Source organism: Trichosurus vulpecula, chromosome 6 (genome assembly GCF_011100635.1).
Source record: "Trichosurus vulpecula isolate mTriVul1 chromosome 6, mTriVul1.pri, whole genome shotgun sequence".
NCBI lineage: Eukaryota > Metazoa > Chordata > Mammalia > Diprotodontia > Phalangeridae > Trichosurus > Trichosurus vulpecula.
This window is the reverse complement of record NC_050578.1, coordinates 272,694,431-272,763,982: the sequence shown is the minus strand read 5'-3', so window position 1 is coordinate 272,763,982 and position 69,552 is coordinate 272,694,431. Positions and strand designations below refer to the sequence as shown.

The 69,552-nt window shown below is 50.5% G+C and overlaps 3 protein-coding genes across 4 annotated transcripts; all 3 read left to right on the top strand.

The window, feature by feature from the left end:
- Positions 1 to 16,091: 16,091 nt before the first annotated feature.
- On the top strand, positions 16,092 to 27,230 carry LOC118853670 (solute carrier family 22 member 6-like). Of its 2 annotated transcripts, XM_036763852.1 has the most exons (10): positions 16,092 to 16,472; positions 17,267 to 17,370; positions 18,101 to 18,255; positions 21,166 to 21,334; positions 22,209 to 22,332; positions 22,544 to 22,659; positions 24,077 to 24,291; positions 24,439 to 24,547; positions 26,359 to 26,562; positions 27,152 to 27,230. In XM_036763852.1, the coding sequence occupies exons 1-10, from the start codon at positions 16,092 to 16,094 to the stop codon at positions 27,228 to 27,230; spliced, it is 1,656 nt and encodes a 551-aa protein (XP_036619747.1). The 2 variants fall into 2 exon arrangements, with proteins under 2 accessions (XP_036619747.1, XP_036619748.1); XM_036763853.1 differs by lacking the exon at positions 27,152 to 27,230 and having other exon boundaries at positions 24,439 to 24,546; positions 26,490 to 26,566.
- A 1,870-nt stretch (positions 27,231 to 29,100) lies between these two features.
- On the top strand, positions 29,101 to 41,556 carry LOC118852788 (solute carrier family 22 member 6-A-like). The gene is made up of 10 exons (XM_036762488.1): positions 29,101 to 29,493; positions 31,508 to 31,611; positions 32,022 to 32,176; positions 34,328 to 34,496; positions 36,700 to 36,823; positions 37,192 to 37,301; positions 38,299 to 38,513; positions 40,313 to 40,420; positions 41,206 to 41,428; positions 41,526 to 41,556. Exons 1-10 carry the CDS (start codon positions 29,101 to 29,103, stop codon positions 41,554 to 41,556), a joined length of 1,632 nt encoding a protein of 543 aa, XP_036618383.1.
- A 12,661-nt stretch (positions 41,557 to 54,217) lies between these two features.
- On the top strand, positions 54,218 to 68,767 carry CHRM1 (cholinergic receptor muscarinic 1). Its single transcript, XM_036762383.1, has 3 exons — positions 54,218 to 54,338; positions 55,088 to 55,181; positions 65,797 to 68,767. Exon 3 carries the CDS (start codon positions 65,950 to 65,952, stop codon positions 67,339 to 67,341), a length of 1,392 nt encoding a protein of 463 aa, XP_036618278.1. The 5' UTR covers positions 54,218 to 54,338; positions 55,088 to 55,181; positions 65,797 to 65,949; the 3' UTR covers positions 67,342 to 68,767.
- The last annotated feature ends 785 nt before the right edge of the window (positions 68,768 to 69,552 follow it).

Below are 69,552 nucleotides of genomic sequence, written 5' to 3'. Positions count from 1 at the left end.
GACACGACTCAAACGACTGAACAACAACATAGTATGAATATAAAGTGAATAAATACCAACATAAGATCACAGGACCCCAGGATTTTGAGCATTGGGAGGGACCTCAGGAACATCTATTCCAGCTTCTCCCCACTCTAACATAGCCAACCCAGGATCATCCAACCTCTGCCTGAAGACCACCAAGGAGAGGGTGCCCAACGCCTCTCCAGGCAGCCCAGCCCACTTCAGGGCACCTCTCCCTGTTAGAAAGTTGTCCCTGACATCAAGCCTCAATGGGCTCTTTCATAACTTACACCCAGCACTGCTGGGGTTCTGCCCTTCAGGGCCAAACAGAGCAAGTCCTCCAAATGGAAGCCCTTTGGATACTCAGACCCAGCTCTTCTGCAACTCTCTTCATCTACTCTTCTCCAAGCTGAAGATCTCCAGCTTCTTCAACCAATCCCCAAGTGACAGAGAGGCAAAGTCCTTCCCCGGCCTGGCTGTCCTGCTCTGGACACTCCTCCAGATGCTCCAGGGCCTCGGACTGGGCTGTTATAGTGGGTGAAAGATAGGATGACTGAGGAAACAAAGGTTCGAGTTTTAGGGCATATCAATTTATTAAGCAATGCATGCCAACTGCATAACAAATCGGGTCCAGCCCCCTTCCTCAGCTTAGGGATGGACCTCGAATACAGGGAGAGGTCAATTTTTATATATCAAAAACAATCAAATAAGACCAACTGATTCAAAGAAAACAAGTAACCAGGATACAACATTATATAATCTGATTTCTAATTAGAGGGAAGATTAGGGGAAGGTGTGAACAGGTACAATTCCCTGAAAGCAAAACAAAGCAGTGTCTGTAAACACTTAAAAGAACATGGGAACAATGACCGATTGATCGATATGGGGCCAGTTTCCAGATGAGACAGAGGGGTTGCTTGAGGTGTATAATTGTGAGAACACTCTTTGCATTATTCTGACTGGGTTTGGGTCAGTATAACCTAAGTCCTTAGTTAAGGATCTCTCAGTCAGGTAGAGGTGGTCCAACTTCCCAGCCATGCTGGGCTCAGTTCAACCAATGCACGTGCTTTTTCATGATTCTCATAATTGAATAAAGTTTTCTCACAAAACAGAAATTGAACTAGACCTGTAATTGAATAGAAAAGGGACTGAGCTAGATCCAGAATTAAGTCAGAAGATGGAGTCAATGTGGTTCATTCAATTTCCACAATAACCACTTGCTGCTCCAATCCCCCCCAGTTCCCTCAATTTCCACCTTTTGATTCATGCGAGTAGGCACCCCACTTATCTATAAGCCAAATCCATAAGGTTTTTCATATCATAATAAGAATTACATAAGTCTGGCTACAGATCAAACTACTTACAGAGATCACAATGGGCTAATTTTGAGAAGGGAGATTCACATATCACCAAGGTAACCAAGAAAACTTAAACATAAATATAAACACCGTAAAAGAAAAGGGCAAAGCAATACCATGATGAGAGTCAATATTAACTAACAAACAAGCCTCCTTGTATCCTAGTAACACACTCCCAATGTGCATTTAATGAGCCCATCGTGAGTCCCTGACATCCCATGTAGTCACCCAGCCCCTGAAGATCTCTTCTTGGACATTCTAGCACAGGACTCAATCTCAGAGCATCTCTGAAGAGGGGTCTGCTTCTTTGCTTCCAGATCACTTGTAGAGATTCCTAGATAGTTCTGATAAAATCTGCCAGTAACAAGACTTAATATGATTTAGTACAATCTCTTAAATTCGGTTTTCCAATAACTAGTTCATGTGATGAAAACCAGCTCAAGCCTTATGGTTCTGATCCTATTAACCACAGAGCTTCACAAAAACATCAACTTAGGAACCCATAATTCATCTGAAACTTCAGAGAATTTCAGTTTTTATCTACCACTTAGTGTTTCTGTCTTTACCCGACACTGTACCTGATACAAGAATCTTTAAAAAAAAATCACAAGAGTCTAACTTGTAAAATGAACTCCTCCGTCTTTTAAAATTATCAGACACTTTAAAATGGGAAAATAATTTCACTTTCTTTACAACTATCAATGCAATTTTAGAGGTAAATCCTTAATCTAATTTTGAGGATTTATTACTAAAACATGCTCAAAATCCGAATTTCTATGCTAGGTACATTTGGAAGCCAATCATACACATAGTATAGTTCTTAGAGAGAATAGTCTAATCCTGTTGTTTTCTCAAATTTTACTATTCCATTTAATTAGAAAACTTTTGCATTATATCTTTGTCTTATTACTTTATTTAATTTCCCCTTTTAGAGAATATCATCCCTATATTATATTTCGACTACAAATATAAATTAAAATTGTAAGATTTTTCATACTTGCATCCCATTATAGTAAATCAGAGATGTTCCAGTATCTTATTAATTAATAAATTTAGTATTGTATTTATAAAGCTACTGTTTCACCAGCCATGTTTATAAAAATTTGCCATGAAAAGGAGGGACATGGTTCTAGAAATGGCAAGACTCGTCCCTTCAAGAGCATAGCCTGACCTGACGTATACCATATAACAGGGAGGAAACTCCCTTAGCTCTGTTTGATTCCAGGCATGAGTCATATCTGACAGCCAATTGTGTAATACCAGGGTATCAAAAGCAAGGCTCAGAATGAACCAGGTGGGGAAATTTTCTGTTAGAAAGGAAATAGCACAATGGGGAAACTGAGTCAAGAGGCTTCTACCTTAGGCCCTGCCACAGTCATCCCCTCAACTTTTCCCAAGCACAAAATTTCATCTGTAGCAGCTCTCAGACTGCAACACATGCCATTTTCTACTACTGGCTTCATGACATCTCAGGTGACCATCCCTGTAATCAAAATTCAGAATAATAGTAAATTATAGTCCCAAGAGTTTTTACCTCAAATAGCAAAATTTCACTAGCCACAGCTTAGGGCTTGAGTGTTATTAATTTTATCATGTTTTTCTAACAGTTATACTTCATTTATCCTTTACTTAGAAAAGGATAAATTAACTACATTCCAGGGTTTCAGACATACAGCAAGTACCGGACAGTTAACTCATATTAATGTATTGAGTGATGTATTTGAAGCACCCTATACATTTTCTTTTTTGTTTTTTGGGGGCGTGGGGGGGACAATTGGGGTTAAGTGACATGCCCAGGGTCACACAGTGTGTGAGGCCGGATTTGAACCCATGTCCTCTCTATCCACTGTGCCCCCAGCTTCCCCCACTCTACACATTTTCATAATTTTTATGTGATAGCCAAAAAATTTCAAATGAAAACTCACTCTATTATAATAAGCATTATTATTATTAGTTTTAAAACAAAATATACCCATTAAATATTTAACAGTTTTCAAATATCTATTTTTATCACATTCTTTTTAAAGCTCAATTTGTAATCTAACAACATTGAGATTTTTTAACAGTTGTTTGTCTAACAGCATTTCTGATACAATGATTTCCCAAATTTTACAATATAAAAGAATTTAAAAATGCAATAACATACACCATGTATTTCAAATATAAAACAAAATTATTACCAGTCAGATGATATCAATTCAGCCAAATGCCTTTCCAAATGATCCCACATAAAAATCATTAATCTTATCGTCTTTGGTATTTTATACTAACACCCAGTGTGCAATTAAATTCAATTAAATAAACAGTACTTCAGATGAGGTCTGACTAGGGAAGAAGATGGTGGCATGTCCCTGTTCCTTGAAGCTCTGCCCTCCTGAGGGATCTCATGAGCTCTCTTGGCTACTCCACCCCAACCAAGTCTCACTCAGATTGAGCTGGAAGTCCCCTAAGATTGCCAGACCTTTGTCAAACTGCTGACTAAACATCCCTCCCCCATTTTGTATTGGTAAAGTTGGGATAGTCCCATGCCCTGGCTTCAATGGGTCCCTTGGTTCCCTTTGATGAGGGAGGGGGGAGGTAAGAGGGATCGTGCCAGGGAAGACTGGTCACTGAGCCAAGAAGACCTTCCACTCAATAGGCTTTTAAAAATCAAAATGACTTCCGATCTCTCTCTCTTTCCTTCTCATTGAGCATGTGGTTTGAGACTCTGCCAACTCTCCCTCAGGCTTTTAGCAACGGGGAAGGAGGAGATATTAGGTGCATAGGACAGCTATTTATTTCCCTCTACAAAAGAAAGGCTCGCAACACAAAAGACTCCTAAGATCACATTGAAAAATACCAAGAATCTGAAACAGTAACCTCTCACTCCTATTATAGTCAAACTTTGACCAAAAAAGGTCTTGGCTGAACCACAGGGCTGGGGCACTCACTCCCTCCTATCCCCTGGATAGACCCACTCCTGGGGTTTGGAACTGCTTCAGTCCATGGGCCCTACCCTCTGGTGATAGGCAGCTCCCCTATCTCATACTCAGCGGCTCTTGATGCTTCCCAGACCCATGTGTAGCAAATGAAGTGCTGGTTTTGGTGTCAGGAAGACCCAGGTTCTAAGGCTGCTTCTGAAAGTTGCTAGGTGTGTTGCCGAGGGCAGAGCATTTAACCTCTCTGAGCCTCGGTTTCCTCACCCACAAGATGGGAACAATCAGAGTACCTCCCTCACTGGTTGGTCGCTGTCCTGAGGACCAAAATGGCATCGCTAGGTTAGAGTCGAGTTACAGCGTGTCTGACTGTGACTGATCAGACCACCACGAGCCCCAAAGGCTCCACTACAGGTCAGGCACAAATAGTCTGTGTGAGTGTTTGGGGTAGATTCTCTCGATTGGAGCATCGCGTATTTCTTCTGAGGTACTTCAGTTCTGCTTTGCTCATAGGGCGCAGTGACTCCCTCACAAGGAGGTGTGCAAAAGAGGGGGGGGATATATGTACATACTTTATATATAGCACTTTGCAACCTTGTTATTAATATTATATGACAATATTGGCAATATCTCTGTACAATGATACTGTTATTATGTTGATGTTATTAAATATTGTAGCGAAAGTACTTCGGACATCAGCAAGCTTAGAGAGAGGCTTTTGTAAGGACCAGAGAGCCCCCTTGGAGCCCCCATGGCTGCTTCTGCCCGCCAGGAAGCCCGGACCCATCGCTTCTCCTCTTTCAATTACATCCCCTCCCCACGTCCTAGCAGCTCAGGCAGCCATCCCTGGGAGAGAGCGGCTCGGTTGTAGAAAGCTCTCCGTGCCAAGCTGTCTGGGTGATAATGAGAAGCAGGCCCAGGCTCTGGCTGCTCAGGGCCAAGATCTCCCCTGCTTCTTCTGAACTCTCTCCAACGCTGTCCGGTCCCAGCCAGGAAGGCTCTGGGGAGTGAGTCACACCCGCAGAACAAGCTGGTGAATCCCTGGGGTGGGGCAAGTTACCTGTGTAGCAGAGAGATCGTCCTTCCAACTTCTGGCCAGGGTTCATCGAGTGCCTGCGATGGACCAGCCCCAATGTAGGCACTGCCTATGGAAGCCAAAAAGAAACGAAAATAGAAGATCCTTGCAGCCTAGAAGAGCTGGCAAAAGAGAAGAGCCTGAAACATGGTAGAACTGAAATCATACTGGCTTCTGAGTCAGAAGAATAGGATTCGAACCCTCATTCTGCTCCTTAGTACCTGTATGGCCTTGGACAGGTCATATCATTCATTCCATAAGCCTTCTTTCACCACTTCCTATGTGCTAGACACCAAAAATACAAAGAAAGTGCCTGCCCTCCAGGAGATTACACTCCACACACATGCACACACATACGCACAAGCACACACGTGTATACACACATGTCAATACACATAAATGCAAAGAGATGGCAGGAGAGCACATAGCTGGTGGCCTTTGAGCTGCACTTGGAAGGAAGTGAGGGATTCCAAGAGGGAAAAGTGGAGAATATTCTAGAAGTAGGATAGATAGAACCTCAGCAAAGGCACAAAGGGTCGAGATGAATAGTTATGTATGAGGAATAGCAAAGTGGGCGGTGTGACAGAGCTGGAGCAGTCACCTCGCATATGTAGAGCCCGGTAATATGTAACAAGCCTAGAAAGGGAGGTGAGACTCGAGTTATGAGGGGCTTTAAATGCCGAACAGGACAGATTGCATTTGACCCCAGAGGCAGCAAGGAGCTGCTGGAGCTTCTGGAGCGATGGTTAGACCCTCCCTAGCTGTGTGACCCTAGGCAAGTCATCTAACCCTGTTTGCCGTAGTTTTCTCATCTGTAAAATGAGCTGGAGAAGTCAGCGGCAAACCGCCCCAGTATCTCTGCCAAGAAAACCTGAAATGGGGTCATGGAGATTCTGATATGACTAGAAACAACTGAACAGCAGAAGATATGGTCAAGCAAAAGTTGGGAAGTTAGAAAAAGAGGTGGGTTTGAGGAGAAAGACAGTTTTGTTTTGGAGATGTTGAGTTTGAGATTTCTGTGGGATGTCCAATACCAGATGTCCAAAAGGTGATGTGGAACAAAAGATCAGGAGAGAGGTTAGGGTTAGATATTTAGAAGTGGGAATTATCTGCACGGAGATGATGTTTAAACCAATGGAAACTGATGAGAGACCCAAGTGAAGGTGTAGGGGGAAAAGAGGGCCCAGGCACCCATTCCTATGGAGAAGAACATGGATAGTATCCAGCAATGGAGACTGAGAAGGGGCAAGCAGACAAGTAAGAGAACAAGAGTATCACAAAAACCCAGAGAGGTGAGAGTTAAACATTGTCAGATGCTGCAGAGAGATCAAGATGGATAGAGTCTGAGAAGAAGCCATTGAGTGTGACAATTCAGAGATCATTGATGACTTTGGATAGATCAGTTGCAGTTGAATGATTGCAAAGAGTTGAGAAGTGAGAGGGAAGAAAATAGAGACTGCAAGCGTAGATGGGTTTTTCTAGGAGTTTGCCCAGAAAAGGGAAGAGAGATATCTTGAGACAATGGTATATTCAAATGAAGTTTTGGGGGTTTTTTTAAAGAATGGTGAGGACTTGGGCACATTTGCAGGCAATAAGGAAGAAGCCAACAGATAGGTACAAAAGGGAATGGGATAATGGGTACAAGGTAATTTTTCTGGACCTGGGTCTCCTCCTCCATAAAATGAGGAGTTAAACTAGCATTTCTCTCTGTCTCCTTCAGCTCTAAATTTTACCTACCTAGGACTAACATCCATCTATCTGTCTGGTCCATCAGTGCCTGCCTCTTCCTCCACTTGTCTATGTGTGTGTACTTTACTGACCTTCAAAACTTTGGGCTATGATCAGGGATAGAGCGATAGATGTGGAAAGACTGGATAATCAGAGCCCATGTTGTGTTCTGTTTATGGGTGAGGGAGACCAAAGACCAGTGGATTCTCCGCCTTCACTCTCTGCCCCAACCACAGATGATCAGAAGGCATTCAGAAGAGGGCAGCCAGGATGGTTAAGGACTCTGAGTCCACGTTATATAAGGATCAATGGAAGGAACTGGGTATGTTTAGCCTAGAGAAAAGACTGGGGGAGGGGAACATAAACATGTGAAGGGCTGTTATGTGAAGGAGATTTGATCTGTTCATCCCCAAAGAGCAGAACCAGGAACAATGGAAATTTCATGGAGGCAAATTTAGGCTAAATATCGGGGGAAACTCCCTAATGATTTAAGCCAGGGCTTTCCAATCTTAGGTTTTTATTGAAACAATACACAATATATTTTGATTTGCCATTTTAGCGAGAGCTCTGCAGTAGCTGGGCTTCGTTTACTAAAGCATTTATGTAAATTTCTATGCTTGTAGGTGGGCTGCATAAATCACACTGCGGGCTGAATTTTAGACAGCCCTGATTTAAGCTGTGAAAAAAAAAATGGAACGGGATGTATGGGTAACCTCTCTCTGGAGGTCATAGAGCATGACCAGTGGCTGGAAATATTATAGTAAGGATTCCTTCCAGGTATGAGATGGACAAGATAGCTGTTGAGATCTCTTCCAATTCTATGATTCTGTAAATGGTGTGAATGGTGATGCTGAGCCAGGAAAACAGGAGGCATGTTGGAGAAAACAGAGGATGGAAAGACAACAGTTAGATCAGAGCTGAAGTAGGGAGAGCCTTGAATTTAGACATTAGTTAGGTCAGGGATAGAATGGGGAGGGCCTTAAACATCAGACTCAGGGGTTTGAACTTAGAGCCTAAGACATACAGAGTTCCCTGGAGACTGTGAGAGCCTTCCTAGTTGCCTCTGGACACAGGCAGCTGGACAAACAGCCAAACTCTCTGTAAGGACCTTGGGTAACGGTGGGGTGGGGAAGAAGAGAGCACAGAGGGCAGAGTGGAGAAGAATTTGTGAGCCCCAAGGGGAGCCTTGGGCACAATGCCCAGCCCAGCCAAGGTGCTGAGCTCTCAAACTCAATCCCGGCAACCAGTCAAGTTTCCCCAAACTCTGAACCCCCTTGGGGCCAAGCCAGATACCTCAGGAAAAAGGCTGACCTAGTAAGTCTTTGGAATGAAATGCAGCCATTCCACTCCCCAGCATAGAACTTGCGTGCCTCCCTCCCTTGAACTGCTCCAGGAGGAGTGAACAGAGATCGCTTTTCACAGGGCATGTCCACTTTGCCCACTCAGGCAAAGGTGCCACTGACCTGCATCAGGTGAGAAGGTCCCAGGCCATCTGCACGTCAGACACTGAGCTTTGTCTAGGGTACTGATTGACCTTTGAGCCCCAAACAGGAAAGAAACCAGCCCTCCAGGAGCCTCTTCCACCACTCCTCTCTGCCCTCTGCTTTTCCAATGGCCCAAGGTTGCTCTTGCCCTCACTCCTTCCTCTAGCCCTAAACCAGTTGGACTAAATGGAGAAGGCTCTACCCTTCAGGAAAGAGATCTGGGGTCATGCAAAGAGAGTGAAATGACGCCACTTTCTGAAGCAGAGATCCATCCAGCGCTAGGCAGAAACCCTAAGATTACAATGACACCAAAATCCTTTTAGCGAACAACTGAAAACAAGGATGATGCCTATCAAATTGGGGGTGGTTCAGCAAGTCACGGCACATGAATAGAATGGAATATGACTGCTCTGGGAGAAATGACGAATGTGATGGTGGGGGAAGGTAAATAAGCATTTATACGGCACCTACTAAGTGCCAGGCACTGTGCTAAGCACTTCACAAATATTATATTATTTGATCATGATCTTCCCAATAATCCCGGGAGGTGCATTTAGGCGCACCTGGGAGGCAGGTGCTGTTAATATCTCTATTTTGCTGATGAGGAAACTGAGACCAAGAGAGGTTAAGTGATTTGTCCAGGGTCACACAGCTAGTAAATGTCTGAGGATGAATTTGAACTCGGGTCTTCCTGACTCCAAGTTCAGCATTCTGTCCACTGCCCCACCTAGTGCCACCTCCATAGAGGCACCTCCCTCCTCAGGTCTTTGCAGAAGTGGAGGAACTATGGGTATGGAACGCTAAATACACCATCAGACTTTTTGTGTTTGTTGTGTTTGTTGCGTTTATTGCAGTAGCTGACCTTGGTGCCATTTTGTCCTCTTTGAAGGCATCTGACAACATTGTTGAAAACATCATGTTAAAAATCACAGGAGCAGGCACACAGCCCTGCTTCACTCCATTGGTGGCTGGGAAAGTGAGCATCATCCATCGGTCCAGAAAGCACGCCATCATAAAACTGACATACAACACTAATGAATTTCTCTGGGCAACCAAATTTTGCCATGATCTTCCGCGAGCTCTTACAACTGACATAATATCAAAGATTTTGACCCGCTCGGTGAATGTTGTGTAGAAAACTCTGTTCTACTCCTGGCATTTCTTCTGAAATAGTTGGGAATAGCCTCCTCTTGCCGTATAACTCAGAAGATTTTAGCCAGCTTTTGCATGAGCGGTGGACCCCCTGCTATTCCTCAGCTGGAACAGAATCAGCATTAGGCACTTTGCCACGTGAGAGAAACCTAGAGAAACCTCTTCTTCAAGGCAGGGGGAGGGGGTGATAGAAGGGAGGGTGGATTGGGGTAGGTAAAAGACAGAAACAAAACACTTTTGGAGATGGACAGGATGAAAGGAGAGGGAGAGAATAGGATAAATAGGGAGGAAATAGGATGGAAGGAAATACACAGTAATCATAACTGAAAAAAATTTACAGCAAGTTTCTCTGATAAATCCTCATTTCTCAAATATATAGAGAACTAAGAGATAGAGAGCATTACAAAATGCAAAATGGATAATTTTGATTATGTTAAATTAAAGTGTTTTTGTATAAAAAAGCCAATGCAACAAAGATTAGGAGGGAAGCAGGAAATTGGGAGAAAATCTTTACAACCAGTGTCTCTGATAAAGGCTTCATCTCTAAAATATACAGGGAACTGAGCCAAATTTATAGGAACACAAGTCATTCCCCAATTGAGAAATGGTCAAAGGATAAGAACAGGCAGTTTTCAGAGGAAGAAATTAAAGATATCTATAGGCATATGAAAAAAATGCTCGAAATCACTACTGATTAGAGAAATGCAAATCAAAACAACTCTTAGTTACCACATCTCTCCTGTCAGATTGGCCAAAATGATAAATGCTGGAGAGGATGTGGGAAAATTAGAACATTGTTACATTGCTGGTGGAGTTGTGAACTGATCCAGCCATTCTGGAGAGCAATTTGGAACTATGCCCAAAGGGCTATAAAAATGTTCATACCCTTTGATCCAGCAATACCACTTCTAGGGCTGTGTCCCAAAGAGATCACACAAGTGGGAAAAGAACCCATGTGTACAAAAATATTTATAGTGGCTCTTTTTGTAGTAGCTAAGAATTGGAAATCAAAGGGATGCCCATCAATTGGGGAATGGCTGAACAAGCTGTGGTATATGAAGGTAATGGAATACTGTCGTGCTATAAGAAATAGGGATGATACAGACTTCATAACAACCTGGAAAAACCTACACGACGTAATGCTGAGTGAGTGGAGCAGAACCAGGGGAACATTATACACAACCACAGATATATGGATTCTATGAGGACTAACCCTGACAGACTTTGGCTCTTCTCAGAAACACAAGGTGCAAAGACAACTCCAAAGGACTCACGATGGAGAATGCTATCTACATCCAGAGAAAGAAGTATGAAGTATGAATACAGATTGAGGCACGCTTTATGCTCGCCTTTTTTCCCTTTTTTTCTCTCTTTTGTTTTTGTTTGGGGGGGGGTGGTTCTGTTTCTTCTTTCTCATGATTCATTCCATTGGTCATAATTCTTCTTCACAACTTGACTACTGTGTAAATAAGTTCAATGCGAAGTTATATGTAGACAGTATATCAGATTCCAAGCTGTCTTGGGGAGGGAGTCGGGGAGGAGGGGAAGAAAATCTGGAACTCAAAATTATGTAGAACCTAGTGTTGTAAACTAAAAATTAAAAAAAAATTAGAAACACAGAGAGAGAGAGAACTGAATCAAATTTATAAAAATAAGAGCCATTCCCCAAATGATAAATGGTCAAAGGATATGAACGGGCATTTCTCAGACAAAGCAATCAAAGCTCCCTATAATCATACAAAAAGTGCTCTAAATCATTGTTGATTAAAGCAAAGCAAATTCAAATGACTCTTAGCTGCCACCCAGAACCTATCAAACTGGCTAATATGACAGAAAAGGAAAATGACAAATGTTGGAGGGGATGTCGGAAAATTGAGACACTAATGCAATGTTAGTGAAATTGTGAACTAATTCAACTAGTCCGCAGAGCAATCTGGAACTATGCCCAAAGGGCTACAAAACCATGCATACCCTTTGACCATACAATATCACTACTAGGCCTCTCTCCCAAAGACACAGAAAAAAAGGAAAAGGACTTAAATGTACAAAAAAAATATTTATAGCAGCTCTTTTAATGGTGGCAAAAAATGGAAATTGAGACGATGTCCATCATTTGTGGAATGACTGAATAAGTTTTTCTATATGATTGTGATAGAATATTATTGTGCTATAAGAAATAACAAGGAGGATGATCTCAGAAAAACCTAGAAAGACTTACATGAAGTGATGTAAAGTGAAATGAGAAGAACCAAGAGAACGCTGTACACAGTAACAGCAAAATTGTATGATGATCATCTGTGAATGACAGCTATTCTCAGCAAAACAATAATCCAAGACAATTCCAAAGGACTTATGGTGAAAAGTGTCATCCATCTCCAGAAAAAGAATGGATGGAATCTGAATGCAGATCTAAGCATACTTTTTCTTTACTTTCTTTATTTTTCTTAGGGTTTTCTGTCTGTGTTTTCTTTCACAACATGATTAATGTTGAAATATGTTTTGCATGACTACACATGTATAAACTGTATCAGGTTGCTTGCCTTCTCAGTGGGGGAGAGGGAGCAAGAATTTGGAACTCAAAAATTTTTATAAGAATGTTGAAAGTTATTTTTACATGTAATTGGGGGGAATAAAATATTAAATCATAAAAAAACTCTTCTAAAGTTGGAAGTTCAGCTAGAGAGGGATTAACTTCAACCTGAGGTAAGTAGTCAATGGCTTCAGCATTCATTGATTATGGTCTGTTGGGAACACTGTGGAAGGGTTCAGCCCATCTCTTCAGGATCATGTCCTTATCACTAATCAATTCGGCTCCATCAGAGCTAAGTAGGTGAGATGCACCATAGGTCTTTGGCCCACAAACAACCTTCAGGGCATCGTAAAAGCACTTAGGATTGTTACTATCAGTATAAAACTGAATTTCATCTGCCAAGAATCCCTAAGCTTTCCTTGCACTGCATTTTTGATGGAGTTAAATGCTGCCTTCTTAGAGATGGATGAACTATCCTGACACTGTGGAGCCCTGTGGAGTTCTCATTTTTATTTAGCAGCTTCTGAATTACCCCACCATTTTCATCAAGCTAGTCTTTGATATTTGCAAGTGTTCTGACCCAGATGAGTAAATATAGTGCTGTACACCAAATCTCCAAAAGCTGCCCACTCCTTTTTTGCTTCACTGTTACCAACTACGTATTGGCTCAGCTTTGTCTCCAAGTTAACAACAAACAGTTCACACTCTGAGAAATGCTCTAATCAGTTGATATTAAGTCTTTTGGTAATTGTCTTGCCTCGGGGCCACCACTTTTATTGAAGAGAATAAGTCTATGATTGATCCAGCACTCTGCACCACACATCACCGTAGTTGCTTTCACGTCCTATCTGTCTCTTTTCCTTATAATACCATAGTCTATTAAATGCCAATGTTTGCTGTGAGTGTGCACCCATAAAGTTTTATTGCATTCAGGTAAACAGAAGACAGTGCTGGTGATGAGTTCATGAGACAAACAAATCTTCAGTAGAAAGTGACTAATGCTATTAATGTTCCTGACTCCATTCCTCCCGAGGACTCTCTCCCGTGTCTGATAGTCTGTGCATACTCCAGCATTAAAGTGACCCAGAATCACAAATTTGTCCTCTTTCAGCACATTGATGACGAGGGTCTCCGAGCCTTTGTAAAAATTTTCCTTTAACTTATCAGGGTTCACCATGGCGGGAGCATACGCATTGATAATGGTGGCGTGGCACTTCCCTGTAAGTGGCAATTACATTGTCATGAGCCTGTCATTCACTCCTTTGGGGAGGCATACAGGCTTTTAACTAGATTAATTTTTATTGCAAAACCTACACCAGCTTCCCGGCACTGCCTATGACTGCAAGCCACTTTAGAAAAACATGTTTCCACCTCTGACTTCAGTAAGCCGGCCTCCATTCGCCAACCTTGCTTCAGTCAGGACTGCTATTTGGATGGGACACCTGCTGAATTTTCTCACAAGAGCTATTCATCTTTCAGGTCTGCTGGGTTTCGTATTGTCCATAAGTGTGCACACATTCCATGTACTGATGGTGAGTGGACTCGTCTTTGCAACAGTTTTTGTACTGTTTTTGTGTTTTGACTGCAGGGTAAGATCCCCACCAGCCAGAGTAAACAAGCCCAGGTTAAGTTTGTTGACCAGATAATTTTTAGGGCACATTTTCTAGCCCCTTCTTCATGCCAGGAGGTGAATAGTGTGGCCCTTAAGAAAGGCTGCTCAGACATTCAGGGGGCTGCTGAATCTCACTGCTGCTTCAGTCCAGTGAGAAGATGACCCTGGACCTGGGCCACCTGCATGCAGGGTTGTGACTACAGCTCCCATAGGTGAGAGGCCCAGAGAATCATTAATGTCACCATGGATTAAATTTGGGATAACATGGACGTGATGGAGATGGAGGAGGGCTGTGAGTGGACAGGAGTTTGAGGTCTCATTTTCATAGGGTTTGGGGGGGACAGACTAATTCTTATCTGTGGCACCTTGGGGTTAGTTCATTAACATATCCAATCATCTCAGAGTTTTCAGTAAAACTTTAAAGTGAACATCTCCATGGCATCTCACAACTGTCAGCACCATGTGGTTATCTGCTGGTCTTCCTGGAACTCGTCTAAGATACACATATAATGGGGCCAAAAGGCCCTGACAGCAAGACCTAGATGGATGTTCAGGATGTGACTTTTAGTTAATATATGATGCAAGTTGTCAATGATTCTCCTTAGAGCCTTGGGATGGTTTGCATGTGACTTCTGGGTTCCCCTTTGCAAACTTACTCCCAGCTCTTGCCCCATTATACTGGCTACTTTTAAACTCACTGTCCTGTAAGACTAAAAGTGTGGTCAGGGGACTAGACAAGATAAAATTTTAATACACATGTCTTAGGGGATTAGGTAAGTAAGTACCAGAGACCTCAGTCAGAATTCAAGAGGCAGGCTGGGCTCAGGGCACAAGCAACAGCTGAGGGCCAGAATGAGAAGTGGGTCAGACTCCTGGCATTCAGTCAAGAGCCCAGAGAGCCCTTCGAGGGGAGGCTGGAGCCAGGCCATGGCCCAGAGCATCGCCAAGAGGTCAGGAACTGGGACACCCACAGAGATACTCTCAAAAGCCGAAGGGGGCAGGGCTGAGGATGCTCGTCAAGTGGCACAGTCTGGTGTCAGCAGGAATGCAAGATTTTAAGGTTGGGGAGAATCTGGGACTGGGAGTGAAGATCCTGGTCTGAAGGAATCCTGTCACTAACTCCTTGTGTGGCCTTAAGCAAATCCCTTTACCCTCCTTCCAAAGCCTCTAACATCCCTCCCAGCTCTGATAGTCTCTATCCTAAGGCCCCTTCCTGACGTTATATATTGTTATGTTCTAATGCCCCTCCCAGCTCTGACAGTCTCTGTTCTCTGAGGTCTGCCACAGCTCTGGTATTCTATGTTCTAAGGTCCTACCCATCTCTAAAATTCTTTGTTTTAAGTTCTCTCCCATATTTGGATCTTTCTGTTCTATGTTCTAAACTGCCTCCCAGAACAGACATTCTGTGTTTTAAGGTCTATAACCCACCCACTCTGACATTCCATGTTCTAAGGGCCCTCCCAGCTCTCACATTCCACATTCTAAGGAACTTTCCCACCCACCACGAGCTCTGACATCCCATGTTCTCCAGACCCTCCCAGCTCTGACCTTTTAGGATGCTCTCTTCCTAGGGGTCAATTCTCTGAGCTGGCCAAAACAACCTCTGAGATGCAGGCCAAGCACAAGCCTAGGAGACTGGGCCCCAAACCAATCTCAAGGGATTCAGGTCACTCCTGCCTTTCTCTCCTTCCGCTGCTCCAGGCCCAGCCCACAGGACAGCACAAGTCAGGCCTCAGGCTCCCACAGTGCACAGTGGGGCGTCAGGCCTTTTAGAGGCACAGAATCCCAATACCCAACTTCTGTTCCCCTTTGACCCACAAGGAAAAATTAGTGTGAGACAGGTTTTCTCGGCAATCATTCTCCCTGCCTCCAGTCACATTTTAACTCTGACTGTCCAAACCTGAGGGAATAAAAGCCAAGTAGGAGGCTGAGTTGTGAGTGGCCCAAGTTCCAGGAAAGAGGGGCTGTGTGAGGCCCAGTCAGGCCCCCAGTCACCCCAGAGCTGGGAAGGCAGGCCAGAGAAGGAGGGAGGGCTAGATCAGCCTGGCTGCTGTCTCCCCCACTGAGCAAGTACAGAGTCTTCCTCTAAGAACAGAGCACGTGGGGAGCCAGACCAGGAAAGGCTGCCACCGCCCCTCTCCACCCCACTGAAAGAATAGACAGACAGTGGGCAGAAGCCCCTGGACTCTCTCGTCAAAGCTCCTGGCTCTCTGGTCAGTCCCATCCCCATCTCCATGACCTTCAATGACATCCTCCTGCAAGTGGGAGGGGTGGGCCGTTTCCAGTGGGCCCAGTTCACCCTGGTGGCCATCCCAATGCTGCTGATGGCCTCCCACAACACCATACAGAACTTCACAGCTGCTATCCCTCGCCATCACTGCCGCCCACCTCCCTCTGCCAACCTGAGTGAAGACAGCTCGGAATCTGAGGAGCTCTGGGCCTGGCTGCCCCGGGACGAGCAGGGCAGACCCGAATCATGCCGTCGCTTTATCACCCCCCAAAGGGGGTTACACTGGCCCAATGACACTGAGGCCAACGGGACTGGAGCCACTGAGGCCTGCATCGATGGCTGGACCTATGACCACAGCACCTTCCCTGCCACCATTGTGACCGAGGTAAGAGGTCTGGGGAAGAGGGATGCAGGGAGTCAAGCCCAATCTGGCCAAACCCCTGGCAAAGCAAAGCCTGGAATTTAAACCTTTCTGACTTGGTTTCCCTACTGGAGGGAAAAGGATCCAGGATCCCTGGGAAGACCAAACACGAGGGTTAAAGGGGGCAGAAAACAGGACCAAGGGGCCTTCTGAGGGCAGCAGACTCCTGCCTTCCTTGGGCAAGAGTGCTCAGAAACTAGGGAACTCCATAGGGAGGGGATAGGGAAGAAGGAAGGGGAAGAAAGACAAGGAATGGGGTAGGAGAAGGGCACTCAGAAGAAAGATGGGGGTAGGGAAGGAGGCAAGAAAGGGGGAATCTGGGGCTCGGGAAAACTGGGAGAGAGATGAGGATGAGGGAAAGGACAAGGACAGGTATGGGAAGAGGAGATGGGGAAGAGAAGGGAAGGGAAGGGAATGAGCAGGTGAGGGAGAATGGGATAAAAAGGACAAGGGAAGAGAAAGAGGGAGAGTGGAACACAGCTGGAGAGAGGGAAGGGGCACTGGGGGGGGGGCATGATGTAAAAGGAAGATGGGGATAGAAGGAGAGGTAGGTGGATGGAGGGTGGAAGACGAGAAGGGGCCAGGACAGGGCTGGGGCCGAGGAAAGAAGCTGTCTCTCCCTCTCCATCAGAGAGGCCCCTCCAGCTTTTCTTCTTCCTCTTGGCTTTCCTCAGGGGAGGGGAGTCAAGCAAGTGGCTCGCTTCCTGAGAGGCTGGCTGGGCTATCCCCCCCACCCCATCATCCTCTCTCCCCTGCAGTGGGACCTCGTTTGCAGCCACAGAGCCCTGCGGCAACTGGGCCAGTCCTTATATATGCTGGGGGTGTTCGTTGGAGCTTCTCTGTTCGGGACCTTGGCAGACAGGTCAGCCCTCGGACGTATTAGGGCTCCAGGTGGTGAGGTGGGTGGGGGCCAAGGAAGATGCCATCTGGGGAGCCAGGGCAGAGGCAGGACATTTCCACTCTGGGAAAACCCAGGGAGAGAGAAGGGGGACAACCAAGGAAATCTAGAGGGAGAAGGAGGCAAGGAAAATGCCCACAGGGCTTGGAAGAATTCTCATTGGTTCTTTTCCCCTCATAATTTAAAGACAAAAAGGAAACAGCACTTGTCCCCACAGAGAGCGCTTCACAATGACATATTATGTATTACTGTATTATTGCCGCCTCCTCCCCATTTCACAGATGAGGAAGCTGAGGTTCTGAGAAGTGACCTAATAATAGCTCACATATCTCTCACACTTTAAGGCTTTCCAAAGCACTTTCCCTGGGATTAGGCAGAAAGAGTTTCATCTCCATTTTACAGAAAAGGTGATGATGAGAGAATGATTTAGCTGAGGTTCCATGCTGGATTATTGACCCTAGGGCAGAGCTCATGACCAGGCACGTCAGAGACCTCAACTGGTTGATTGACTAATGAATTAGTGAGTGAGTGAATGAATGAATGAATGAGTGAATGAATTAGTGAATGGATGGATGGATGGATGGATGGATGGATGGATGGATGAATGCCAGGGTTGCCAGGATTGGAGGGAGGGCTGGAGGAGAAGTGGGGACATTTAGGGAGAAGAGATTCCCTACTATCCTTGTCTCCCCAGGCTGGGCCGCCGGAAGGTCTTGATCTGGACATACCTGCAGACAGCCGCGTCAGGCACATGCTGTGCCTTCTCTCCCAACTTCAGCACCTACTGCGTCTTCCGATTTCTGACTGGCGTTGCCCTGTCTGGCATGTCGATCAACTGCCTTACACTGAGTGAGCGGGATTGGGGGGTGCCGGAAAAAGGAGGGAAGTGGATGAAGGATGCAGGGGAGGGCGTGGCTTCAGGCAGTGGAATCCTGAGGCTCCCCAGCCACCCCGATATCTGAAGGCCCCGTGCTGCCTTTCTCTCACCCTCACTCCAGTCCCTATCCTGAGATCTCTCTAATACCATGCTGACCCTGCCTCCCAAGGGTGTCCTCAGCAACTGGGGCTCTTACCCAAGGCATGAACACATTTCTGACCCTCCTTCCCTCACTGCTGTATTGTTCTGGTCTCTCCCTCCACCACAGCCCCTTCACAGAAGTCAATGCAGTGAGGACCAGCAGCCACACTGTAGAGATATAAGATGGAATCTCTAGGGAAGGAGTTCTTAACTTAGGGTCTATAGACCAATTTCAGGGGTTCTGTGAACTTGGAGCGGAAAAAAATAACATTTTTCATTTCACTGACCCCTACCTGAAATTTCACATTTCCTTCAAAGAAAAGGGGTCCATCGGCTTCAGGAGGGTGCCAGAGGGGCCTGTGATGCTGGAAGGGCTCAGAACCCCTGCCCCGGGGGCGAGACTCCCCCCTCTCCAGAGACAACTGCCTTCTCTCCACCGCTCTTCAAAGGCGTGTCCCTCAGATCCAAGAGTAACCGGTTAAGGCCGCAGCCGCAGGGTCTCCTCTTCCCTAGGGCTGCGGGCCATGCAGAGCTGGAAGAATCACAACATTTAGGACTACAAGGACCCTGAGAAGGATCATCTAGCTCAGTCCCCTAATTTAATCGATAAGGAAGGAAGGAGATTTACCCCCTTGCTATGGAGGTAGGAACTAACAGAATGGGGGTTGAATCCAGATTCTCCGAAGGCTGAGTGCTCTTTCCATGGGGCCTCATTTTGCAGAGGCTTGGAGAAGTCAGCTTGCTTACCCAGGATCACTCAGATCACAAGAGGTGGTGAGGGCTCCTTCCATCGAACAACCCTCCCACTGTCCAGGACTGGTCCCTCGGGTGGTGCCCAGGCAATCTCTCAGCCTGGGTCTTCCCAGCCCAGACGGGAAGAGAGGGCCACAGGGCCCAAGCAAGACCCTTATCTCTGCCTTAGTGACCTCTCAGCCTGGCCTGTGTCCCAAGAGCTTTCCCCTAGGATCAGAAGATTTTAAGCCAGAAGGAAGCCTAGAGATCTTCTAGTCTGACTCCCTAAGGGAGTAAAGCTAGAATTTGAATCCAGGTCTCCAGACTCCAGTGCAGAGTTCCCTTTGCATCTGTTGCCCGGCCTCCTTTCCTCCAATGCCCCACCTTCTATCCCTTTGAGGCCTCCTTTGGACTGATGAGAGGGGGCTAGCAAGGTGGACTTTGCCACCTGATGGGGTCACTGGCCAAAGTGGTGTTTAGAGGGAAGGGGTCCTTGGGGATGGAGCTGGAGTTCTGGAATCCCTGGCTCTCCTGACTGACCAGGGTTCTGGCTCTGGCACCTGCCTGCCGTGCCCCACCCACTCCAGCACCCCAGCCAGGGGACTCTCTAAAGTCTCCAGCTATTCAAAGGGCCAGCCTTCCTGCTCTTCTCTTTCCCCTCGCCAGTAATCTCTTTCTGCCCTGCTTTAGGGAAATACTGTCATTGACGGAAGAACCCAAATCCCCCACTTTGAAGATGGTCAGACCTTCGAATGTAGAGTGTTTCAGTGGGAGGGGATTTTAGAAACAGAACTTGGAATGTGAGACCCAGAAGGGATATTTGACCCTAGAATGTCAGTGTTTGAAGGGACCAGAGAATACAGAATAGAGAATCTCACGTCCAGGACAAACATGAGAGGGTATAATGTTAAGCACTGGAACACAGAATGTCAAAGCCAAAGGGGCTTCAGGACACAAATCGTCAGAGGTGCCGAGCACAATCAGCATTGGAAGGGACCTTAGAATGTAAAGTGTCAGAGCTGGAATGAATAGATTAGCGAATGAAAAAACCCTCATTGTTGTTCAGTTGGGTATGACTCTTCATGACCCTATTTGGGGTTTTCCTGATAAAGATACTCGAGTGGTTCGCCATTTCCTTCTCCAGCTCATTTTACAGTTGAGTAAACTGAAGTAAGCAGGATGAAGCGACTTGGCCAGGGTCACCCAGCTAGTAAGTGTCTGAAGGTGGATTTGAACTCAGGTCTTCTTGTCTCCAGCCTGGCACTCGATGCACTGCACCACCTAGCTGCTCCAAAAAAAAATGCTTTATTAAGCATTTACTATGGCCCAGGCTCTGGGCTACACACTTGGGATACAAATGTAAGCAAGGCAGATAGTCGCTGCCTTCAATGAGCTTACAGTCTAATAGAAGAAAACATAGAAAGGAGAAAGGTATCCACAGAAGAATGTGTCGGAGAGGGAAGGCAGAGGAAATCATAAGTGGAGTCACTATTGAGCAATGGGTTAACTTGTCCTTCACAGAAATGGCGGCAGGGCTGCCCTGTTGGTGAGCTGGAGTCAGAAAGCAGGAGGAAGAGGAGGGAAGAGCAGGGAGACAGACTGGTCCTTGTGGCTGGCCTCAGGACAGAGCTGGTGCGGGAGAGGGGCAGAGGGCGGGGAGGGGCGCCTCCTTCCAGGCTAGCGCAGGGGAATGCTCCCCCATCCGAAGCCCAAGGATCAAGGATTCCGAGCTTCGGTTCTGGCAAGAGAAGACAATCCAACACAGGAGAGGTGAGCTGGAGCTGGCTCACACCCGGCTCAACTGGCCTGGGTCTGGCCGACATAGTTGGAATAGGTATCCCGGGCCTCCTACTTCTTTAGTCCTGACTCCAGGTGCCCTAAGCCCCTAGGACAACCAGGCCTTTGGCCAAACCACATTCTCATGCCTTTGGTGGGGGCCTGGAGGCACGTGAGCAGAATCCGGGGACACCTCCCTGGCTAATCCTGCATCTCTGCCCCCATCCCCCCAGACGTGGAGTGGATGCCCATCCACATGCGGGCCACAGTGGGCACTCTGGTTGGCTACACCTACAGCGTGGGGCAGTTCATCCTGGCCGGCTGTGCCTATGCTGTCCCCCACTGGCGCTGGCTGCAGTTCCTCGCCTCCGTGCCCTTCTTCATCTTCTTCCTCTACTCCTGGTATGTGAGCCCCTCATGCCCGGCCCCCAGTCCTATCTGAGCTCTTCCCTCTGTGCCCATGAGCACCTCCTGCCCAGACTTTGGCATCCCCTCCCCACCGGCTAACCGGATATATCTAAAGTATAGGTCTGGCCACGTCACTCCTGCTCAATGACCCCCTGTGGCTCCCTGTGATGTCTGGGATACCACACCAACCCCTGGCTGGGGGCATTTGAAATCCTTCCCACTTTGGCTCCAAAGCACCTTCCCAGGCTGGCTGCACGTGATGCCCCACCCCACCCCCACACATGCTGTGCTCCAAACAATTGTGGTTCTTGCTGTTTCTCATGCTCAATATTTCATCTCCCACCTCCATGCCCATGCCTGGAAGGCTCTCCCTCCTCCTCTCTGCCTCCGGGAACCCCAAGTTCCTTCCAAGGCTCAGCACAAGGGCCGCCTCCTTCAAGGGGCCTTTCCTGACCCCCGCCCTGGCACAAGCATAACAAATTACTTTGTATTTATTTTATATATAGATAATATTTATCGGTATATATTTTTGCCCAGTAGAATATAAACTCCCTGAGGGAAGGCACTGTCTTATACTTGTATTTGTATCACTAGTGCCTGCTGTGCCTCCACCCACCCCTCTGCATACACACACACACACACACACACACACACACACACACACACACACCAAGCTTGTGTGTTGTGTGTTCTAGGAAATTCCAAAGCCCTCACCCGCTTTCCTCAGTACCCCCTCTTTCCCAGATTCTGCCTTTTCCCAGTCAGAGATGGTTTAAAAACCCCCGGGGATGGGCATCTGCAAGGGCTCTGGCCCTTCTGCCCTCCCTCAAGCTATCCAGGCTTGAAACCAGGTCCTTCCTGCCTCCAGGCTCTACATTGAATCTGCAAGATGGTACTCCTCCACCGGCAGGCTGGACCTGACCCTCAGGGCACTGCAGAAGGTGGCCTGGATCAATGGGAAGCAGGAGGAAGGGGAAAAACTGAGCGTGGAGGTGAGCTGCTCACCCCACCATCTGCCACCCTTCTGAGGACCCTGGCAGACCAGAGGCTCTGCCCACACAGGCCAGGGACCAGACGAGGACAGCTAGGGTCCAGCCCTGCTCCAGCCTTGGTCCCGGGGCCTCCAGTCCTGTCTCAGTAATGGTGGTTGTGAAGGGAATGTTCTTCCTAAAGCCCCCTCTCCTACCTGGTCCTCTCCACCAGGTGCTCCAGACAAAACTGCACAAGGAGATGACCCTGAGCAAGAGCAGACACACCACCCTGGACTTGGTGCGCTTGCCCACACTCCGAGGCCTCTTCTGCTGCCTCTCCCTGATTTGGTAGGTACTGAAGGGACCCACAGACCGGGGTAGAGGCGGTCAGTGGGCTGGGCCAGGAGACATCAGGTGGAGACCAGTGGAGGCATGGATGGAGTAGCGTGGGAATCCCAACTGAGGCAGGAGAGGAAACAGGGACAGGCTTACAGCACAGAGCTCTGCACAGAGGAAGGGATCGGCGATGCCGGCTTACCCATAGAGACAGAGCTAGGGTAAGGTAACCAGAGCCTTGTCCCAGAGCACCAAAATGCAGACTATTGACGGCACTAACCATCTTTAAACAGCACATCTATAAAATGAGGCAGTTGGAGTGAATGGTCTGAGGACCCTTCTGGGTATATATCTACGGTCCTAGTTTGAAAGAACAATTAGCTAGAATAGGAAGCTCCCAGGTAGCATGCTGCAGCCACAGTTCCTCCTAGGTCAGTTCCTCCCTGGACCCACTGCCCTCCTGCTTCCCAACAACGGCCGTTTGTTCCCCAAGACTTGACTCGGCTGCTGAAATCGCTAGTTAAGGCTCTGATGCCACCCCCTCCTCAGTTCAGTCCCATCCCCAGAGCTGGGAAGTACTGAATGGGGAAGGCAGAGCCACACTCTGGGCGTCACTTTCCTTTTCTGTAAAATGGGGGAATTAGAGACTGAAGAATTCCTGAGGGCTTTTGACCCTATGGAGGCTCATAGAATTAGACCTGGAAAGGATTTCAGATGAGATCAAGTCCAATGCTCTCATTTTACAAATGAAGATATGGAAGGTCAGAGAAAGTACAAAACTAATCTATCCAGGGCTCTCTACCTGAAGGAGGATTTGAATTCAGGTCTTCCTGACTCCAAACCTTGAACCACCTAGCTGCCCATTCTGCGCTAACATGCTTTGATTCTGTTCTCCACCATCCCCAAAAGACCCCCACTGTCCCACTTAGCTGGAAGGGGTAGAGAATCGGGGGCAAGGAAGGAAACAAGCATTTATTAAGCGCCCATTATGTGCCAGGCACTGTGCTACATGCTCTGCAAACAACACCCTGAGAGGTAGAGGCTGTGATTATTCTCATAAGGCTGAAAAAAGTTAAGTGAATTCCTGACTCCAGATCCAGCTCTCTGTCTACTTTGCCACCTAGCTGCCCCCATGGTTGAATTTATTCTTCTCTCAGAACATTCTGGAACTTTCCAGACCAAGGTCCACACTGGGCTGGGGTCATTACCTCCCCACAGCCCCATTTCCTATGTGGAACCCTTTCCATCTTGTCCACTTTCTTTTCCTCCCGCTATCTTTCTGACCTTTTCCCCATCTACCTTGTTCTCCCTCCATGAGCCTCAGTCTCCTCACCTGTAAAATGAGGCAATGGACTCGATGACCACTAAGGTCCCTCTCAGCTCTCAATCCATGACCTACAACCTACAACCACTTCCCCATGTCTCCCAGGTTTGCCACCAGCTTTGCCTACTATGGACTGGTCATGGACCTGCAGTATTTTGGAACCAACATCTACCTTACCCAAGTGATCTTTGGAGCCGTGGACTTGCCGGCCAAACTCATAGGCTTCCTAGTCATTAACTACCTTGGCCGGCGCCCCGCACAAATGGCCTCCCTGCTTGTGGCTGGCATTTCCATCTTGGTCAATACGTTGGTGCCCAAAGGTAAGGTGGTGGGAAAGTCAAGGGGTCTTGGCCACTTTTCCCCTATGGCCCAGGGCTCTTGGTCTAACGCTGGAGGGGGCTGAGAAGGTCTCTGTCTCTCTCCTTAGCCCTCACTGGGTCCCCCAATATGCTTCTCCTTCTTCCCAGACTGGGGAATCATGAGGACTTCCCTGGCAGTCCTGGGGAAGGGGTGTCTGGCTGCCTCCTTCAACTGTGTCTTCCTGTACACTGGAGAGCTCTATCCCACAGTGATTCGGTGAGTATCAGAAGTCCTTTGGGGAGAGAGTCCTGCAGCTGGGGAGAGGGGGGGAAGGTGAAGATGGAAGCCCTCCTCCTGCCAGGTCAATCAGTGCCCAGAGCAATGTCCAAACACTCTGGTACCTCGTGTCCCTCCCAGTCCAAGAAGGACCAATGAATGGTAACTCCCCTATTGCCCTCTGAGGGTGGTGACCAGACCGAGAGAAGCTCATCAAGTCAACAAATGCTCACTAATTGCATGCTCCCATGGCTTCCATGGTCTTCTTATTCAGATGACTCCTGGATCTATATACCCATGCCCAGTCTTTCCCCGAGCTTTACCATCAGCCTACTGGACATTTTAAACTGGGTGTCCCACAAGCATCTCACATTCAAAATGTCCAAAACCAAACTTACTATTTTTGCCCCCAAACCCTCCCCTCTTCCAAGCTTCCCTGTTACATGATCAAGTGGGGGATGGTGGAGCAGCACATCTTTCCAGTCCCCCAAGTGTGTAACCTTGGCATCGCCCTCAGCTCCTTACTCTCACTCTCCCCACTCACCCAACTGGCTGTCAAATCACATGGATTCTAACCCCATTAACACCTCTCCTATCTGCTCCTTTCTCTCCACTGAGCCCCTCATCACATCTCACCTGGGCTATCAGAACAGCCTCCTAACCGGCCTCTCTGCCTTAAACCTCTCCCCTCCTCCAATCCATCCTCCACACAGCTGCCAGAGGGATTTTCCTAGACTGAAGGATTGACCGTGTCGCCCCATTCTATTTAAATTCCCATGGCTCCCTCTTGTTTCTAATATCAAACAGAACATCCTTCACTGGGCGTTTAAAGCTCTTCTTGCCTCAGATGCTTTCAAGCTTTCCAGCCTTGCTTCATATCACTGCCATCCACTCATGCTGTGGTGCATCCATCCTGGCCTACTTCCTCACTGTATCACCTGCCCCTGTACCTTCTCTCTTCTGGCACTTGGAACATCTGGCTTCCTTCAAAACGGAGTTCCATGAAGTCCTTCCTAATCACTTGAGCTGCCTGCATCCTCCTCCCTTACCTCCCCATCTAATGGGGGAGACACCCTGCAAAGAACTGTGCATAAAGAGTAAATGAGAGGTCATCTCGAAAGAAAAGGCCTAGCAGGGGGAATAGGGCTGGGGAAGAAGGTAGGATTTGAGCTGAGTCTTGAAGAAGCCAGGATGAAGAGGTGGGGAGGAGAGCCTTCTGAGCAAGAGGGACAGCCAGAAAAAGGGCATCACATTCAAGCAGAAGCTAAAGGCCAAAGCACCTCTGGATCATAGAGTAAGGTGTAAGAAGGCTGGAAAGGTAAGAGGGAGACAGGTTATGAAGTGCTTTGAACACCAAACAGCATTTTGTATTTGTCCTGGAGACAGGAGGGAGCCCGGGGAGTTGACTGAGTTGGGGATGGGGGTGGTTAACATGATCAGACCTGTATTTGTCAGCTAAATGGAAGATGGACTAGAATAGGGAGAGACTTGAGGCAAGCGGACCCACCAACCCAGAGACTGCGCCAGGGTGGGAGCTGTGTCCGAGCAAAGAAGGGGGAAAGTTCAAGAGATGTTGTGAAGGTAGAAACAATAGAATTTGGCAAACCGTTTGGACGGGTGAGGTGAGCAAGAGAGAGGAGACAGAGTTCGAACCCAAGTCTGCCCAGGCCAGTAGTACTTTCCACTGTATCCCAACTGCTCAGTACCCTGGAAAATCAGTCATGCTTTCTCTCTCTCTCTCTCTCTCTCTCTCTCTCTCTCTCTCTCTCTCTCTCTCTCTCTCTCTCTCTCTCTCTCTCTCGGCATTTCAGGCAGACAGGCCTGGGTATGGGCAGCATGATGGCCCGGGTGGGCAGCATCATTAGCCCTCTGGTGAATATGACTGGAGAGTTCTACCCTGCATTGCCTTCTCTCATCTATGGAGCTGTCCCCATTGCTGGTGGTGCTGTTACCTTCTTTCTTCCGGAGACACTCAACATGCCTTTGCCAGATAGTGTGGAAGAGCTGAAAGCCAGGTGACTGAAAGCTGTCAGCCCCTCCCCGCCAGGTCAGGTAACTGAAGGTTGTTAGCCCTGCCCCCCCAGGCCAGGTGAGTGAAAGTTGTCAGCACCACCCCCCCAGGGCCAGGTGACTGAAGGTTGTTAGCCCTCCCCCCCAGGCCAGGTGAGTGAAGGCTGTCTGCCCCCCACCCCCAGGCCAGGTGAATGAAGCCTTCCCTCCTCCATGTTCATGCCAGGGGCCACCAGCAGCTTTTTTCAAATGTCAATGTCTTTCTCCCCTCTTCCTACTGCTCATTGCTTGCTGACTTGTTCTTATTTTCTGAGTCTCAGAAATCCCTGGATTTCTCCTGGAATCTTCTAGGAAGCTCCCGTCTCTCAGGCAGAATTCTGGTTGTTTTTTGTAGAGGAATAGAATAGCCAGGAATGTGGCACCAGGATGCCAGGGAATGACAAAGCAGCATAGCTCCCAACATTTGCCAACATCGAGACCATCTCCCTAAAGATACCTGGTGGGCCAGCCAGCCCAGCACCCTCCAGGATTCTCTGCCTTCATCTCAGAAAGGTTATCCCCAACCAAATGAACCCTGTCTTCCTGTTCTTGTAGGCGTCGCGGGAAGAAGAAACAGAAGGAAGAGGGAGAGCAGACAATCCCCCTGCAGTCCCTGAGGAAGGACGGGCTCTGAGGATGGCTGGGAAGTTGGTCTTCAGAGGGTCCCATCCCCTTCCTCTCTCCCCTGCCCTCTTCCTAGCAACAGGAGCTGTTTCAGATGGAGCCTGAAGCTTCTCAGGGCAGGACTGGTCTGGACCAAGAGTGGAGAGGAAAACCGAAGGGATCTGCGACTGGAACAAGGAAAATCCTGTCCCTCCCCCAGCCCACAGACTGCCCCTCATGCCTTGCTCCACTCCCTCCCCATCCCCATCTGGGCCCCATTATTAAAAGGTTTGCCTATGTTCATACTTTTGGATCAGTCCTCTGGTGCCCTTTCCCGACCTCTCCCTTCTCTCCAGAGATAAGAAAAATCAGTGGAGCACCAGGGGGTCCCCATTCACCTCCAAGCTGGAGGTCCACTCAGTCTCATCCAAACCTCTGTCCTGGGGAAGAGGTCATCTACTCCAGCCCCCTACCTCCAGGCAGTGCTGTATTATAGACCATTGCAGAGGCCTGTTTAATGAAGAACTCCAAAGGATAAGTCTCAAATCCCATCCACTGACTCCCACAGAACTTCAGCCCAAATTTCTCTTCCCCCACCAATAGACCCTGAAACTGACAGGTTTTCCTGAACCACAGATATCCCCAAGATGAAAGCAGAAACCCACATTTGGGAGCAAAAGCAGCTGCAAATGTGGGCAGGGGCCCCTCTCACTTGCACCCCAAAGCCCAAGCTTGGCTTTACCACTGCACAGAGCTAAAGTCTTCCTGAGAGCTGACCTCAATCCTTTTTGCTGCTGCTTGGCACTGGTCTCGCCTCTTCTCTCCCCTTTGGCCCCCTTGAGTCCAGGAAAGGACCTTTAAGACCAGGGGAAGGAGTACACAGCTAGGAAGAAACACTTCCTTGGCTACTCTCCCCCCCATCAGGACTTTGTCCTCCTCTTCTCCCCCTTCTTCTATCCCCCTTCCCCGGCTTGGTCTAAGCTCTGTATAAGTAAAAACTTCCTAACCATTAAAAACTATGTCAAAATGGAATTATCACCTCCTCTGGAGGTAATAAGTTCCCCATCACTGGATGTCTACAAAGGTGGAGGGAGCCTAGATGACCCACCACGGGTCAGGGATATGGTAAAGGAGGCTCCCACTCAGGAACAGGTTGGACTTTGACCCCTGAGGTCCCTCCAGCTCGGAGATTCTGGGACTCTGCCTCTTGCCCCTTGCCCAGGGCTCAGGATTGAGGTGGTTCTTAATATACCCCCCAGGTAGGGGGCACCCACATGCTGAGGGCCAGAGGGAGGCAAAGAGAAAGCTATTCTAAGCCCTGATCACAGCCCAAGTGCCAAGGGGTGACTGGCAAGGGAGCCTGCCGGTCAGCCCAGGACAGCCTAAGACACATCAGTCTTCTGGCCCAGCGAGTGACCTGCCCGCTGGTCTTGCCTTGACTTTGGACACCCCTCACTCCTCTCGCCAGGGGTTAATCCTTTAGACCCAAAATAACAGTTTAACCCAGGAGAGGTAATTACAGATGGGTGGGGGTGAGGGTGGGGGGGCAGCTAACGCGGGGGGCGTGTTCTTGGCCCCTGCTACCCTGGCCAGTCCCTGCCAAAGCCTGGTCCCAATAGGAATCCTCCTCCAGTCTCCCCAGGGCAGCACTTGGGAACAAGAATTGGAGGGGCGAGAGGATTGGAGGGGGGAACATCCTGGGCCTCTTTTCCCATGTGCAGCTGAGACCGGTCGGCCTAGAGGAGGGAGGCCCCCCACAGCTCTGGCGTTTCCGGCCTCCAGGGGCTGAACAGATCAGAGGGCTCTGGGATCAGCCCAGCCCTGTTCCACTGACTGAGCCTTCCTTTACCAGCCCAGGGCAGCACTCAGAGAGCTAAGGCTAGGGGGCTCCCAGAACCACCATGACCTTTGCCAGTCTGCTGGAGCAGCTCGGAGGACTGGGGCACTTCCAGCGGCTGCACATCATTGCGCTGGTAGCTCCCATGCTCCTGACGGCCTCTCACAACCTCCTGCAGAACTTCTCGGCAGCAGTGCCCCCGCACCACTGCCGGCTCCAGTCTATGCCCCTTGGTGCCAACCAGATGGGGAACCTCACCTCTGAGACTCTCCTCCAGCTGTGGGTTCCGCTGGATGGAGGCCACCAGCCTGAGAGGTGCCAGCAATTCTCCCAACCTCACTGGCAAAGCCTGGAACCCAACGATACCGCTCACAACAGGAGCATCCCAGACACCGAGCCATGCCGAGATGGATGGACCTACGACCGCAGTGAGTTCGAGGCCACCATTGTGACAGAGGTAATGCGGAACTCGGGTGAACACAAGTCAGGGCCCCAGGGAAGAGACATGATGACAGCATGGTGGAAAATGAGAAATTCAGAGTCAAACCTCAGCTCTTCTCTTTACTACCTGGGTCACCTTGGCTAAGTCCCTTCCCCCCACCCACCTCATTTTTCTCATCTGCAAAGTGAGATGAGACTAGATGAAAAAGTCTTGCAAGATTAACCTTGTTTCCTTTCTTATCAGAGTTACAAGGTTGGTAAGTTGAGAAATGCTGTAGGATTAACCTTGCTTGATTTTAGCATAGTATTTAATCATCTGGCAAAGATGGCAAGAAAAGATCTAATACAATAGGAGGGATTCCGAAAGGGCTGAAGAATAGCCTCTAATAGTTTGAGATCCACTTGACTGGAAGGTTTCTAGTGGAGTTCCTCAGGGATCTGCCCTTGTCCCAGTTCTGTGCAACATTTTTATCAGAGACTCCACTCAAAACAGATGCCATGGGGCAGCTAGGTGGCGCAGTGAGTAGAGCACCGGCTCTGGAGTCAGGAGGACCTGAGTTCAAATCCGACCTCAGACACTTGACACATGTACTAGCTGTGTGACCTTGGGCAAGTCACTTAACCCTGATTGCCCTGCCAAAAAGCAAAAAAAAAAAAAAAAAAAACAGATGCCATACTTCTCAAATGTGTGATGACCCAAAGTCAGGAGGGATGGCTAATACAGAATGACAGAGTTAGGGTTCAAAAAGGTCTTGATATGACATATTGGGCCAACTCTAAAGAGGTGAGTTTGATGAGAGAAAAATGTAAAGTTGTGTGCCTAAGGTTCAAAAAATCACTTTCACTAGTACAAGCTGGGGCGGGGGGGGGGGGGGGGGGGTCTGGCCAAAGTCTTGAAAGAGACATTGTGGGTTTATTGGATTCTAAGTTAAAAGTGAAGGTGATGAAACAGAAAGCCGATGGTGCCCTCCAGCCTTCCCCCACCCCTCCTGGTCAGTTTGGGGTAGTGCCCTTAGGGAAGGACTTTGGTAAACAGGGAGGGTGAAGGCATCAAAGGCACACCAAGTGAACATAGATGAAAGGAATTAGGGTTGTTTGGCCTGGAGAAAACTCCAGGACTGTGTTCAAATATCCAAAGGGCTTTCGTGGAGAAGAACAAGTCTCACTTTGCTTAGCCTCAGAGGGCAAAATCAGGAGCAATGGGGGCAACCCAGGGGTAAACTGAGGCCTGATGTCCATCAGGAAGGACTTCGTAACCTCGACAGCTGTCCCCAAGTGGAAGGAGCTTCCTGTTGCTGGAGGTCTTCAAGCCAAGGCTGCATGGCCATACCTCCCAAGCAGGCGCCATCCCCAAGGAGGATGAAGGTGTGGGTGGAGGAGGGATCAGAGCCTTTGGCAGGAGATTGGCACTGAGGAGGACTGGGACCAATACTGTGTGGGCCCAACAGAGCCTTAGTCTAGAGCAGTGTCCCAAAGGAGTCATTGGCGCCCAATATCTAGGGCAAAGCTGCAGTCCCCCCTCCCTAGTCCCAGCATCGGTCTGTCAGGGTCTTGAGTCAGGGAGTCAAATCACTCCCACCCTCAGGCCCGTAGATTGATAATTCTCTTACGCTCTTCTGCTCAAGCAAATGCTTCCCCTCCATCTTTTATCTCTAAGCACCAAGCAATCCTCGGAGAGAGATCAATTAACCCACCTCTCAGCGAACACTTATTAAGTGCTTACTGGGTACCAGGTACCAAGTTAAACCCTGCAGAGACAAAAGCGAAACATTCCTTGCCTTCGAGGACCCAACATTCTGGAAGAGCTGAAACCTAATTCAAAAGCTTGGGAGATGATCCAGCAGCTCAGAGATTGCGGGTCCTCAATACATTTACTGCAGACTTTGCCCCAAGGATTCCTGGTCTTCCTGATGGAGGGTATTTTGTAGAGGGAGGGGAGAATCAGTGGGGGGCTTTGGGGCTCTAGATATTGAAGTCCCAGTTTCTCCCTCCTGACCCCTCAGGCCCTTATCCCCCTTTCTCTGAAACAGTGGGACCTGGTATGCGGCTCCTGGAAATTGACCCAGATGGCACAATCCATTTACATGGCAGGGGTACTTGTGGGAGCCATGATGTTGGGGAGCTTGGCAGACAGGTACTCTGCCCTGAGTGAGGAGAAGGCAGAGCTGAGACTCCGGCCCAAGACCCCCAGAATCCAAACCCCCAAACTGAACCCCTGGGTGAATTCAAATTCTCTACCTCTCCTCCCCAACATCCTTTGGCTCTGCCTTCTTAATCCTGATCCATCATCCTCACCTGTCCCTCAGGGCCAAGATCCCTGCCTCCCCATTCCCTGCCCCCCACCATTGGCCCTGACTCTGCCCTACAGTCTCTAGTCACAGTTACCCTCCATTACCTGGTCATACCCCTGAGCCTCAGTAGAGTACCCCAGTGCCCCTCAGTGCTTCCTTCTCCCTCTCTTGGGCCCCACCCCAGACCACAGGCCCCTTCCTTAATGACAGTCTGCTCTAGCCCAGCATGCCCTGATCCTCTGCTCCCTCCTAGGTTTGGCCGGAAGGCCCTACTGAGCTGGTCCTACCTGCAGCTGGGGGTGGCGGGGACTGCCACTGCTTTCTCCCCCAATTACTCTAGCTACTGTGTCTTTCGCTTTCTGGTTGGGATGGCTGTCTCTGGGATCATCCTCAACTGCATGTCTCTGGGTGAGTGTCCCAAGCAGCCTCCTGTTCCCACGTCAGTCAGCAAGCATTTATGGGCTCCATGCTGGGCACTGTGCTAAATGCTGGGGGTGCAAAGAAATGGAAAAATCGGGTCACTGGCATCAAAGAGCTCAGAGTTTAATAGGAAAGTCAACATCCAAATAACTATGAACAAACATATATATGCCAATTAGGTTATCTTGAAGTAAGTAGGTCAGGTAGCAGCCCATTTCGGTGGAAGGACTTGGAGTCAGAAAACCTGGGTTCAAATCCCACCTCTGTCATGTACTAGTTATGGGACTTTGGGCTTAACCACTTAATCTCTATTTGCCTCAGTTTCCTGAACTGTTAAATAGGGATGATAATAGCCACCATATCACAGGATTGTCGTGAGAATCAGATGAGATAATATTTGTAAAAAGTTCTTAGCACAATCTCTGGCATACAGTAGGTACCATATAAATGCTTATTATCTTCCCTTTCCTCCTTCTTTGGGTCTTATCTGTAAAATGCAGGTACTGAACAGGAGGATTTCCAAAGGCCCTTCCAGTTCTAAATTCTATGGGCCTATAGGTTCAATTAATACGGATTGAGCCAGTTTTGATTTGACCAGGAACTCAGGCCCACCCTCTTAATCCCAGGGTTCGCCCCCATATCCAAATCCCTCCATTTAAACCCAGTCTCATTTTTTGCTCCTTTCTTCCCAATCCTGTGTTTTGGTACTTGACACCATCCCATGGCTGTTCCTCCATCCTTCCCTCACCTCCCCCTATAACCTCACTCCCCATTCCTCAGGTACCTCTTTGCCCACCCCCACCCTTTGAATCCAGGACTCCTGGACTCCTAAGTCTGAGACCTGGTCCCCCTCCTCCCCCTTCCCTGGAATTCTCAGGAACAGCAAAAACTCTGTTTTGGCACCATGGGGTTCCCTCCCTCACCTAGGGCTAAGCTGTGCCCTGAAGGCTTACACAGGGGTTGAGGGTTCTCTGATTACTGTAAACACTGCCCTATCCCCTCTTGAAGTCTTTGCCCTCATCCCAGCCCTCTCTAGGCAACTTCATTGTCTGCTCCCCCCTTCTCCCCAGGCCCTGGCTCTAGCCCAGAGAACACACAAGGCCCAGCTCAGCTCTGGGACCTGTTAACCCTCTGTATCCAGAGTCTGGGAAACAGCTTTAGAGAGCTGGCTTGAGTGGCAGGGGACAGGACAGGAGCCTCAGGCCAATCATGGGCTATAGTTAGCCCATCAGCAATGCCCAGGGTCAGAGGTTGCCCAGGTCAATGACAACAAATATGGAGGGAATTCCTTGCCTTGAGGACTAAGTTGAGGCCTTATGGGCCACCTCCAGAGGCCTCAGGGAAGGCAGACATAAAGAACGGGTCCTGAGGAAGGGAAATAGGTCAGGCCTTCTTAGGTGGATACAAACCCGATCACTTGTTCAGGGAGTCCCAACAAGTTGGGAAGTTGGGAGGGATACATGGATGAAGGAATCAGGAGTAGGAATCAGAAAGGAAGGAAGGATTCTGGGCCAAGGAATCCCAGACGTGAGTGCGGACACATGAGAATGCATAGAACATAAAATCTGAGAACTGGAAAGGACCTAGAACACAAAATGTCAAGAGTGGAAGGTTCCTTGGAACATCGACTAGCAAGACTGGGAGGGATCTTAGAATGCAGAATATTAACACTGAAAGGAACCTTAAAACTTGTAATGTTAGAACATAAAAAATAGGTGATCAAAGCTGGGAACTTAGAAAATTGCCTGTCAGAGCTGGGAGGGATCTAGAACATAGAATGCTGCAATTGAAAAGAACCTTAGAACCTACAGTGATAGAACAGAAAACATACCCTTACAAGAGCTGGAAGGGACCTAAGAGCACAGATTGTCAGCACTGGGGTTCTAGATCTTAGAGTGTCATGGTTAAAAGGGAGTTGAGAACATAGACCATTAGAATGTGGATCAGAGAATGTCAGAGATAAAAGGAACCTTAGAATAGAAAATATTGAAGCTGAAAGGGACCTTAGGAAAAAAAAATGTTAAAACATAAAATGTCATAGGTAAGAGACCTTCGGAATCACTTAGGAGAACTTTCATATTGAATGGATAAGGAAGCTCATTGCAAAGGCAAAAAGGTGACTGTTTCTCTTCTCTCTAGTTCTAGAGTGGTCCCCCACCCGGAACCGCACAATTACAGGGACCCTGGTTAGCTACTCTGCCACCATAGGACAGATCTTCCTCCCAGGACTGGCATACGCCCTCCCCAACTGGCGCTGGCTCCAGCTCACTCTCTCACTGCCCTTCTTTGCCTTCTTTTGCTACTCCTGGTAGGTGTCCTTATTGAGAGCCAAACATCATCCCTTGTTTCTATTTCATACTGGGATGGAAGCCCTGTGTAAATTGTTCTAGCTCCATCTAGAACTGGGTTCAAGTCCCAACTAGAACTTGGAATTAGGGTTTGGGCAAGTTGCTGAAACTCTCTGGGAGAGTAGAAAGGGGTGGTTTTTATGGTCTGGAAGGGGCTTTCCAGTTCCCTGTGGTCCTATATATGGTAGGTGGGTATGAGGTGGGGTGGAGGTGGTTCCCAGAGGTCAGGGAGGGACTGAGCCTCCCCCAGCAGCGGGGACCACAGTGTTGAATGAACTATCAGTGTTCAACAGACCCTGGGTCTCATTTTCCTCCTCCCTAAAAGTAGATGGTTGGATCAAATGGTTTCTAAAACCCCAGCTGTAAAAATTGTTAACTAACTCTCAACCCTTGTTCATGAGTTCCCATCCCTGTGAAATGAAGGATGAAAAAGATCAAACTTGGTCCTGAAGGTCGTGCTAGGGAGAGACCCATGAGGAGTTACCCAGTGGGAAGGGGCCATATTGTGTGGTTGTCATAAGCTCAAGGTTGGAAATCTGGAGCTACTGCCCCCCTGTGGTGGGATCAAGAAGGAGGATTTCCCTCTAGGAACAGGCTGGGAAAAGAAGGAGCGATGAGTAACAATTGTATCCAAGCAATACTTTAGATGTGGTATACCTAGATTTTAACAAAGTATTTCCCATTGTTATTTGTATGGAAAAGACAGAAAGACACAAGCTAAAGAACGATGTCTTAAATGAGCTCAGAGCTGCTTGGATCGCGGGATTTAAAGAGTGATCAGAACGGAATGGTCTGATGTCAGTTTGGAAAGTCTCTAGGAGGTGCCCAGGGGATTTGTGCTATTTAACATTCTTATCAAAGATGTGGAGTGTTGCTGTTGTTCTGTCTGACTCATGTGACCCCAGAGACCACACTGAGTTGCTGGAGTGGTTTGCCATTTCCTTCTCCAATAGATTAAAGCAAACAGAGGTAAAGTGACTTGCCCAAGGTCATGCAGCTAGTAAATGTCTGAAGCCAAATTCGAACTCAGGTCTTCCTGACTCCAGAACCAGCACTGAGCTGCCTAGATGACTAGATGATGCCTCTGAATAACAATAATAAAAATAAATACATACATCACTTTAAGGCTTGCAAAGTGCTTTACAACTATTGTTTCGTTTGATCCTCACAACAGCCCTGGGAAGTAAGTGCTACCGTTACTCAAATTTTCCAGATGAGGAAACTGAGGCAGACAGTGATTAAGTGATTCAAGTCCACTATGCCAAACTGCCTCTGAATAGAACAACATGTTTTGTTTTGTTTTTCAGATTTGCATATATAATGCAAGGCTAGGAGGGATAATTAACGGAATGAAAAAGTCAGGGCCCTAAAAAAATTTTCAGTAAGAAAATCAGACGAAATTTCATAGAGATAAATGTAAAGTCTTACAGCTGGGTTCAGGAAATCAACTTCTTCAGTACAAGGTTGGGGAGGGGGGAGGAAGCTGGCACTGTGAAATGGCTTCTCACCACGAAAAGACTGAGGACATTAAGTGGAAAGTGAGCTCAATATGGCAGACAAAGGACCTGATGGGACCTTGTCCTGTATTCATGAAGCCATAAATGCCCAGACTAGGGGATGACAGTGCCTCTGTACCAGGTCCTAGTCCAACTCTATTGGGAGCCATGAGCTCAGTTCTGAGTCCCACATTTTGGGAAGGACATTAGTAAGTTAGAAGGAGACAAGGAGGATGAAGCACCACCAGATCGTGCTATATGTGAATTGGTTGCAGGAACTAGGGATGGTTAGCCTGGAGAAAAGACCTGGGATGACAGCTAGCTTTCTTCAAGTATCTGAAGGGTTGAAGTGGCAAGCCATTCCAGTATCTTTAACAAGAAAACCCCAAATGGTATCATGAAGAGTCAGACACAACTGAAAATTATGGAACAACACGCGGAAGGAGGATTGGGTTGGTTCTACCTTGTCCGAGGGCAGAACAGGGAGCAATGGGTAGTTAAAATTCAAAATGTCAGCGGAAATTTCCTACTGCCGAGAGCTGTTCCAGAGCACAGCGGGCTGCCGAGGAAGTGGCCAACGCCAGTGGGCTTCTCAGCGGGGTGGTGTGCAGAAGAAGATGCTAGTTCAGGAATGGCTCTGAGATACTGTGACCACCCCCATCCCCAGGTGGTTTGCAGAGTCAGCACGATGGCTGGTCCTGGCTGGAAGACCAGAGCAGGCTGTCCAGGTGCTGAAGAGGGTGGCTCGCATCAATGGGAAGAAAGCAGAAGGAGAGAAACTCAGCATAGAGGTGAAAGTTACTAGGAAGAGCTGGATCCCCAGAATATCAGGAAGACGAGATATGGGGGAGGAGAATGGAAAAGAGAAGGGAGAAGAGAAAGGAGGATGGAAAGAAGGAGAGGAATTGACACATAAGTGACCCTGAGAGCCAGGGCCCTGCCAATAGACACAGTGTTTGGCCATGCGTGGACCAGGGGCCCTGGCTTCTGGAATCCCTATCCATCCTCGCCCTGCCCTGGAGGTCTCTTGTTTGTTCTAACTCCAGGAGCCTGGGAAAGCCTAATCTCTATTAAGTGCCCCCTTTCCTCCACACCCCATTTCCCCTTGGGCCCTGGGGCTACACCCAAGCTCTGACTCTCTCCTTCCATTGCTGCTTAGGCCCTGAGGTCCCATCTTCAGAAAGAATTGGCTCAGGCCCCAGGAACCCCTTGGGACCTGGTCCGAACACCCACCATTCGGCGCATCTCCAAGTGCCTGGCTGCTGTCTGGTAGGTGCCTCTTGGGGCTGGGGATATGCAAGGCCTAGGGGATGTAGGGATGTCTGGCCGCTACCCCAACAGACATGTTCCTCTGTTCTGTCTTCTGGGATGAACACAGGCAAAACCTATGGACTGACAAGCCCCCTTCCCCTTTGTCCTGAAGGAGGGTTTAGGAAGGGCAATGACATCTAAGAACTAACCTCTCTAGAGGGTTTTGAGTTTGCCAAGCACTTTGCTATCTCATCTGATCCTTCCAGCAATCCTATGAGGTAGGTGCGGTTGTCACTCCATTTTACAGATGAGGAAACTGAGGTTGAGAGAAATGGCCATGGTAATGTAGCTAATGAGTATCTAAGGCACAATTTGAACACAGGTCTTCCTGATTCCGAGTCCAGAGCTCTTGTCACCTTAGCTGCTCATGGGCCAGTGGAGAAATAAGGGGGTGATCTGGTTCATGGACCATCCAGGGGTTCTGACTCTTCTCCATTCAGTTTGGGGCAAAACTGTCCTGGGGATTGGGTTTTAGTGCGTTATCAGAAAAATGAGGAAGTGGGATGGCTTATAGGCCCTCTCCAGGGGATGGTTTCTCCATAGGGAGACTCAGCTCTGACAGAGTCAGGAAGACCAGACTTATGGTAGTGAGCTGTGTGACCTTGGAGAGGTTCCTTAACCTCTCTAGTCTTCCTAAGTAGAATGAACACACTAATGGCCCTACCTCACGGAGCTGTATGGAGAATCGAAGGAAGTGAGGAAAGAAAAGAGTTTGGTAAGCCTTCAAGAGCTAGGTCACTAACTGGGAGCTATCGTCGGTATAGGAGAGTTTAGGCAGACAGATCTCCCCAGGTGGGAGGCACTCCCTTTCTTCCCCTGGTCCTCCTGATTCCATTCCCTCCCCTGGGAGATGCAGGGCCCTAGGCCTCATACTTCTCCATCCCAGAGGAGCCCCAGGCTGGGCAGCAGGGGAGGAAACTCCCTACATCTCCTTTCCTCCTCTCTCTTCCCAAAGGTTTGCTACCAGCTTCGCCTACTATGGAATGGCCATGGACCTGCAGGGCTTCGGACTCCGGGTACACATGCTGCAGCTGCTGTTTGGTATCGTGGATATTCCAGCCAAACTACTCTCTACCCTGAGCATGAGCCGAGCTGGGCGCAGAGTAGCCCAAGTGACCACCCTGATCCTAGCTGGACTGGGCATCCTGGCCAACCTCTTTGTGCCTGCAGGTGAGAGTGCCTGGCCAGGGCAGCTCCCCTCCTGCCTGACCTGAAGCAAACCACTACCCTGAAACCTCTCTGAGCCATGGTTTCCACTATTATCAGTCCCATTTTTCAGACGAGGAAACCGAGGAAGGTTAAATGATTTGTTCATTGTTACACAGCTAGTAAGATGGGTTTTGAACTTGAGTCTCTCTAACTATACAGGTGTATATTATACTACTTCATTTACTACCTATGACCCTAGGCAAGTCACAACCTCTGGGGCCTCAGTTTCCTCCTCTATAAAATCAGAGGGTTAGACTGTATGACCTCTCTTTCAAGTCTAAATCCTTCAAATAATTTCCTTCATTCCCCAGTGGTGACACCTTCTGATTTCCTCTCCTCACCCAGAAGGGCACCTAAACCAGTCTGACCCAGCTCATGGCCACCCAGAGGGACCCAACTCTGGCCTCCTCCTGCTACCCAGGACTCTGACTCAGATGGATGGACTTACAGGGCTGAAAGCTCAAAAGCACGTAGTCCTCATCTAATCCAACCTCCCCTTTGTACAGATAGGGAAACTGAGGTCCCAAGAGTTATTCTTAAATGCGACCAGGCGAGTAGATGTAGAACTGTAAGGGATCTTGGTGACCTCTCATTTAACATAGGAGGAAACTGAGAGCCAGAAAGGTTATGTGATTTACCCCAGGTCACTCGTAGGAAAACAAGCAGTGTAACATGGACCTGTAGAGTTAGGGAGACCTAGGTTCAAATTCCACCTTCCTAACTGGGCAACACCGAAGCAAATCACTTAATCTTCTTAGCCCCATCTGTAAAATGGGGAATGATAGTGCTTAGCTCCCAGGATGGCTGTAAGGATTAAATATGACAATATATATAAAATTCTTTGCCAGCCCTAAAGCTCCATAGAAATGTTGGCTGTTATTGTTACAAGGCCAGGCCAAGGAGGTAATTTGCCCAAAGAGCAGAGCTAGGACTAGAACCCAGGCCCTTTTCCAGGGTCCTTTTCAGGGCACTGCACTGCCTTGCTGGGGTCTAACCCATTAAAAATAATTCAATTCCCCCTAACATAACATTGATTATGACCCTAACTCAGCAAAGCCACCAGGCTGACCCCGAGCAGCCTAAGCAATCATAAGAGAAGAAATTGAGTGGAGGGCCTGAGAGAGGGCACTGAGGGAGGGAGGAGAGCAAGAGCCAAGTCTCTTCTATGCTCCCTCTCATCTTCCTCTTGGCCCTAGGATTTTAGCAACCAACCCTAACTCTGACCTGGCCAGGAGGGAGGACGGAGGCATCTGGGTCCTTGCCTTGGGAGCTCTACACAGTGGCCTGTCTCTGAAGGGAGACCCATTCAAGTGAAGGGGAAAGAGGCTGAGGTGGCAGAGAAGGCTCCCAGAAAGCCTAAGAGCTGGTATTCAGGGACCCCAAATGACGTTGGGCAAGGTTCAGTACGTCGTCTGGAAATCAGAAATAACCAGGCCTCCATTTTCTGCTTCCTGGGGCTTTGAACAATGGAACCAATGAGACTGAGCAGAGCTAGGGGGCCTGTAGGACTGGGCTGAGCAGCTTCCCACAGACTCTATGTGAACACATACACACACACACACACACACACACACACACAGTCACACACACAGTCACACAGTCACACATACTCACACGCATACACACTCTCACTCATACTCTCTCACACATACACACATACTCACACATACACACACTCACACATACATACTCTTGCACACACTCACACACACTCACACATGCCACCATGCCTCCAGCATCCTATCTGTGTCTTTTCTCAGAACTAGCTGCCCTTAGGACAACTCTGGCTGTGTTAGGGAAAGGCTGCCTGGCTGCCTCCTTCAACTGCATCTACCTGTACACGGGAGAGCTGTACCCCACAGCTATCAGGTAGGCGCTAGCTGGAGTCTGGGGGTGAGGCCCCCAGGGCAGCTAAATGCATGGTCTGGGCAGGGAGAGGGGCCGACTTGGGTTGTCTTCTTAATGCTGAAAAGTCATTCTCCAGCCACCCTGAGGGAGAGCAGGCATAGGGAGAAGACCCTGAAGGGCTGACATTTAGAAGGAGGGGAGGGGAAAAGGAGGGACTTTTTCTCAGGCACACCAAGGATGCCAGGCTCCGGGGTTTCCCTCACAAGGCTGTGCTTCTTGGAATGAGGTTGGGGGAATGGGTGGACCTAGGAAATTATTCTGGGCTGTGCAAAGCCAAGGAGGTCTGCTGGACTCAAATGCAGAGGTTCAGGGCACTGGTCTTCAGCAACAGTGACAACAGTGGGGGTGACCTTCAGTGCCCCTGCTCCCCCATTCCATCCCAGTGCAGAACACTCACTCTTTAGCTCTCAGGCCCCTTATACCCTCACTCTCCTTCTTTATACTGCTGTCTTTTAGTCTTAAGACAAGACTGGGAGTCAGGACATGCGAAGGGGGGCAGTGACAGATAAGGCTGGGCCCCTAATTCCTCTCAGGGATGTTTTAAAACTATGATTAAATGCAAAAACTGGGGCCTCAGCCAGCAGATGGGAGCAGGAGTTTAGATCAGGGTAAAAGGCAGACAATTAATCTGCTGATGCCTCAGGCCCACCCAGACTAGGACAGTAGAAAAAAGGTGCACAGGATGTGAGAACAGGGTGGGGTCCACAAGGTTCTTGCCTGAAATTAACTTTCCTTGTCTCCTCTGGAATTGGACACCCCCCCAGGCAGACTGGCCTGGGGGTGGGAAGCACCATGGCCCGAGTAGGGGGTATTGTGGCCCCACTGGTAAAGCTGATGGGTGAGCAGATGCCTTTGGCACCCCCCATCATTTATGGCTCCATCCCAGTGCTCTCGGGCCTTGTAGCCCTTGGGCTGCCCGAAACCAGGAACCAGCCTTTGAAGGACACAGTGGAAGAGGTAGAGAACAGGTGAGTGGCGGTTCAACCCTTCCTTGGCCTGTCCAAGTATGGCCCCCTTTCTTTTAAAAGACCTTCCCACTCACTCCAGACATATCTGGCCCTTCAGGCTTGCCCAGCAGCAGGACACAGATCCTTAGAAGAAAACAGCCCAGCGGGTAGGGACCGGGCACACCAGTAGAGACACCAAGTGACCAGAGGAGGTCTCCGAGGCTCAAGGCCATGGGTACCTGGCCATTGGACCAACTGGGAGACAGGAAACCTGAGTTCTGTTCTGTTCCTGGGACTTCCAGTCCTGTCTGGCTCATCCACATGCACCCCTATCTGCTGTATTTGGGGCCTGGTCCTCCTCAGAGAGGATAAGATGCTAGCTGCTTCCAGAAGGTCTCCCCAGCCTGAGGATGCTAAGAAAAACACCAAAGCCAGAGTCTCTCACCTTCTCATTGACTCAGCCTCCCCTCTCACCTCCACCCACCTTCTGTCCCCCTGGGTCTGAAAGGCTGGCCTAGGGCAGCCCTGAAAACAGAAGGCATGAGCCCTACTTACACCATGCCCCCTCAGGCAGGTCCCAGGCCTGCTACTCTCAGCTCTCGCCTCAGTTTCCTTTTGGTAGAGCAGCTACAGGGGACAGGGTTGTACCCACATTAGGTGGCTAATAAAGGGTCTTCTTTAATGCTGTGCCTTGGCTGAGGGCCTTGGCTGGGGCCTTGGCTGAGGGCCTTGGCTGGGGAGCTTGCCTCAGCTTGCTTGTAAAAAACCTGGGCAGCTTCCCTCTCCCTCATCCTCCATGCCATGGTCCAAGAGAGAAGAGGAAGGAAGCAGCACCCCCTTCCCCTCCAGGCCTGGGGAACACCGAAGGCGCAAAGCAGAAATTGTAAGAATAGGGGAGGGCTCCTCATTTGGGGCCTCCATCTCTATGACACTTCATACTAATCCCGCCCCCCCAGTTCTCCTAGGCTTTCCTCCTCCATGACACCCTAGTTCTCCCAGGCTTTCCTGCCCGATGAGGGGCTCAGACTAGGGCGTGCCTGGTGCCATTGGCCAAGCTTACGAAGGCCCAGCAGGCAGCCTCCCCTCCCCCTCTGCCTCCTTCCTCCCAGCCCCAGCCATGGGGCCCTAACTCGATTGTGCCCCATTAATCTCCACGCTGCCAGACTCGGCAGGAACAGTAAACAGGCGGCCTCCGAAGCCCTCCAATCAGGAGAAATTACTACCACAGCTGCACACGGGTCAGCTCCAGGGTGCTGGGAGGCAGGGCCCACACGGAGCAAGGGGTGGGATGGTCTCCCAGCCCCTCGGGGGCAAGGAGCTGGAACTGAAGGGAAAGCGATGAGTGGCCCGGGGCTTGGGCATAACTCTGGTCTTCTTGCCCAGACCCCAACCTCTGTCTACTCCAAGTGCTGCTGACCTGGGGAGGGGGACATTGGCTGGAGGGGAGGGGGCAAGGACGACTAATTGAACAGACACCCCGGCAGGACCCAAGCACTCAAAGCCTCCTCCCCCACCCCGCCCCAACAGTCAGTCCCCTGCGTCCGCCGATGTCCTAACCATCCCCAGTTCCCCCCGCCCCACCTGAAGCAGTCGAGGGGGTGGGTAATGATGGAGATAGTGAAGAGGGTCCTCGGCCGCGCGGGTCACCCCACGCCCACTAGGGGGCGCGGCGGGAGGTGCCTCTGCTACGCCTCGGCACAGTGCTGCTCAGCCGAAGCAGGCGGGCAGGAGCGGCCGGCAGCTCGGCGCTCTGGAGGCGGAGAGGAGAAGGTGGAGGGAGCTCTGGGGGCCCCGACGCCGCCCAGGTCCTAGGGGCCAGGGCCCGGGCTCCGCCAGCCCCAAGCTGGGCCTGACGTTGGAACTGAGCCCCGGGCCGCGGCGTGGGGGGCCACCCCAGGTAAGTGTGACGGCAAGGGGGTCTTTGCCCCTGAACCCTGCCTAGGGGTGGATGCAGAAGGTGCTGGGGCCAGGGCAGTGCTGTGGGCTGGACTAGGGTGGGAAAGAAGGGCACGGCGGGGAGAGAAGGTTCTGGGCAGAACAGGCTGGACCACCACCAACCCCCCCACCCCCCCGCATCCTGCGCCCTGCTGCGTGAGCTCCTTTGGGGTTGGGGGGCTGTGTCCTCTGTCTTCCCGCGCCCCCAGCCCAGAGCCGCCTTCGAGATCTTAGACTGGCCAGGGGCAAGGGCGGCGATGGTGGCGGTGAGAGGTTCGCGTGGGCGGGGGGTAGGGAGAAAGGAGAAAAGCAGCCCTGGGCGCACGCCACTCCCAGCCCCCGGGGTTCTGGTTTCTATCTAATGTCTCATCTCCGGCGGCGTGACCCGAGGGCGCTAAATCTGCGGCTGTCTGGACCGAGGGAACCTGAGCTTGGCTCCTCGGGATCGGGCGTCGGAGGCTTCCGGACAGGATTGGAGGGGGCCGAGAATCCAGGGAGTTAAGAGAGCCGGGAGCTAGGACACACCTGCCCATCCCCGCCCGCCCCAACCGCAGACCCGGACCAAGGCAAAATAGAGCCTTAATTGGGGTTGGGGGCGGGGGGAGTGAGGGGAGCTCTAGCCCAGAAGTCAGGATGTTTGGGCTCGAGCCTCAGGGCCTTCCACGAATCCGCTGTGTGACCTTAGACTAGTCCCTTTCTCTTTCTGGACCACGGTTTCCTCAACCGTGAAATAAGGGTCTATGCTCGGATTCCTCCAACTCTGATATTTATGACTCTGGAGGAAACTCTTCGGGCTTTAACCAGACCGTATCTCACAGGTCCCGCCCTACAACTGTAGAAACTGAGGCTAGGGCCAGAGGATAATCTGGGAGTCCACATGAGGTTAGGATTAAGAGGCTGCTTTCCAGCCTAGCCTGCAGAGAGACGTCAAGGGGTTGTGACTGTGGCCGAGGCGGGAGCCCAGCCTGCCAGGAATGGGGGCCCAGGTTGCCGCCCCAAGCCTAGAAACACTCCCAGCTGCTTTTGCTATTGTCTCCTAATCAGAGGATGGATGGGAATGGGGGGGGGGGGCTGGGAATCTGGAAGACAGGGAGTTGAGAGGTCGATTCTTGGGAACTCCTCCACACACACACACCCCTTTCCCGTCCCTAGAACGGAATCTAGTGCTTGGGTCTGACCCGGAGCCTTAACGCACTAGGGAACAGGCGCAGATTGCTTAGGATTCTCCCCTTGGTGCCCGCATCTGAATGCCGCTCGAGGGGCTCGGGCCACCAGAGCTGGAGAAACGGCCTCTGGAGGCCTACTTCTGTAAGGAGAATTAACGCCATTACCCTTAAAACCACTGGAGCGCTTTCACCTTGATCACTGGGCGGAGCGGGGGGGGGACGCGGAATCTCTCCAAATCCAGGCAAAAGCCTCTCAACTCTAAGAAGCCGAAGACACTTCTCTAACCAGTGGCCTCCCACCGTAAAGACAAATGACCGAGCTTAGCAAAGACAGCCAATGTGACAGTGGGCATGAGCTGCTCAAATTCTGCCCCCAGGCTCAAAGGCTGTGGACCGAGACCTCAGGCCGCTCCCCTTCCAATCTATGAAATGGGTGTTAAGCCTGGAGTTTGAGGAGGGCTCGTCAAGAGCAACTAAGCGAGGTCTGGAGAGCGCAAATCGGCGCCGGCCGAGCGATCAGTGCCCTCTAGAAATCTGAGGCCGCTTGAGAAAGGGAGAGCGAAGCTGGAGCACACATCCCGCCCCAGCCCCCGACCACTCCGGCTGCGCCCCCGGAACGGGAGGGGGCGAGGAGCAGGATGGGGGTGGGGAGAAGCGGGTTTGTCATGGCCGCCGGCTGGGGAGCAGAGGCGGGGACGCGAGGACGTGGGGAGAACAAGGCCCGTGGGTAGGAGGAGAAGTGGGGGCGGGGAGGGAGCCATCACTCGTGGCCACCTGTAGTAAACCCCTTGTGATGAGCGCTCGCGCCAGGGACCAGCCTCCTTCCCGTGGGATGAGAAGATTTAGAGCTGGAAAGGCCCTTTAGAGGTTTTGAGGCCCCTTTTACAGAGGAGGAAAGTGACCTCAGGGAAAGGACTTGGCCGAGGTCTCACAACAAAGTGGCGGATCTGTAATGGATTCCACATCCTTACAGCATGCTTGTCTCCAAGGGAGTGGGGTGGGGGTGGGGTGAGTGGGCCTCTGGGAGCCGCGAGGCCGGGGGCTGAGTTGGGAAACTTATTTTCTGAGACTCCCTCTCGACTTCGGCTACAACTCGGAGACCAGAGCTCATTTGAAGAAAATGCAAAATACTTAAGGATTCCATGTTAGTAGGCTGATGCGCTGCAAAGGGCCCTCTGGCCCTAAACCTAGGCCCGGGGATTTACAGATTAAAATCACCTTAAAACATCAGTTTCCTCATCTGTAAAAGGAGGGGATCGAACTAGATGACTTCGGAGCTGCAATCTCGCCCATCCCCCTCCCCTTGCTTTTACAAATGGGGAAACTGAGGCCCAGAAAAGGGAAAAAATCCTCAAGGATCCACAGACAGAGCCAACAAGATTTGGACTCTAAACCAGGCCCCTTGTCCCCTACACCCGGGCTGCACCAGTAAGGAAGGAGGACGGAACTAGGGTGGTTGAATATAGCCGGGTCCTGAATGGAACCAGGTCTGCTAGCTGGAGGAGGGCTGCTGGCTCCAGTCTGTGGGTCCGAGCCGCAAGCTCTCAGGCTGTGAGGCTTCTTTCTCCCTGTATCATTCACCCGCCCCCAGTTCCCTGATGCTAGCACCTGCGATGAGAAGTAAAGGTGGGACTGGGAAGCGTGATTTCAGCCTTCGGGTTTGCCTGATCCCGGCCCCGGGAGCTGCTGGGGCACTGGTAGTTCCCAGGGCCCATCTCAGGGGCCCTGGGAGGAGAATCGAGGTCTGAGATGACTCCAGAAACTGCACCCTGGGCAGGCTGAGGAGAGGTTGTGCCGTCCTGTTCTGGCTCCCAGAGGGCAGCCAGAGGCCCGAGAGCCAGCGAGCAGCTGTCCTGTCCTAATTGGGCACGAAAACCAGGAGAAAGCCCGAGCTCCCAGTGGGGCTAGCCTCCCACTCGATTTACCAGAGCTCTTTTTTTTTGTACACACACACCTTACATATGAGGAAACTGAGACACAGGGAGGAAGAGAAAGGAAAGGGAACAAGAATGTATTAAGTGCCTGCGATGTCCCAGGCACTGTGCTAAATGCTTTACAAATACCTCTTTTGGTCCTCACAACTCTGGAAGGTAGGTGCCATTATGATCCGCATTTTACAGCTGAGAAAACTGACAGTAAGGGCCTTGGCCTAGGGTCCCACAGCGAGTAGGGTCTGAAGCCACGCTTGAATTCAGGTCTTCCTGACACCAGACCAAATGGGCACAGTACACGAGCTCCCTACACTGCCACTTGCATGGGGGTGCTGCAGCCCTTTCCCCCACCTGGGAATGGATAGGGAGAAAGCATTCCCAGAAATCCCCCATCTTTCCTGGGAAGGCCCATTTCCCTTCCCTGGAAATCTGTCTGCCTCCGTTGGCCTCAGGGACCATCCAGCTGACCCAAGCCCTAGGATCCCCACCCTCACTTCCAGACCACTGCCCTCATAGATGGTCCTCTTATGACTGCGGTGAGGGAATTGTCTGAGCCTCTAAGGGCCGTCCTATCCCCGCCTCCAGTGTCCCCTCAGCCTAGAGATGTCCAGGAGATAGGAGGAAGGGTCCAGGCTTAGGGGAGTTCCGGAGGGGAGGGGCCGATGGAGGCAGGCAAAAGAAGGGGGAGGGAGCTGCACAAGGAGCCTCCAGGCATTTTCAGGCTCCCCACCAAGTCCTTTGTTGGGCAGTCTCTCTCCTGCCCTGCCCAGCCAAGGGGATCCTCACTACCCCCAACAATATTTTATTAAGCAGCTTACTCCAAGCCAGACTCCTGCCATCAGGAGCTCCTGCTCTAACACCCTGACCAAGGGGAAGAGAATAAGCATTTATTAGGTGACTACTGTGTGCTAGATAGGATAGGCACTGTGCTAAGCCCTTTGCAGAGATCTCCTTTGATAAAAAGGGATGGGGAAGGAGGGGCAGTGTTTCAGGGGCTCCTCCCACATCGATGGCTTTTTCCTTTTTCCAAAGACCCATTTTCACATCCCTGAGAGATCGAGGTCAGCAGTGCAAGTGGGATTAACTCCATTTTACAGAGAAGGAAACTGAGGCTTACACCTAGTCATTGACAGGGCCCAGAGCTCTCAAAACCATCCCGAGGGCCCTTTCTGAGGGCCTCCCCAGCCCCCAGAAATCAGGACTCTGTGAATTCTGGAGCTCCAATGTCACTACCCCAGAGCCCTGTCTCACCCTCCACAGGTCCCTGTGAGGGGTGGGCAGCCTGCCCAGACCATCCCAGCACCACACTGCACTATGTGTCCTCCCTTGGCTGCCCAGCTCAGGCTCTAGGTTGGACCCCCACCTGTGCCAGGTACCACAGGTATGACTTTAGGCAAATCCCACCCCCTGAGCAGATCTTGGTTTCCATCTCTGTAGGAGGAGGGGACTGTTCTTAAATCCAGTGATGTCCCCTACACTAAGCCTCCACCCAGGAGCCCCAAGCCTGTTTGAAATGGCCTTGATGAGCAGCTTACAATTCTACAAACCCATCTGTGCCCCCAGGGCACCGTGACTGTGGTAGAGACACAAAACTGACCGTTTCCTGCCTGTATTGCCTTTAACAAGCCATCTAACCTCTGTCAGCCTCAGTTTCCTCACCTGTAAATTGAAGGAAATGGCCCCATTCAGCTCAAAATTTAAAAGCCTATGATCCCATGTCCTAGGGGTCCCACAAACTGCTGCCTGGCTGGGCCCTTCTCTCCACTCCCGGAGAAGGGGGTCATACAGCAGGAACAAGGCCCCAGGAGGTGTCAACGGCAAAACAGAGACCACCCCTCGGGAGCTTGGCTTCCAGCTGCCCAAAGTGGCCAGGGCTGCTTCCTCTCTGCAGGAGGAGGAGACAGACGCCAGAGCACCCAAGCCTGCATTTCTATTTCAGTCCTTCTACCGCCTCTGCCCAGGGGGTGGGGGTGGAGAGGAGCGAATCCCTTCGGAGGCGACCAAAAATAGCCATTGGAGGAGGTAATGAGCAGGAATGGCCACTGCCCCTGGGCTGTGCCTGCCCGCCAGGCCCACACAGTTCCAATGGGCTACACCCAGGCTGCTGGTCTTCAGCCTGCCCTGGGCTAGGTCAGCCCCCTCCCCCAGCAGGCCCCTAGAGCTGCTGGCTCTACCAGAACATCCCTAAGTACCCTAGAGGTGAGCAGCACCAAACTGGGAGCCTGAAGCAGATGAATCAGCATGTCCTGCCACAACTCAACTGTGCAGCCTTGGGGTTCGAAAAGCCCTTTATAGATACTTAGAACCCTTGAATGGTCACTGCTTTTATCGCCATCTTACTGATGAGCAAACTGACAAGTTAAAAGACCTACCCGTGGTCACCCAGCTAGTCAGTGTGAGGTGAGATCTGAGCCGTCTGCTTGACTCCCAATCTGGGCCCTAAGCCAGAGCTCCTGGCCCTCTCTCTCCCTATTTCTAGGCCCTGAGGGAGTTAGACTAAATGGTCATTTGGCAAGAACACCAGGTCTAAAGTCAGTATCCCTGGATTCAAATCCTGCTCCTGACACTGACCAAGGACCAGTCATTAGCCATTGTTTTTCCTCACCTGAAAATGAAGCAGTTGGACTAGAGGTGGCCTCTGAGCTCCCAACAAGTAAAGCCATCTCTAAGGGGCCTTCTGGCTTTAAATGCTTTGATTCCTGAATTGTTGAATGATGTGAGCGTAGAAGAGAGTGATGCTGAAGATCAACGAATTTGTTCTCCAAGTTGCGGCTGGAAGAGGGAGGCAGAGCCTTGAAGTCAGGAAGCCCTCTAGAAGAGGAAGGATCCAAGGTCCTTCCTCTGACCCATATAGGCTGTATGACTCTGGTAGAGTCGATTAACCTCTCTGTGCGCCCAGGTAGCTGTCCAAGGCTGCTTTGCCAACAAGTTGTTAATGGGTGTCAGCAGTGGGTGCTTCCACGCAAAGTCTCTACTCTGATGAGATCACAGATCTGGACCACTAGTGTAGGTACTGTCCCTGCCTCCCCACCAAAGAAAGCCCCCCCCAGGCTTCTCACCATGGGGGGGGGTGAAGAGGAAGTTCTGCTTTCTTAGCATCTTTTAGAATACAAAGAGCCAGAAGACCCAAGCATTCAAGGTCCAGGTGTGTGACTTAATTAGCTGTGTTATCTCAAGCCAGTCCCATCCTTTCTCTGATTCTCAGTTTCCCAATATGCCAAGGGGAGATTGGATTGGATAGCCTGGTTCTGAGACTTTCTGAGGACTTCAGAAAGGCCCCATTCAAGGTGATGGGAAGAGGGGGAAGAGTAAGCCTGGGGTAGGGATAGGGGAGGCTTGAGGAGCTAGTGACCAGGGTCAGCCTCAGCCTATTAGGACCCTGCAAGGGCAGAGAGGTAGGAGACTGAACTGGTTAGGGCCAAGGGCTTAGCCACTCTATTCTTCCCCTCCTTCCCCTCCACCCCAATCTGCACCTGCGCAGCCTCTTCTAGGATCCTTTTGTGGTACAGAAATGCATTCGTGCTGCACTCCACGCTGCTTAAAATAATAAAAAAAAAACTGTTCCCAGCCTCCCTCCCGGCTAAATCTGGTGAGGGTGCGGGGGAGGTTCAACTAGGGAGGGCAGCAAGACCAGTGCTTGAGCTAGGCAGTGAGGATGGGACCTCAGAGCCACCCACTCCTGCTGACCCTCGAGCTCCCACCCCTGGCCTTGATCGTGCACCTGGCTCAGCGTCCGAATCTGTAAAAGAGGCAAGTTCTTGGGCCTGCTGCTGAGGGGCCCACCACCCCACGGCCCCCACCAAAATTCTTGAGGAAGAATCATAGGATGGTGACATTGGAAGGAAGGCTTGGAGACCATCAAATCCAGCCCCCTGGTTTGATAGACTCCGGGGAAGTGATTGTCAGCCTCATCCAAGGTCACATACCCAGAGACCCCAAGGGCCTGAGTCTTGTTCAGGGCCAACCGTAGATGGAGGGATCCCCAGGCTGCTATAAGAATCAGTCCCCTGCTTCCTTCAAGGCTCAGCTCCCAGGCTACCGTCGGTGAGCAGGACTTGCCTATTCCCATCCATTCCCATCCTTGTCCCTCCCCTTCCAAGAATCTCACATTTACTTCTCTTTTTCCGTGTTGTATCCCTCCTTAAAATCTAAACTCCTAGAAGACAGGGACCCTTCATCCTTCTGTCTTTGCATCCCTAGCACATGGCACAATGACTGGAATATGGTAGGTGCTTACTAAATGCTTGTTGGATGGGACTGTGCTGGCCTGGACAGGCTGGCATAGGCCCCAGAGAGGCAGCAGGAAGCAACAGTTCCAGCCCCACCCCCACCCCCCCACCTAGAAGACTTGGGTTCAAGTCACTTATAAGCTGTGTTAAGCCACACATGAGTGACAAGAAAATCTTTAAAGCTTTGTCCCTCCCTACCCCCCCATCCTATGATCCCTGAATATCCTGTTGATAGGAGAGAGAAAGCCTTTGCTCCCACTCCGAAGGCAGAGTTTAAGGAGAAACATCTGTCATCCTTTAGAGAGAATAAGAGGACCGAGAAAAATGGCACCCTCGACCAGTTGTGGAAGTGGGTAGAGAAGTATTCTCAGGAAGGAATGGGTCCACCCTAGCCCCACTTACTGCCCACACCCAGAGGACCATCACAAAGGACCCACTGCAGCCACTCTTATTCGTGCATTCCAGACAGTGGTATACACCAGGGACCTCATTGTCACCTTCCCAGGAAGAAAGAGGGCAGTAGGTAGGGCCAGGCAGGGAGGTCACTAGCCTATCAATGGACCAGGAAACTTGGCAGACCTGAGAGATCCCCTCCCTCCCATTGAATCCAAGACTATAACTCATCTCCCAGGCGTCCCGCATGTTGGATTGCTGCTTGACCCATAAGTACACCTCCATCAGGTCCTGGCTACAGTTGGCACTGGGCACCCTGGGAGCCACATTCTAGGGCAGTCCTGAGTGGCAGCCAGTCTCAGAGGAATGCAGATCTAAGGATCTACACCACAGGGGTGAGGAACCTGGGTCCTTAAGGCCACTTGTGGCCTTCTAAATCCTTAAGTGCCACCTTTTGACTGAATCCGAATCCAAATCCTGAACTTAAGTATTTAGAATGCCTCATGTGGTCTTGAGGCCAAACGTTCCCCAGCCCTGCTAGAGAATCTCATCTCCTTACCATCCAGGGGCAGCTCTACTTGGAATTCAATCCCCACCCTCAGAGGCTCTGCAGCTGACCTCCCTGTGGCCCAATGAGCAGCTCGTGTCCTGTCCCAGGGGCATGTGTTCCTAGACTGTAAGATTGACTACCCCATCTCCCAAACTCTAACATTCCGTGTTCTCAGATCCCTCCCAGCTCTATCGTTCCATGTTCCAAGGTGTATTTCATCCCTGACCTTTTATGATCTAAAGTTCATTCGCACTCTGACATTCCATGTTCTAAGGTCCCTCCCAGATCTGACACTCTATATTTTATGTTCTAAAGACCCTTCTCTGCTCTGACATTTTCTGTGCTAAGATCCTTCCAAGCTCCAATAATCTATGTACTGTGGTTGCTGAGGCTCTATGTTCTAAGGGCCCTCCCCTCTCTGACATTCTATGTTTCTTCCAGTTCTGCCTTTAAGACCCCAGGGGAGTTCCTCTCCCACTTTATTTCCCAAATCAATCAATCAACAAGAAATTATTAAGCAGTTACTAAATGCCTGGCCCTGTTCCTGAAGCACTCAGAAGACAAAAAAAGACAGAATCAGTCGGTGCCCTCATGGAGCCCACATTCTTAGGGGGGCAACAACACATCCATAAGTAGGATCTCCCACAGCTATGCAGTGAGTAGATGGAAGGCCACATTAGAAGGGGAAGGCTCTTGGAAAAGGTGGCATTTGAGCTGAGTCTGGGAGGAAGCCAAAGACAGGCAAGGGGAGCATCCCAGGCATCAGTATAAAGTCATGGACACAAGAGTGTATCGTCAGATACATTGAGAAGCAAAGTTGTTTTGCATGGGCACATCTGGGGGACAGCTTTCAATCCTAGGATCCTTTGAGAAGAGCCCTAGCCTTGCCTTGAGGAGGCTCCCTCCCCACCATCCACACTCCTAAGTCAGTTCCCTAGAACCCAGTGGGAGGTAGACAGGGTGGGCAGGAACTGATCTCTTGAGGGGAGGCATGCAGGAGACACGAGACCGCAAATTCAGTCTTTGTTCCTCTACTCTCCAGGAGGTCCATAGGGCCTAAGGGCAGGGATAGGGCCCAGGTCTCTATAGCAAAGGGCTCCCAGGGAGGTTCTGTTTCTGGGGAAACTTAGAACACACAAACCCAACAACTAGATGGGGGGAGGGGAGAGTGCCCAGGTAGGATACCTGGAGGAGAGGACAAGAAGAACCAGACTGGGCCCCTGCTTCCTTGGGGACTGCCTGAGCACCAGCTAGAAATCCCCACCTCACCTGCAGTGATGTGGCTCATTGCTCTGCCCAGTCCTCACAGTGCACAGCTCCTGGGTCGCGTCTTAGCGCAGGGCCTCAGGGACCCCAGAGGGAGCTAGGAAAATAGGAGGGGGTGGGGGCTAGAGGCATCAGGGGCAGATGGAAGGGGCAGAAGTGAAGGGGAAAGGCTGAACTCCAGTCGAAGTGAGATTGGGAGGAGGGGAGAGGTTTGCCATCTCCAGGTATGTTGTGAACCTCGCGTGGGAGTGGGGGGAGACACAGTTTGACAGGCAGGGCGGAGAGCTGTCTGTCTGCCTGTCTGTCTGTCTCTCCAAGTGAAAGTTGGGGGCGGAGCAAGGAGGGGGAAAGGGCCTGAATCAGCGAGTGCCTCACACACCCAGACACTGGGAACCCAGGCCCACAACACAGGGGCGAGCACACAAGCTCGCCCAGCCACACCGGGAGCACGCAGAAGCGCACATCTTGGCAGGCCCACACAGCCCTCGGGTGCCCCAACCCTCGGGTCTGCTCCAGGCTGGAGATTCTCACGTGAGGACGAATGTGTCATTTCCAAACAGACGGAACGAAGAACAGAGAGCCCCGGAGTATGGCTGTGTGGGAGGGTGGCAGTGTGGGCGGGCGAAGGGGGAGGGGACGGTGGGGGGGATCTCGTGTACCTGCATGAGGCAGGGAAGGCAGATCCATGTGAAGCAGGCACACATACAGGTGGCAGGAGGTAGCCCTTAGTATCGTGTCCCATGGAGCCGCCGCTTGGAGCATGTTTGGGGGCTCTGGGGAGCGCATTGCGGGGGAGGGTGGCAACCACACACACACACACACACACTGCCAGACTTTGTACAACCCCAGTTGTGTGTTTGTGCAACTGTGATTGTGTGTGGCTGTGATCTCACAGAGCTGTTTGAAAGAGATTCTACGTGTGTATGTGATTGTGTGTGTGTGTGTGTGTGTGTGTGTGTATGAGTGAGATTCTCTGTGTGTCTTCGAGTCTGTGTGCAGTCTGTGGGTGTGGGTGTTTGTCTCTCTCCCGTATCCGCCTTCTCTCCTCTTCTTATCCCTCTTGGAGCCCTTTGCTTTTGCCTCCACCGCCCCCCCCCCACAGCCCTGCCCCCTTCCTGTCCCAGCCCCTCTTGTCTAAGGTGGGAGGGTGCCCAGATTTGCCCTGCAGGGGCCACCTCAAGCTCAGAGCTCTCTCTAACCTCCCTCCCAGCTCCACCCTCCTTCCCTCCCCCTGTTCCTCCCTCCCTCCCTCCTTCCCTCCCTCTTTCCTCCCTCCCCAGGGGTTGTCGTGCCAGGGGGTGGGACATGCCAATCAACAATCGTTCTTCTCCTGCTGCCAGCACAGGACGAAGCTCCCCGGGGGAGCCAAGTATCCTGGTCCCTCAAGAGGACGAGGTCCCCCTAGGGAGGGAGTGGGACTGGAGACCCCGGCAGACCCCTGCTCCCAGGCACACCTCCATGGTGAGTAGCTGTCTCAGGGTGATTGGAGAGGGGAGGCGGGGGAACCGGGACTCCGGGCTTTGGAGAGCCGGGGGTGGGGGGAGGTCTAGGGTGGGAGAGAGGACACCTGGACTCTGGAAGGGAAGGTAGGTCTAGGTTTGGGGGCCCATGGGATGTAACTGCTGGGAAATAGAGGGGGAAGGGGGTAAGTAGAGTGTTCTTGACTCCTTCTCCCTACCCCCCACCCCAACTCAAAGAGTATGAATCAGATGTTTTTAGGGAACGCTGAGAGAGGCTGGGTTTGGGGATTGCTGGAGAGGGGGAGGGGCAGAGCCGGGGATGGGGGTGTGGGCTCGGGTGGGTTGAAGGTCTCTAGGAGACAGGCTGGATTCTAAAGATTCTGGCTTTGCCATGACCCTGGGCAAGCCCCTTAACCTTTCTGAGCCTTGTTTTCCTTCTCAGTAGAATGAATGGAATCGCACTAGATTACCTCTCGGGTCACTTCCAGCCCTAAATCCTCTGACCCTGTAAGAGTGGCCCAAATGCAAGAGGAGGCACTCCAGAGGGCAGGGAATCACTTCAAGAGAGAAGGGAGGAAGGCAAGCAGAAGGGTCTGCAAAGCCAGATGGCAGCTGGCACCCAGCAGCCCGATCGGACGAACTGTCCAGGAGGGTGTTGCCTTGTCTGGGGTTATCAGCTGGTGCCAGTGCCTAGCGTGCCAAGGGGTGGCTCCCCTTGGCCCCAGGAACCTAACTCCTGTCATCCCCTAGGGTTCCTTGTGTCAAGCTAACCCCGCCTGCCTGTGGCCCCCGCCAGGATGGACTGACCCCGGCAGCCTGGCAGAAGGAGGAGCCACGCCTCAAGGTGGGTGCAAGTCCTGGCCCCGCCCAGGCTCCACGACTTGAATCTGGGATGGTCCAGGACAAGTGGCAGAGAGGGGAGAGACCTTCCCTATAGCTCCACAGCCTGGCATGGCCCAGCTCAGGCAGCTTCATGAATACACCTGGCACCCTACAATTGGGGGGCTCATTTCTGGGAGGAACCTCAAAGACCATTTCGTTCGAATCCCTCATTTTACAGAGGAGAGAATGGTGGCCAAGGAGGGGAAAGGCACTAGCCCAAGGTCACAAATATTAGCAAAGTCAGAAATTGGAAGACCCATGCAGCCCTTCTGACTCCAAACCCTGTACTCCCAATTTCTTTCTGTGTCTGGGGTCCATGACCTTGGGCATCCATATGAAAAGGTGGCTCACACTTCCAAGTCTCCTGTGGGCTCGGGACATATCCAAACAGTCATCATCTTATTGAAAGGAGGTCCACAGATGTGCAGGCCAGACCCCTGGGAAAAAGGACAGAGCACACACATGCGAGCGCGTGCATGCGCACACACACACACACACACACACACACACACACACACACACACACAAGCACCCTCTGGTCACTGCAGAATCAGTAGCACGCTGGCATGAAGAGGTCCCCCCCTTTTTAACTGCCTCCTCCAAAACTTCAGGAAGTTCAGGGACTGAGTTTGTGACAGGTTTGCCCACCTAGAAGCTTCCCCCTCCCAAGTAAATGGCCCCACATGACACATCTGCTCTAAAAATTTAGTCACCTAGCTGTCTCTGTCTCCCCCATCCATTTGGGGCTGGTTTCTCCCCTTACCACATACACCTGGGCACCAAGTGGGTCAGTTTCCTGCTAATACTCATCAGAGATGGGAGATAGATGGACTAAAACCCCAACCAGGGAACACCTGGCTCTAGGGAGAAGCTGGGTCTCGAGAGAAGGGTTCAGGTGCCCTAAATTGGAAAGAGTCAGGCCAGGTAGAAGGAGGGAAATGGCAAGATTCCCGGTTGAGGGAGAACCCATGGATCCAAAGCAGTCTTGGGGACTGGGAAGAGGAAGGCCAAGAGCTAGGAGGCTGAATGCCTCCCAAATGGGTGGGGAGTGAGCGCTGCGGAAAGAAGGTGGTGAAGCCAGCACGGCTTCTGTTCTGCAGCGGGTACCATGGTGATGGGCGACACAGAATGCAGGGGGCGGAGGGGGGTGAAGGGAGGGAGAGAGAGGGAAAGAAGAGGGCGGGAGAGAAGAGAGAGAGAGAGATGAGGAAAGAGAAGATGGGGAGGGGAAGAAAGTGGACCGGGAAGAGTCTTGTGGTCGTTATCAGCTAACTGACAGAGATGGCCCCAGCGCTTCTACACACGCACACACACGCTCGCACGCGCGCGCGCGCGCACACACACACACACACACACACACACGCACACACACACACACCCCAGCCTTTCCACATCCAGATCTCCTTGGATCCTCTAAGATCTCTAAGATCTCTAAGAGACAAGTACAGCAGAGATTGTCATCCCCATTTGACAGACAAGGAAACTGGATCTTGGAGCAGCCAAAGGACCACTCCTGAAACATAATTCGAGTTGACAAACTTGTGTTAGGTCCTCGATATGTGCAAGCATTATTGCCTGCCCTGAGGGTGCAAAGGCCAAAAAAACTAAACAAGTCTTGCCCTCAGGAAGCTCGGGGTGGGGGGCAGCTGTGCCAGGCAAATACAATTCAAGGGAAGGAAGACAATTGGCGAGACATGGGACAAAACGTTCTAGGGAATGTGGTGGTTCTGACAGTCTGTGATCCCCATTGCTAGTCCCTGGTAGTTTGTTTCCTAATTGGAGTAATGATATTTTATTTTCATGGTGCTTTCTTCACAATAACCCTGGGAGTGCAAGTATCTTTGTCCCTATTTGACAAATTGAGAAACTGAGGCTAACTGAAGGCATTTCTCTAGCTACCATTTCCCAGAGATTCCTCTCAGAATTTCTTTGCATGGTATTCCTTGCAAATGTTGAAACAAGGTTTGGTGTGAGAGGCTAGCCTTGCCCACCAGAGGTTTCCAGGCATTTTACAGATTCTGAGAGACATGAATCAACTGTTGAAATGTCCCACATCTTTGCAAAATCTCCCAGTCCCGTGTACACTTCACCTGCGCCTCTTTTCTCCCTAAGCAGAAACTTTTTCCTTAGCCTATTACTTGTGGGTGCTTTAGGCTTCTTTTTTTTTTCTTTTTTTGCCTGGTGAGATAGATTCGAATGTCAGACTTGAGACGAAAATCCATCGTCTTTCCATCAGACCCTACTCTCAAAGATGATGGATCCAAGCTCCCATCAGAGACAGCCAGGTGGTCCAGTGGCTAGCTTTGGCCTCAGAGACTTACTAGCTGTGACCCTGGGCAAATTACTTAACCATTCTGTCTGCCTGAAATGAAAAAATGGGGATCATCATAACACCAACCTCCAGGATTGGGGTGAGGACCACAGAAGATCAAATCAGTGCATGGTTCATAGTAGGTGCTTGTTTGCTATCCTTCCTGTCCTGGACCCTGGGGGTCCTGTAATGACCAACTAAAACCCCTCTTAATGCTATTCTGTATTCTAAGACTGCTTCCAGCTCTGACATTCCATGTTGTATGATCTAAGGTCCATTCTAACCCTGACAACCACATGGCCTGTGTTCTATGGGCCCTTCTAGCTCTGATATCCTATGTTCTATGGTTTCTTCTAGCTCTGACATTCAGTGTTCTAAGATCTCTTTCATCTCTGAGTCTACGTGCTATGATCTAAGGTCCCTCTCACCTCTAACTTTTTCTAAAGGAAGGTCCCTTCCAGCTCTGATGTTCTCTGTTGTGTTCTAAGGTCCCTTCCAGTGCTGATGTTCTCTGTTCTGTGTTCTAAGGTCCCTTCCAGCTCTGCTATTTTCTATTGTACGTTCTAAGGTTCCTTCCAGCGCTGATGTTCTATGTTCTAAGATCCCTTCCAGCTCTGATGTTTTCTATTCTATGTTCTAAGGTCCGTTCCAGCGCTGATATTCTCTATTCTATATTCTAAGGTCCCTTCCAGTTCTGATGTTCTCTGTTCTATGTTCTAAGATCCCTTACAGCTCTGCTGTTTTCTATTATATGTTCTGAGGTCCCTTCCAGCTTTGATGTTCTCTGTTCCGTGTTCTAAGGTCCCTTCCAGCTCTGATGTTCTCTGTTCTGTGTTCTAAAGTCCCCTCTAGCTCTGATGTTCTATGTTCTAAGATCCCTTCCAGCTCTGATGTTCTCTGTTTTATGTTCTAAGGTCCCTTCCAGCTCTGATGTTCTCTGTTGTGTGTTCTAAGGTCCCTTCCAGCTTTGATGTTCTCTGTTGTGTTCTAAGGTCCCTTCCAACTCTGATGTTCTATGTTCTAAGATCCCTTCCAGCTCTGATGTTTTCTATTCTATGTTCTAAGGTCCCTTCCAGCTCTGATGTTTTCTATTCTATGTTCTAAGATCCCTTCCAGCTTTGACGTTCTCTATTCTATATTCTAAGGTCCCTTCCAGCTCTGATGTTCTCTATTCTGTATTCTAAGATCCCTTCCAGCTCTGATGTTTTCTATTCTATGTTCTAAGGTCCCTTCCAGCTCTGATGTTCTCTGTTGTGTGTTATAAGGTCCCTTGCAGCTCTGATGTTCTCTGTTGTGTGTTCTAAGGTCCCTTCCAGCTCTGATTTTCTCTGTTGTGTGTTCTAAGGTCCCTTCCAGCTCTGATGTTCTCTGTTGTGTGTTCTAAGGTCCCTTCCAGCTCTGATGTTCTCTGCTGTGTGTTCTAAGGTCCCTTCCAGCTTTGATGTTCTCTGTTCTGTGTTATAAGGTCACTTCCAGCTCTGATGTTCTATGTTCTCAGATCTCTTCCAGCTCTGATGTTCTCTATTCTATGTTCTAAGATCCCTTCCAGCTTTGATGTTCTCTATTCTATATGCTAAGGTCCCTTCCAGCTTTGATGTTCTCTATTCTATATTCTAAAGTCCCTTCCAGCTCTGATGTTCTCTATTCTGTATTCTAAGATCCCTTCCAGCTCTGATGTTTTCTATTCTATGTTCTAAGGTCCCTTCCAGCTCTGATGTTCTCTGTTGTGTGTTATAAGGTCCCTTGCAGCTCTGATGTTCTCTGTTGTGTGTTCTAAGGTCCCTTCCAGCTCTGATTTTCTCTGTTGTGTGTTCTAAGGTCCCTTCCAGCTCTGATGTTCTCTGTTGTGTGTTCTAAGGTCCCTTCCAGCTCTGATGTTCTCTGTTGTGTGTTCTAAGGTCCCTTCCAGCTTTGATGTTCTCTGTTCTGTGTTATAAGGTCACTTCCAGCTCTGATGTTCTATGTTCTAAGATCCCTTCCAGCTCTGATGTTCTCTATTCTATGTTCTAAGATCCCTTCCAGCTTTGATGTTCTCTATTCTATATGCTAAGGTCCCTTCCAGCTCTGATGTTCTCTATTCTGTATTCTAAGATCCCTTCCAGCTCTGATGTTTTCTATTCTATGTTCTAAGGTCCCTTCCAGCTCTGATGTTCTCTGTTGTGTGTTATAAGGTCCCTTGCAGCTCTGATGTTCTCTGTTGTGTGTTCTAAGGTCCCTTCCAGCTCTGATTTTCTCTGTTGTGTGTTCTAAGGTCCCTTCTAGCTCTGATGTTCTCTGTTGTGTGTTCTAAGGTCCCTTCCAGCTCTGATGTTCTCTGTTGTGTGTTCTAAGGTCCCTTCCAGCTCTGATGTGCTCTGTTGTGTGTTCTAAGGTCCCTTCCAGCTCTGATGTGCTCTGTTGTGTGTTCTAAGGTCCCTTCCAGCTCTGATGTTCTCTGTTGTGTGTTCTAAGGTCCCTTGCAGCTCTCATGTTCTCTGTTTTAGGAGCTACAGTCCCTTTTGGTTCTCATTTTTTATGTTCTAACTGAGGTCCGTCCCTACTCTGACATTCCATGTTCTAAAATCCCTTCCAGCTCTGATGATCAAAGGACTCTAAAACAGAATTGTTCTGTGCTCACTATTTATTGTACGGCTTCCACTGGGGGATGCCTTGAGGTTCCAACCTGGTATTAATGGAGGTTTCTCCAGGACAGAATAATTTAGACCAGGATCCATAATATTGGGGGGGCAAGCAGAGAAGCCTTTCCTTAGGGGAGGCTCCTTCCTGCCTGGGGTTTGCCCAGGAGGTCTCAAAGTCTCTGTCTCATCCCTAGGGCTCCTTATGCCAATCTGTGCAGACTGGGCAAGGCCCTTCCCTTTCTGGACTGCCAACCGCCTTCATTTCCTGGTGTGGCAGAGTGGGTAGCTGATCCTAGCTCAAGCCCTTTCACTTAGTCTTCCAGCCAATTCAGAAAACTTACTCCCAAAAAATGATAGATTTGGAACATGGAAGGGACCTTAGAAATTACCAGTCCAACCCCTTCATTTTATAGCTGAGGAAACTGAGACCCAGAACAATTAAATGGCTTGATTTAAGTCATATGGTATTAAGGAACAGACCAGAATTTGAACCCAGGCCCGACTCCAAATCCAGCCCACACTTGTCTCTCCACCATACTGCCTCTTACTCCTGTAGTTGTTCGATCTGACTACAGGAGCCATTGGCCACGGTCTATACTGAACCAGATCGGGGCAAGCGAAAGGCATAGACATCATGACCCCTTGCCTTGCCTTCATCTCCTTGTAGGAGAAAGAGAAGACCTACATTGGGATATTCGGAGCAGAGCCCAGGGGACCCTAGAACTAGCATTTAGATGCCAGAGATCTGAACCAAGTGGGCCTGGAGGACCAGGGGAGGCTTCCCTCAGGACCCCCGGTGGAGAAGAGAGCTAACTGGGAAGGTGCCAGGAGGAGGCTGGTGAATGTGGGGATCCTTCCCAGGAAATTCTCTGGGGTTCAGTCCTTCCTATTCCCCCATTCATTTAACAAAAATTGACCCAGCTCCTATTGTGTACAAGATATGAGGTCTAGATAAGACAGAGTCCGTTCCTTGCCATCGTGATGCTCAAGAGCACGAGCTCTGGAACCAAAGACCAGGGTTCAAATCCCAGCTCCTCCACTTACCAGATGGGTGACCTTGGGGAAGTCATTTAATCTCTGGGCCTCATCTGTAAAATAAGGGAGCTGGACTAGATGACTTCTAAGGTCATTCTATGAACCTCATTAGGAGATGAGACAGCCCCACAAATAACCTTAATGCACATTTCACACCATGAGCCTGGTATAAACAAAGAATTTAGTGAAATGTGTGAGGGAAGGCCATCTAGGTCTGAGGAGGGTCAGGAAAAGCTTCCCAGAGAAGGTAATGTTTGAGTCAGGCTTTAAAGGCTGCCTGGGATTTCAACGAATAGCAGATGGAAGGTGGCCAGAGGGCATTCCAGGTAGAAGGAATGATGTGAGCAAAGGCCACTGTGGAAGGGGGCAAGATCTAGAGCTTCCTTAGCTGAGCCCAGATAGTCAAAGGGTCACAGCTCTGCAGCCGGAAGGGACCTGAGAGGCCACTCAATCCAACCCCCTCGTTTGACAGAAGAGGAAACTGAAGCACAGAGAGCCCCGCACCCTCTAGCCCTCAGATTCTCCTCTTTTCTCTATGGCTTTGCTCAGAACCTTCCCAGCTCCTAAAGCAAAACTGAGCTAGAATCACAGAATTTCGAGTGGGAAGAGCCCCCCCTCCCCACCCCCAGTGTAACTCATTTTAGATAGGATTGTAGATTTAGAATCTTACTGGACATCCAACCCCACCCCCATTTTACAGATAAGGAAACTGAGACAGACCTAGGCAAAGTGATGGTGGCCAGGATCGCACAACCAATAGTGTCGTTCCAAGTCCTCTAGTGCATAAAGCTGCTTTATTCTCTCTCAAAAACCAGACCTCAGGAGCAGTCATCCCTAGCCTTAGATGAAGGCCTTCCCTCACCTCCAGCACCCACAGAGCTTCTCCATGGCTCCAGCTCTCCCCAATCTGGCAAGAGTCAGTGGGCCCTGTTGACTCCCAGTCCTGGCCCAATCTTGTGCATGAGTTGTGTAGACCTATTTCCAAGACATAATTCATCTTTGACAGATGGTCCCAGTTACAATCCAACAAGTAGAACCCCTTTGAAGGCCTGGACAGAGCAGGGGGAAAGGCCTGACCAACCCAATTCCCAAGGCTTAAGGGGAAAGGCAGGTGGGATTCTGCTCCATCCAGCCATTGCTGGCTGTTGGAAGTACCCATCCCCTAGGGCTCACAGTAGGCTGGGAACCAAGAGACCCCTAGACTGGAATTAAGGACACTAACTAGCTGTGTGACCCTGGGTAAGTCTCTTCCCAGGATTCTCTCAGATTCTTTAGCATAACCCCTCCTTGTCCCCAAATGTTCATGGACATACCTCAAGGATGGGGGTCTCCACAGTCACCTTTCTTTAAAATGAGGGTGTTTGGACCACAGACTACGTTATCTTAAGGTCCCTCCCAGCTCTGATATTCCCTATTCTAAGGCCCCTCAGTTGGTCCATTGTACAACCCTGTGGACTAAGTGCTATAACGATTATTACCATCATATTACAGATGAGGAAACTGAGGCACCAGTGTCAAAGATGGGATTTAAACCCAGACCCCTCCTCAGGGGTCATTTGTCTTGCAGTGGCCTTGATACTTGAGTAGTTCTCAAACTCTTCACACCTCCTTCTAATCATCTCTGCTCCTCCTTCCTCTCCAGGTTCCTCCCTCCCTCCCTTGCTGCCTCTCTGCCTTCTCTTTCTCTTCCTTTCAGGTTTACACTCTTCACAGCCTAGCCCCCAGCAGACTGGAAGGACTTAATAATCTTACTAGGTTGTTGGTCTAAGGATACACAGCTCCTCACACTCCCCAAAATAGGGCCCCAGAGCTCAAAAAAGAAGGCATGAGATCTGGAGATTCTGGATGCTGCCCCACTTAACTTCCCTCCCTCTGTCCTGTTCCTCTTAGAGTCTCCCTGCCTGGCTCCTGCCCCTCAAATCCTCTCCTCCCTCCCCATCTCCACCAGCCTCTTTTTGCCCTTTGTCCTCCCAATGCCAGTTCCTGACTCTGATGGTCCTGGGAGAAAGGACAAGCCCCTTAACCTCCCTCTGCATGTACCCAGCCAGTGGCCCATCTCCCAGCCCCTCTTCCCCTGCCTCCTGCCCTAAAAAGGGGGGTACAACAGAGTTCAGAGAGGCAAGGAGGCTGCAGATGATCCCATGTGGGGCTGCCCTCGAGGGCAGTCCTGGCCCAAGGTTGTCATTACTTTGTCCTGTCTCCATCCTGGCTGATGAAATCAGGAAGGTGGGGTGACCATGAGCAGAGGGAGTGGGTTGGAGGAGCAGAGATAATGCAGAATCACCAAATCTTTGGGAAGAGGCCACAGAGACCATTGAGTCAAACCCAACTTGAACAAGAATCCTGGTATGTGGTGGTATGGGGTCACTCAGGCTTGGCCTGAAGACCCATATTGGCCTTAGAAAATGGAATGTAGGAGCAGGAAGGTAACAGAAGGGACCAAAGGACACAGAATGTCTGAGCTGGAAGTGTCCTTCAGATACAGTCACCAGATGTCAGAAACTGGGATAATGGAACAGAAGATTTCAAAATGAAAAGTGACCTTAGAAGACAGACTGTTGGACCCAGCAGAGAACTCAAGGATCCAGTCCAATTCCCCTCTTTTAAAGAAGAAGAAATTGAAAGGTTGAGAAGGGTAATGGTTTGGCCAGGGTTACTTTGCAAACTGGCTGGACTCAGACTCAAACAGAGACCTCCTTCCTCCCAGGCTAGGAGTGTTTCCATGACAACACATCATCATGTTCTTCCCTGAGAGGTCCCCCTCAAACTTGTTCCTTTTGAGATACTCTCAGTCAGTCCACTAGGATGTATAAGCCCCTACTGTGTGCCAGGCAACTGTGCTGAGGGCTGGGGACACAAAGAAAGGCCCAGAAAAATTCCAGTCCTCATTCTTAAGGAGCTCACAGTCTGATGGGATTGAGGTACAGATGGCTATGTACAAACAAGATATATACAGGATCCATTGGGGTCATCTCAGTGGGAAGGCATTAAGATATTGTCTTGAAGGGGGAAGGCACTAAGATTAAGGAGGTGTGAGAAAGGCTTCTTTCAGAAGGCGGAGAGTTAGCTGAGACTTGAAGGAAGCCAGGAGGCCAAGATAGGGAGCGAGAGCGTTCCAAGTATTGAGGTGAGCCACTGAAAACACTCCTAGTCGACAGATGGAGTGTTGGGTGTGAGGAGCAGGAAGGAGGCCAGTGTTGCTGGACTGAAGATTACATGGAGGGGAGGAATATGTGACTGGAAAGGTAGGAGGGAGCCAGGTGATAAAAGGTTTTAAAAATCCAAAAGGATTTTATCTTTGATTCTAGAGGTCCCTGGAGTTACTGAGAAGGGGGAGGTGCTGTGGTCAGATCTGCACATTGGGAGAGCAGTTTGACAGCTGGGGGATTGTACTGAAGAGGGACGTGTGATAGGCACAGAATTAGGGCTGGAGTTGATTGGTCAATAAGTGTCACCTACCCATGTGCCCAACACTATGCTAAATACTAGGGATACAAAAAGAGACAAAAGGCAGTCCCTGCCCTCAAGGAGCTTATATTCTAACCTGGAGGTCAGGAGAGAAGTTAGGGCTGGCCAAGTGATGTCAGAGTCATATGCTTAGAGATAAACATTGAATCCATGGCAGCGGATGAGATCACCAATTAAGCCGGTATAGAAGAAAAAGAGAAGGGCCCAAGTCAGGCCTTGGGGGACACCTATGGTTAGCAAGTGTGACCTGGATGAAGATCCAGCAAAGGAGACAGAGGAATGGTCCATAGGAGGAGAATCAGGAAAGAGTATAGAGAGAGGTTTCTTTGGAATGATGAGGTTGGGAGCCACACTGTAGAAAGCGGGAAGAGAGGAAGTGGAGACATCCATCAGGTGCAGACTAGGTCTTCTAAAGTTTAGTCTCAAAAGGGAGGAGAGATGTGGGATGGTAGCTATCAGGACAGATGGATCAAGAGAGGGTGTTCTTGAGGATGTGGGAAAGAGACGGACATGTTTGTAGGCAGTAGAGAAGGAACCAGTAGATGGGGGGGGAGGGGGAATGGAAGATCAGTGAGAAAGTTGGGGTGATGGGGGCAATCTGCCGGAGGAGATGATAGAATGGGAGGGTCTGCCTTGGTAAGGAGAAAGGCCATCTCTTATTGGGTGAAGATGGCAGAAGAGGTCCTGGCGATGTGGGATGAGGAGAAGAGGAGAGGGCATTCTGGCTGCCAATGGTCTCTCTTTTATCAGTGAACTAGGAGGAAAAGTTCTTGGCCCAAGGGGGTGGGAGAAGCCATGGGAAGTTTGAGGAAGGATGAAAAGGTTTAGGAGAGTCGCTGTGGTGAGTGGAATAGGGAGTCAGCTAAGAAGCCAAGGATTGCCGGCAGCAGTGAGGGCCCAGTTCAGACGACCTAATATAAACTTGTTCATTCCCATTTTACACATGAACATGTTAAGGCAGAGAGGGGGTCATACAGCTAAGAAGTGTCAAAGCTGGGATTGGACCTAGATCATCTGTCTTCAGGATCAGAATTCTTCCCGTTAGTTCACACGCACACACACCCCATGCCAGGCAAACCTAGTGCCCAACACACCATCTGGGGCCCTTTGGAGATGTTGAACGTGCCGGTGTCGTCTCTTTTCAGGTGCTGATCTTGGCCTGAGGGAGCCCAAGAGCGGTCTCCCTGCCCCAGGGAATCTCGAGCCCAGGGAGGGGGCCGCCCCCTGAGCCAGGGGAGGAAGGCTTTCCTCTCCCTCGACCACTCTGCATCTCCCATGTGGCCCAGCACGCTGCTGACATGAACGTCTCCGTCGCCCCCGCCGTGAGCCCCAACATCACTGTCCTGGAGCCGGTGAAGGGCCCGTGGCAGGTGGCCTTCATCATCCTCACCACGGGCCTGCTGTCGCTGGCCACCGTGACCGGCAACCTGCTGGTGCTGATATCCTTCAAGGTCAACAGTGAGCTTAAGACTGTCAACAACTACTTTCTCCTCAGCCTGGCGTGCGCCGACCTCATCATCGGCGTCGTCTCCATGAACCTCTACACCACCTACCTGATCATGGGGCACTGGGCCCTCGGCACGCTGGCCTGTGACCTCTGGCTGGCCCTGGACTACGTGGCTAGCAACGCCTCGGTCATGAACCTGCTGCTCATCAGCTTTGACCGCTACTTCTCCGTCACGAGGCCGCTCAGCTACCGCGCCAAGAGGACCCCTCGGCGAGCTGCGCTGATGATCGGCCTGGCCTGGCTGGTGTCCTTCGTGCTCTGGGCCCCGGCCATTCTCTTCTGGCAGTACCTGGTGGGCAAGCGGACCGTGAAGGCGGGCCAGTGCTACATTCAGTTCCTCTCCGAGCCCATCATCACCTTCGGGACGGCCATGGCTGCCTTCTACCTCCCCGTCACCGTCATGTGCGTGCTTTACTGGCGCATCTACCGTGAGACTGAGAACAGGGCCAGGGAGCTGGCCGCGCTGCAGGGCTCCGAGACACCAGGGAAGGGGGTAGGCGGAGGCAGCAGTAGCAGCTCGGAGCGTTCCCAGCCAGGCCCCGACGGTTCCCCTGACGTGCCCACGAGGCGCTGCTGCTGTTGTTGGGGACCCCGGCTCCTTCCTTCCTACAGCTGGAAGGAAGACGAAGAAGAGGAGGAGGACGAAGGCTACCTGGAGTCTCTGACGTCCTCTGAGGGAGAGGAGGCAGGCTTCGAGGTGGTCATCAAGATGCCCATGGTGGGGCCAGAAGCCCAGGCTCCAGCCAAGCCACCCCCTCGGGCGTCCCCGCAGACAGTGAAGCGCCCCACCAAGAAGACCCGCGAGCGGGCGAGCAAGGAGCCGAAGAAGAAAGGAAAGGAGCAGCTAAGCAAGCGCAAGACCTTCTCGCTGGTCAAAGAGAAGAAGGCGGCCAGGACACTGAGCGCCATCCTGCTAGCCTTCATCCTCACCTGGACCCCGTACAACATCATGGTGCTGGTGTCCACCTTCTGCAATGACTGCGTGCCCGAGACCCTGTGGGAGCTGGGCTACTGGCTCTGCTATGTCAACAGCACGGTCAATCCCATGTGCTACGCGCTCTGCAACAAAGCCTTCCGCGACACCTTCCGCCTGCTGCTGCTTTGCCGCTGGGACAAGAGACGTTGGCGGAAGATCCCAAAGCGCCCTGGCTCTGTGCACCGCACGCCATCTCGGCAGTGTTGATGCTGAGCCAAGTCCGGACCAGCCTAGCCCCGCCACGCCTATACTCGTGCGTTCACACACACGCACGCACGCACGCACACAGCAGCTTCCAAATGTAAGAGAGCTGCCCCATCACCCGTCCATCCCCCAGCAATTCCATTCAACAAGTACTTACCAAGCACCTACTGTGTGCAGTATGCCTTGTGTGGCGCTGGGGCTACCAAGACAAAATGTAACTATACATGCCCTCAAGGAACTTACAGTCTAACAGGGGAGATGCCACACGAACACGACTGATCACGATACAGCGATGATCCATATTGAACGTGATAGGGGCGAAGGAGAAATCCAGACTAAACAATCTCAGAGTACTCTAGAAGGAAGGCTGTGTTTGCAGCTAGGAGAATCCAGAAGGCTTCCTGGGAGAGGTGGCATCGGCGTTGGGCCATAAAGGCAGAGACTTTAGTAAGCAGAGAAAGATGGAGGAACGTTGGTCCTCTTCCAGGGAGACAAGAGCCCTGCTCTCTTCCCGGCTCTTGTCGATCCCAAGAAGAGGGAAGGACCAGGGAAACAGGTTTTTCTGCTTTCCAGTTGGAAGGAATGGGCCCTGCACCAGGAAGAAGCTGCGGGAGGAGGATCTGGGCCTTGTTTGTCGAAGGCCTGAGCAAGAATAACGGAGGGAAGAAATCAAGTTTGTGGTTAGCACTTACTAAGAACGGTGTCCCGAGTCCAACACTTGGGCTTTGGCTTTGGAGGGGCGCGACCTCTGGTGGCCACAGAGGAGAACTGACCCTATAGAGGAGAGACTTCAGATGGTTCCTGGAACATCTTGGAAGTGGGCTTTGAGAATGGGATGGGTAGAGAACTCCAGCAAAGCAGGTGTGGCCCCACCCTGTGAGGTCCGACCACTGGGCAGCCTTCCCCAGCTCCCAACCTCTGCTGATGCCCAGCTGATCCCCACCCCGACCCCAGAATAAAGCCCAGCCTGGGTCAGGAAAGGAAAAGGAGAAGGAGGGGTGCCAATGGACAGAAGGAGAATTGCTTTGTAGTCCTCGCATGGGATCAAGACAAATCCTTGGCTGACTTCGGGGCCTTCTCTCCCCACCCTGAGGTCTTCCCTGAGGTCTTCAAGGGAAGGCTCTTCACTCTGCAGATATTGATGCCTAAGGACAAAATCTCTCGCATGCTGCCCTTGCCGTCTGTGCTGTGAGGCCTTGCTTTCCACTCTGCCTCCCCTACCCCACCCCCAGTAACACTCACATACACACACTCAGGTCTGGGCTCTCCGGCCAGGCACCTAACACGTGTGTATGCCCACAAACCCAGTGTTCCACGCATGGCCATCCAGCCCCCAGCCCTTCCCCTGCCCGGACCCATCTTGGCCCTGAATGTTTGTGTTCTTCCAGTCTTTGGTGAGAGATACATGTAAATAAAGAAACAAACAGCAGCAGGTAATGGGCTGGGTCCTTTCTCAGCTCCTGGCAGGTAACTCTGGTTCTCAGCTATGGCAGGACAGAGCCTAGGAAAGATTCTTTCCACCATCCAGTCCCCCTGGATGCAGCCACAGGCTTCTGGGTCTGCCAGTGACTCCAAGACCTTCTCCCACTGGTAGAATGTAGGGAGGGGCCCTTGGAATGACAGATCCTGAGCACCTTTCTCCCGGAGCCTTGGGCACTCCTGGAACCTTGCATGAGGAAGCGTCCTCAGCATATACAAGGGCCTAGTGTTCCGCTGCATGAGACCAGGTTCTCAAGTTTGATGACGTTTTCAGAGACCCCAGCAACAGCTCTGAAACAGGAGCAGACAGCGGCTGAGCCCAGCTAGTTCCTGGAGCTCCTTTGCTCCAGAAATTCAATTAGATACAGCCCATATTAACCACCTACTGTGTGCAAAGGACTGTGGGAAGTGCTGAATTAAACCCAAACTGCAGAGGAGCCTTGGATCCCCGCCCTCAGGGAACTCCCAGTCTAGTAAATCAGGGGATAAGACCCAAACACAAAAAAGAATCTGTGCCTGTTCAGTCAGTCAACAAACATTTATAGTAGACAAAGTGCTGAGAGAGGGTTAAGAAAGAAGATTGGCCATCTGACCTGGAACGTCAGGACCAGCTTCCTGACTGGGGGGGGCAGGGGGGAGGGGAGAGATTTGATTGATTGGCACATTAAAGGATTCAGAGGAAATCGGAAGAGGAGAAGGTAGTGGTCCGAGGGATGGCCAGAGTCAAGGCCAGAA

What these genes read in the sequence shown, in the direction of transcription:
- LOC118853670 (XM_036763852.1), top strand. Translation starts at nt 16,092, where the DNA reads ATGACCTTCAATGACATCCTCCTGCAAGTGGGAGGGGTGGGCCGTTTC. An exon ending in ATCTTCTTCCTCTACTCCTG is followed by an intron (nt 21,335 to 22,208) that starts GTATGTGAGCCC and finishes TCCTGCCTCCAG; the next exon opens with GCTCTACATTGAATCTGCAA. An exon ending in CTCTATCCCACAGTGATTCG is followed by an intron (nt 24,548 to 26,358) that starts GTGAGTATCAGA and finishes TCGGCATTTCAG; the next exon opens with GCAGACAGGCCTGGGTATGG.
- LOC118852788 (XM_036762488.1), top strand. Translation starts at nt 29,101, where the DNA reads ATGACCTTTGCCAGTCTGCTGGAGCAGCTCGGAGGACTGGGGCACTTC. An exon ending in AGGCCACCATTGTGACAGAG is followed by an intron (nt 29,494 to 31,507) that starts GTAATGCGGAAC and finishes TCTCTGAAACAG; the next exon opens with TGGGACCTGGTATGCGGCTC. An exon ending in TTGGGGAGCTTGGCAGACAG is followed by an intron (nt 31,612 to 32,021) that starts GTACTCTGCCCT and finishes GCTCCCTCCTAG; the next exon opens with GTTTGGCCGGAAGGCCCTAC.
- CHRM1 (XM_036762383.1), top strand. Translation starts at nt 65,950, where the DNA reads ATGAACGTCTCCGTCGCCCCCGCCGTGAGCCCCAACATCACTGTCCTG.